At 43.0% G+C, this 59,451-nt stretch overlaps 2 protein-coding genes and 2 long non-coding RNA genes across 5 annotated transcripts; 2 read left to right on the forward strand and 2 right to left on the reverse strand.

The window, feature by feature from the left end:
• Positions 1 to 345: 345 nt before the first annotated feature.
• Positions 346 to 5,457, forward strand: LOC146502317 (uncharacterized). Its single transcript, XM_085134336.1, has 5 exons — positions 346 to 3,409; positions 3,897 to 4,053; positions 4,301 to 4,409; positions 4,513 to 4,634; positions 4,777 to 5,457. Exon 1 carries the CDS (start codon positions 603 to 605, stop codon positions 1,602 to 1,604), a length of 1,002 nt encoding a protein of 333 aa, XP_084990462.1. The 5' UTR covers positions 346 to 602; the 3' UTR covers positions 1,605 to 3,409; positions 3,897 to 4,053; positions 4,301 to 4,409; positions 4,513 to 4,634; positions 4,777 to 5,457.
• Positions 5,458 to 7,533: 2,076 nt separating this feature from the next.
• Positions 7,534 to 20,722, reverse strand: LOC146502318 (uncharacterized). Of its 2 annotated transcripts, XR_014869496.1 has the most exons (5): positions 20,688 to 20,722; positions 12,629 to 12,740; positions 11,742 to 11,899; positions 11,258 to 11,315; positions 7,534 to 10,201 (listed from the first exon to the last, which is right to left on the reverse strand). It is a non-coding gene; the product is annotated as an uncharacterized LOC146502318 (long non-coding RNA). The 2 variants fall into 2 exon arrangements; XR_014869495.1 differs by lacking the exon at positions 7,534 to 10,201 and having other exon boundaries at positions 10,660 to 11,315.
• A 2,867-nt stretch (positions 20,723 to 23,589) lies between these two features.
• On the reverse strand, positions 23,590 to 24,800 carry LOC146502319 (uncharacterized). Its single transcript, XM_085132060.1, has 3 exons — positions 24,466 to 24,800; positions 24,169 to 24,309; positions 23,590 to 24,020 (listed from the first exon to the last, which is right to left on the reverse strand). The coding sequence occupies exons 1-3, from the start codon at positions 24,698 to 24,700 to the stop codon at positions 23,704 to 23,706; spliced, it is 693 nt and encodes a 230-aa protein (XP_084988186.1). The 5' UTR covers positions 24,701 to 24,800; the 3' UTR covers positions 23,590 to 23,703.
• Positions 24,801 to 42,393: 17,593 nt separating this feature from the next.
• Positions 42,394 to 43,225, forward strand: LOC146502320 (uncharacterized). Its single transcript, XR_014869533.1, has 2 exons — positions 42,394 to 42,655; positions 42,738 to 43,225. It is a non-coding gene; the product is annotated as an uncharacterized LOC146502320 (long non-coding RNA).
• The last annotated feature ends 16,226 nt before the right edge of the window (positions 43,226 to 59,451 follow it).

Genomic DNA, 59,451 nt, shown 5'->3' on the forward strand with positions numbered 1-59,451 from the left:
CACCTCTCTGGTGGGGAAGGAGCCTGAGTTAGTGTGTGAGGTTGAGAGGTACCGGCTAGATATAGTCGGGCTCAGCTCTACGCATGGCTTGGGCTCTGGAACCAGTCTCCTGGAGAGGGGCTGGACTCTGTCTCAGTCTGGAGTTGCCCCTGGTGAGAGGCGGCGGGCTGGGGTGGGTATTCTAATATCCCCTCGGCTTGCTGCCGGTACGTTGGGGTTTTTCCCGGTGGACGAGAGGGTTTGTTCCCTGCGCCTTAGGGTCGGGGAACGGGTCCTGACTGTCATCTGCATTTATGCCCCGAGTGGCAGTTCAGAGTACCCAGCCTTCTTAGAGTCCCTGGGGAGGGGGGGGGGGGGTGCTGGAAGGTGCTCCACCTGGAGACTCTGTTGTCCTGCTGGGAGACTTCAATGCTCACGTGGGTAACGACAGCAAGACCTGGAGGGGCGTGATTGGGAGGAACGGCCTCCCTGATCTGAACCCGAGCGGTGCTTTGTTATTGGACTTCTGTGCTAATCACAGTTTGGCCATAACGAACACCTTGTTCGAACATAAGAGTGTCCATAAGTACACGTGGCACCAGGACGCTCTAGGCCGTAGGTCGATGATCGATTTTGTAATCATATCACCAGACCTGCGACCATATGTTCTGGACACTCGGGTAAAGACAGGGGCTGAGCTGTCAACTGATCACCACCTGGTGGTGAGTTGGATCAGGTGGCGGGGGAGGACCCTGGACAGACCTGGTGCACCTAAACGCGTAGTGAGGGTGTGCTGGGAACGACTAGCAGAGGCCCCAGTCCGCGAGATCTTCAACGCACACCTCCGGCAGAGCTTCAACAGCATTCCGAGGGAGGCGGGGGACATTGAGTCCGAATGGACCATGTTCAGCGTCGCCATTGCCGAAGCTGCTGCATTGAGCTGCGGCCGCAAGGTGGTTGGTGCCTGCCGTGGTGGTAATCCCCGAACCAAATGGTGGACACCAGAGGTGAAGGGAGCCACCAGGCTGAAGAAGGAGTCCTATCGGGCTTGGTTAGCCTGTGGGACTCCGGAGGCAGCCGACAGGTTTCGACAGGCCAAGCGGAATGCGGCTCGGGCAGTGGCTGAAGCAAAAACTCGGGTGTGGGAGGAGTTCGGAGAGGCCATGGAAAAAGACTTTCAGACTGCCTCGAAGAGATTCTGGCAAACCGTCAGGCGTCTCAGGAGGGGAAAGCGGTGCTCTACCTGCACTGTGTATAGTGCTGGCGGAGCGCTGCTGACGTCGACTGAGAAAATTGTCGGGCGGTGGAAGGAATACTTCGAGGACCTCCTTAATCCCACTGACGCGTCTTCCGAGGAGGAAGCAGAGTCTGGGGATGAGGGGAATGACCCGCCAATTTCTGGGGGCGAGGTCACTGAGGCAGTTAAACAACTCCTTGGTGGCAGAGCCCCTGGTGTTGATGAGGTCTGCCCCGAGTTCCTGAAGGCTCTGGACGTTGTAGGGCTGTCTTGGTTGACACGCCTCTGCAATGTTGCGTGGAGATCAGGGGCAGTACCCCTGGACTGGCAGACCGGGGTGGTGGTCCCCATCTTTAAGAAGGGGGACCGGAGGGTGTGTTCCAACTAAAGGGGGATCACACTCCTCAGCCTTCCCGGGAAAGTCTATGCCAGGGTGCTGGAAAGGAGAGTTCGTCCGCTAGTCGAACCTCGGATACAGGAGGAACAATGCGGTTTTCGTCCTGGTCGCGGAACACTGGACCAGCTCTTCATCCTCTCGAGGATACTTGAGGGTGCATGGGAGTTTGCCCAACCAGTCTACATGTGTTTTGTGGACTTGGAGAAGGCATTCGACCGTGTCCCTCGGGGTGTCCTGTGGGAGGTGTTGCGGGAGTATGGGGTGTCTGGCCCATTGCTACGGGCCATTCGATCCCTATACAACCGTTGCAAGAGCTTGGTTCACATTGCCGGCAATAAGTCGGACTCGTTCCCGGTGGGTGATGGGCTCCGCCAGGGCTGCCCTTTGTCACCGGTTCTGTTCATAATTTTTATGGACAGGATTTCTAGGCGCAGCCAAGTGGCGGAGGGCTTTCGCTTTGATGGCCTCAGAATCTCATCTCTGATTTTTGCGGATGATGTGGTTCTGTTGGCTTCATCGGGTGAGGGCCTCCAGCTCGCACTGGAGCGGTTCGCAGCCGAGTGTGAAGCAGCAGGAATGAGGATCAGCACCTCCAAATCTGAGGCCATGGTTCTCAACCGGCAAAGGGTGGAGTGCCCACTCCGGGTCGGGGATGAGTTCCTGCCCCAAGTGGAGGAGTTCAAGTATCTCGGGGTCTTGTTCGCGAGTGATGGGAGAAGGGAGCCGGAGATCGACAGATGGATTGGGGCTGCAGCTGCAGTAATGCAGACGCTGCACCGGTCCGTCGTGGTGAAGAGGGAGCTGAGTGTAAAAGCGAAGCTCTCAATTTACCGGTCGATCTACGTCCCTACCCTCACCTATGGCCACGAGCTGTGGGTAGTGACCGAAAGAACGAGATCGCGGATACAAGCGGCAGAAATGAGCTTCCTCCGAAGGGTGGCTGGCCTCTCCCTTAGAGATAGGGTGAGAAGTTCGGCCATCCAGGAGGGGCTCAGAGTAGAGCCGCTGCTGCTCCACATTGAAAGGAGCCAGCTGAGGTGGTTTGGGCATCTGACAAGGATGCCCCCTGGGCGCCTCCTGGGTGAGGTGTTCCAGGCATGTCCCACCGGGAGGAGGCCCCGGGGCAGACCCAGGACACGCTGGAGAGATTATATCTCTCGGCTGGCCTGGGAACGCCTTGGTGTTCCCCCGGATAAGCTGGAGGAGGTGGCTGGGGAGAGGGAGGTCTGGGCCTCTTTGCTTAGGCAGCTGCCCCCGCGACCCGGCCTCGGATAAAGCGGATGAAGATGGATGGATGGATGGATGGAAACAGTAATATTTCAGTGACTGCTGCTTATACCACAGGTTAATACACTCTACTGATAGGAGTCTGGTGGATGTTTGTTTACAGTCTGATGATGGGACATCATGCTCTGCATCTTTAAAGTTTGTCTCTTGATTATTATTCATACCCAATAATGTGAAGTATGCTTATATCTACTATAAATGAACCAACCTGGTGCTCTTCATTTATGGAGGCTGTTGAGTCTGAATTTGGATGTTGTGTATCTCGTGTTCTCTGGGCTTTGTTGTCCTCAGTCTTTTTGCAGGATCAGAAAACAAAACCAGGAGGCGCGTAAATGTTTCTTCTCCATGATGTTTCTTCAAATGTTTCTTCTGGATGATGATATGACGGTGACACGGGATGCCACCTTTGGTCTTGTGATGAAGCAAAGCTCAGGAAAAAGTGTGATTAAATGGTACCCACATGTTGAGAAGGATGTACAGGGGCACCTGCAGCCAAATCCAAGCTTCAGGTTAGTTGTAGTTGCAGAACGCTATAGGACTGAGACATCTGAGGCATCAAATGTTTGATTAAACGGATGAAAAAGAGAAGTTTCTTCCCTATAATTATCACTTCTTAAAATCTGTAGCAACTTCAAGTCTGCCAGCATGCTGAGCATGCTCAGAATGTGACAATATATTTTTGTTCAATACTTAATTTCTTTCAGTTGCAATTGTTAAATGAAAAAATATATATATTCTTATAATTTAGCAAACTAATTTATCAAAAAAAAAATATATACATATATCTGTATTAGTTTTAATAAATTAATTTGACACCTGTATTGAAAATACCATATTGTATTCATACAGAATCAGTATGGTATCATTGTTTGTCTGTTCACTGATTGTTGAAACTAAGAGCTAGTTTGATCTGTTTAGATCTAAAGTATCCAAAGTTGAGCTCTAATGTTTCTTCACCCCTGTGTGTGTGATATGTGATTTCCTACATGCTGGCAGAGCGGCAGTTTGTGCTCACAGATGGTGACGGTGTGGAGAGACGGTAGTGTTTCCTCAGAAGAACCAGCAGAGTCACAAAGGACACCAGTCCATCTCACCACCTTGACTTGCTGACTGATGCTCGTCTGCACTGCACAGAGGAAATCAACTGACCGAGGTTTGTCCAGTGATGTGTTATGAAATGTATATTTGTTTTATGCTTACAGATATGTTTTTCTTGACAGAGGGGCTCTGCAGAGGTTAGACAAAGCAGAGAAAATATGTGCTTTACTGTGATTTATTGAGATATTTGTTGCCTGATGTTCAGCAGGAATGGAGAAATAGAATCAAAGGGAGATGTTTTTGATGTTTTTGTAATGATGTAAGTAAATGTTCAATATTATTTATTTGCTTGGTTATATTAGGAGTGTTTCTGAGTGAGGGGGAGAGGAGTCATCATCCAGTTTAAGTGACGTAGATCAGTGGATACACTTGTCTCCCCTTTAAAGGAGACAATCCAAGTCATCCTTAAATGTTAGTGCTTTCAAATACACAAACATTTTTAAAGGACAAAAATGAACATCCAACTTTGACTGTAATACAAAATAAATCTTTGCGTGTGTTTTCAAACTCTCAGATGGGCAGCATATCAGTCTTGGACTGTCTAACCTGCCGGAGCAGCATTGAATGATCACCACACATGAGCATGTTCCTGCAACATTCAGCATCTGATCTGTCATCTGTGTGCTTCTGCTTTTGGTAAGTAGAGTTACCCAACTCCAGTAACTCTAAACACATGCCATCCATTTCTAACGGCCTGGTTACTTCCTGTCAGTTACTTTAGAAACCATGTGGTCACCTGACCTAACACTGTTTCTTCTTCTTCCCCTTAATGTTGAAGTGTCAAATGTCAAACAGCTGGAGAGGAAACTACACCAGTGTACTGGGATGTTTCAGCAACACATACCAGATGCTGTTCCTTCATGGTGACATCACCAGAGACAGTCCCGCCCACCTCAGGACCCATTGATTATGATGATTATAATGATGACAGCGAGCGGAACTAAGACTGTAAAAATCCACGACCAGAATGTTTAGATGCTTTCTAATTATTAATGAATACTGAGAGCCTCTTTCTGTGTTTTGTCTGTTTTTGGTTTTTACCTCATTTTTTACTAACAAAGTTCACCAAACTCACACAGTTTACATTCTGTATGTTTCCATCAAGGTTTATTTTCTTAGAAATCATAGTTTTTCTCCTTTTCTCTTTTTCTCTTGTGTAATTGATGATAATTCAGTGAATATACTGTGCTGCTTCCTTTTATTGCATCACACATTGCTTTAAGTTTTTCAGTGTCCAGTTATTTTTTACTGCTGTTTGAATTCTCTGTATGTTTGACCCTGTAGACTGTTTGATGGACTGCTTGTCTTCCTGTTTGTAACTGCCGCCTGTTTTTGACTAAAGATTTGGATTTCTGACTTTAACACAGCCTCTGCGTGCCCTCCCTTTGTGTTCTCTTCCTCTGTGAATGTGCTGCATGTGTCACAGATTCATTTTATTAACAGTTTTCCCACAGTGAGTTGCATCAGCATTCATTCACAGCACATTTCAGAAGGATTCAGATTAATACAGTGATCTTATAGTCAGAATTATCCTGACAGACTGCCACTGTAAATTATCTTTCATCAGGTAAATTTTAAAGTTCAGTATTTCAAAGCAGGAGTTATGAAGAATCATATTGGCATTAGGACTCTTCGGTGTGTCGCCGAGGTTGTGGGCGGGTGGGTGCACGGGGGCTCAGCCCTGGCTCAGGGGGCCTCTTGTGCATCGGCCTAACCGGGGGGCTCTTCAACTGGCAGGGAGGTTGTTCCATCCTTGCAGGAGTCCACTCTGCAGATGGGGGAGAGACATAGGAGAGGTGGAGAATAAACTTAACCTGGGTGTCTGTTGTCTTGTGTAGTCTGGGAGATGATTGAATGTTGGGGTGGGTACAGTTTCCTCTGCGGTGGGGTAGGGTGGGCTGCCCCGGGTCCTGTGGGGCTTGGCGGTGCTGCTGCCGTAGGCCCCGGTCTGGATGGGCCTGGGCTCCCTTGCCTTGGTGGATACCAGAGGACGGGCGTGCCTACTGGGGTCAGCGGGGGAGCTGGCCCTAGGAAGGGGCATCCTCCCCTCCCTTCTTTTCCTCCCCATCCCTGGCTACCTCCCTCTTCCCGCTCCACCACACCCACCCACACAGGTAGGGCCTTGGGGTGCGGGTGTGTCACCAGGGTGCAGGGGAGACATTCCCTCCCTCCCCCCCCCCCCCATCCTCTTCTGGCCACCTGTGCCTCAATTTTATCTCACAACTTAGACATCCACATTACTTACACTCTCATAACACACACACATATATATAGGGCCTTGAGGGTGGGCACGTTAACGGCGTCCAGTAGACGGTCTGTGTATTCAAACCTACCTCTGGCGCCGGTGCCCACCTCTCAATTTTAAATCCATGTAGACATTGAGGGTTCTCGGGAGGGGCCGTGTTAACACCTGCTGCTCTCTGGCAGCAGCACCATGCTCTCCCTTGTTTTAAATGCACTTTAGAGCAACACGCAGCAACACTACACTTGAGCGGGAGGAGGGAGGTATGGGGTCTTAACACACCCCCGTTCTCTACTAGCCATCGGGGCGGGGGGGCTGGGAAGAGATGCTGGCTGTCCAATTGGCCTCCCTGATGCTGCGGAGCCTGGGGCGGTCTGCTTGCCTCCACCCCGGAGGGAAGGGTAACATCTCTTGGGTCTGGGTGCCGTTTCCCCCTCTGGGGGCGAGGATACCTGGACCCGAGGTATAGAGTATGTTTGGGGAGTGTGATTGTGTGTACATGTCCATTTACGTTTATTCCTACGTTGGGTAAGTGCTGAGTATTTGTGTATGTGTGCATGAGGGTGGGAATGCATGTCTGTGTCTGTGTGTGCCTGTTTGTCTGTGTCTATATGTCAGGTCGGGTCTTAGACTCCACCTCTCTGGGAACTCCCAGGCCCTCCAAGTGTGGAGGCCTATCTCCCCTCACCACACTCCCTGCCGGTGACTGATGCCCTCAGGGGTCGGTGCATTGTTGGTTCTTGGTGTCCGGGGCTGGGCGCTCAGGTATGTACCAGCTCACTCCTGGTGGCTACTTGGCGGGGCCTGGCGCCTGTTGCTCGGTCAGGCCTCTTCCGGGGTGCGGAGGGCCCTCGGGCCTCCGGCCTCTGTGCCTGCAGCTCGGTTTACTCTGGCACAGCTGGCTGCCGGCAGGCACGCCGGTGCAGCCCCCTCTAGCTTCTGCCCGGTGGCTACTGGGTGACCCCTCGTCTGGGGATCCTCAGCCCTTCCCATGAAGGTGGCACGGATGCCCCTCCGGTGGTCCTCCTTGGGCTCTTGCACTCTGGGTCCTCTGGATGTCTGGGGCCTGGATCTCCTCCATGCCTGCTTCATGCCCTGGGGGACAGGACTATGACTCTCTACATCCTCTTGCAGACCATTACATGGGGAAACCATTTGAATACAAGCGCGCCGATCCACACAGGTGTGCACACGGGTGTTCACTGTTCGTAGACTTAAATCACACCTTTCTTGGCTGCTACTTCAAAGCACATTGTGCGCTGTCTGTCCTGCGTGCTGCACAACAACATTCAATATTTAGTATTTACTGCTGTTTACACTTAGCTAGATTAATGCGATGGTGTTGTTTAGTATGTTGCTTTGTTTTGTTTTTTTTGCTTGTTTTCTATTCTTTTTCTCTCAACAGGTGATCCCGGAGATATTTTTTTCCCCCCTTTCTCACTGTCCCTCTCCCCTTCTGTTTTTCTTTTCCTTCCTCTTTCTTTCTCCCTTTCCTATCCCTCACTCATGTCTGTCCCGTCTGTAACAACTGAAAATAAAATAAAATAAATAATAAAAACAAAGGTCGATCAAATGGACCAATACGGCAATGCCATGATGATCCATTTGGCAAAATAAATCCATTTGGTATCCTTGTTGGTCTTCAGACAACAATTCTGACGGCTAAAGAACCAAATGGGACAGGCAAAAAAAAGAAAAAAAACAAACAAAAAAAACCAATATGTACTTACAAACTTAAAGTTTTTTAATTATGTTAGAATATTGGAAGACAATCAACTTGTAGTGTTTTCCGCATATTAATTATTCTGAAATAGAGACGGTGACCCTAACTGTACAGAAGCACTAAACAACTGACAATCTAACAAACATTGGCCTGAGCCGTCATGCACAGTGAGTCTGATCCTTTGCTGTGAGAGTATGACAAGCATGTTTCTGGTCAGTTTGGAAAAAATAATATCACAATGTTGATCTTTTTTTCAATATTCCTTCTCTTTTACAACATAAACTGATCAAAGCTACTTATGTTCACAGCATGTAATAATACTGACAGCCCAGGGCATTGTGGTCTGTTGAGATAGGGTTAGGGTTAGGGTTAGCAATTCAGACATATGTAATCAATATTAAACGTCTCTGACGTGGGCCACTGTCCGCAGTGTTGGGAAATCCATACCAGGCTGGAACGAGTCAAGGTAGGTGAGCATCCACGAGAAGACACAGCAGATGCATCCTATTAATACTGACAGGACCAGGAGACTCCAGAAACCGAGCATCTTCTCTTCAGTGCCATCCTCTCCTGTCACCCTCTCTGCCCGCAGCTCTTTGAGTATGGGGTAGATAAGGGCACAGAGAAACCCTTATTACTAATTTGTATTATAATTCAATTTTCATGAAATATTCATATTCAGTATCAGTCCTTTTATATTATAACCACGTATCCACCCAGGCTCATTGTGGGGCAGGGCTCTGTCCTGGGATGCTTGACTACAAGGTAATGTACACCTGGCCAGGTATCCAGTCTGTCACAATTGTTTTCAATATTTGGTTCAAAAACATGAGTGACAACAAAAATCCAACTAGGATTCTTGCATATGATGAATGAAGTCTGTCTTTGACTGTATTGTCCAGCTGATCCATCAAACCCCCAGCAGGTGAACCTTATTCATGACATAACACGGCAACAATGTAAAAAATTAAACAGCAACAGTCTAAATGTAAAGTGCATTCTAAAGTCCTCTTCAATAAATTGTATGCAAAGAGTCATTCAGGACTGTAAAACGTGAACTACAGAACCCAGAGTCTTCATCATTAAATCTCTGGTTGCTTCATTTTTCTATCCTATATCAGATACTTTAAAGGTTAGGTTAGGTAAAGTTGCATTCTCATGGTGAGGCAAAGTGCTTTATGTGTGTGTGTGTCATGAATGGCTATAAAAGGCCTATAATTAAAGAACAAAGCGGGGTTTGAGTTCGAGTTACAGCAGACTGTCACTACTTGTAAATGGAACGCAGCCTTCCTACGGCGGACAGCTAATAACAGGAATCGGACGCGCGGTCCACCCTAGTCCACAGCAACCACCATAGCAACCGCCTAACATGACCTTAAAAACATATTCTGTCTTCATAACTATCAAAAACGTGAAATGATTTGCAAAGTGTGAAAGTGTTACAGTTGCAGAGAGCTATGGCAGTATCTTTGGAAGGTGGTTACATAGCTAATAATATACGATGTAACTATGGAGACAGTCAGTCACGCGAGCTAGCGGTGCATGTTTACTACAGTAAATAAGGTGATTGTGTGCACAGCGTCCACACGCTGCAGAGGGTAAAGACATTACTTCAATATTGTTTTATATTGATATATATTTGCCTTCTGTTGACCATCACCTCAGGTTCACCATTACAGTTTCAGCATACAGATGCACACTGTCTAAATATGAACACATTCAAAAACTCATGTCTCAGAAATAAGCACAGCTGTTCATGTTTGTCATTAGTTTTATTTGTAAGAAAATTATGAACTTCATATTGTGTATCAAATAAAAGAACATTTCACAACTCTGAGTCAACAGAAACAGGTAACAGAAATGTCTCTAATGTAGACATGTACAGTGTAGTGTAATCATTAAAAGATCATAAAGGAAAAACTAACATTTATGTGAAACTAATTGTAATAAAAATGAGCAGGTGCTTTATAGATTTAAAAGACAGAATCTGAAAACAACACTTTTTTGGTCTAAGTGATCAAAGTAGAAAACAGAACTGATGTTCAAGAACAAACCATAGCTGCGCTAATATTACACATCTCGATCATTGTAGTGAACAGACATGTTGCTTTTAAAACCACATGCAGTGTGTGACCATGACTGTTCACTGAGACAATGAACGCCACTTCGCTGAAGCATTCTTCTTCTTCTTCTTGCCATTAAATTGGAAGCAGAAGGAGCACGAGCTGATTTGATCTACTGAAAGGAAAAAGCAGAACATCTGAGCTGAAACCAGTCAGCTGAAACCATTAAGACAGGAACAATCATTCAATGCAGTGTCTCAGGTGGCTTAGCCTGTTACAACTGTTGATACAAGCTAACAAGTTAACATACAGTGTCAGGGAATTCCAGTGTGGGAATTCCAGTAGTTCCCACACTGGAATTCCCTGACACTGTATGTTAACCGTATTTAGCTTGTATCAACAGTTGTAACAGGCTAAGCCACCTGAGACACTGCATTGAATGATTGTTCCTGTCTTAATGGTTTGTAGTCATTTAACTTTCATCCATTCATTCATTTAATTCAGGAGGAAGAAATGGCAGGTTGGTGCAGGCTGGTTACATGCATTTGGTCCCATGCTGTCTTTAACTAAATGACTTGGTTCATTTTATGGCTGGGCTGTATGTGGGGTTATATCATGTTATCATGAGCAGGAGTACCTGTCCCCTGTTAGACTTAGAAAGTTTCTCCATAAGTAGAGTTTCTAACTCTTCTAGCACATCTGTGGCTGACAGCTTTTTGGTGGCTCTTTTTACCCCACACTGGTTGTGAGTGTGTAAATAGCCCCACTAGTTCTTTTGGGTTGCAGTTAACTTGGGAGGAAGGGGTGGGTATGCCATGACTAGATGAATAACAATTATCTGGGATACATAAATTTCATAATGCATGCATATATCTCTATCAATTAAACCTGGCCTGAGGGCTGCCATTTTTTACATTCAGTTATTTCTTTGTTGAATCAAAATAATGAATGTGTTACAGTTAAAGTGAAACACTGGTCAGTGTAAATGGCTCATTGGGACACAGAAACCTTTAAATTAAACCTGATATCTAGTGTCAAACAATATCAAAGCTGTAAAAGATGTTTACAGTCAGAATTTATAAAACTATGATTGTAAATAAATTCAAACAAGTGAGCTTTTCTTTGTGCTGAATATCAACACTGTGATTTCTTAGACTGTAAGCTTTACTTTAGCACAACCAGTTGTAGAAGCCGTCACTCCAAATGTCTTTTGATAACAAGAAAAAAATACCTTTTCAGTACACGGCCTGAAGTTCTTCTCCGACATCTTCTGCCATCAGCTTTGTCTGCTGGTTTGAAGACAATAAACCACAAAAAAGATGATTTAGTCACTTTGTCTGCGTCATGCAGCTCGAATGTGTCGTGTAACGATGTTGAATAGCCGTCGTTATCCCTCTGCTGCATCAGTAGGATTGTACTGTACAGCATCTCATTGATATGTGAGGAATGCTAATGTAACACAATAACAGACTTACATCATTAAAATATAAAGGGCAGGAGATATTTAGATATTTTTATATTTATATTATATTTTATAGCTGACAGATATTACTAAATAGATAGAATTTACTAAATAGCTGGATGAACATGAAAAATATGTCTATAATCACAAATGACCATGAGAGCCAGTAGAATTTATTAAACTGGACACTCAAAAGACGTCCTTAAATGCTCTTTAAGTGGCAGAACAGATGAACAAACAGTTAATCGCTTACTTGAGATGAAATCTGCTCAGCTACTTTGAAAACAGCTTCTAACTGGTTCCTCCTTTAACAGGATGACTGCTCAGGGGTAAGGCCATCATGCAATCCAGCAACCTTTATCGTTCTGCTTTGATTCACCAGGAACTATTAGGGAAACCTTCCAGCGCCTCCTGTGAAAGACACAGGGATAAACACAAACATTTATTAACATGTTCCACAGTCTTCCAGTTTGATTTTCTCATCCTGTGGACAACAACATACAGGGATGCTGGTTTATTGTTAACTTTTGTAAGGTTTATTTACTGAACATATCCAGCTGCAGCTCCACTGTGATCCTGAACTGGATAAGCACTTAAGAAAATGTGTCAATAAATGGACATACATCAACTTACTATATTTATCCAAACAGACTGGACCAATAATGCTTCACTGAGTTAGAGACTTTAACAGACTCTTCTATGTAAGAATGTCTCGTGCTGATATACCTGCAAACTTGACAACAAAGGTTTTTCAGACTGCATGTAGCTGTCCTCTATGTCAGCTAACACATTTACATTTATGTCACACTTATTTCTGCTTTCCCATTTTATAATTATTACTTACATTTTGATTAGATACCTTGAGTTTGTAAATGATCAGATTACATAATTGGAATACAATGTATCCAATTCAGGGTTGCGGGAGGATGAAGCCTATCCCAGCTGATACAGGACAAAGACAGGACAGGCTGCCAGTTTATTGCAGGGCTAACACAATATGTGTAACAGAAAATCCACTTAAATGTTTGATATTTCTTATAATAATCATAATTATGACTATTATTTAAAGGTTTCTTTATAAATACATTTTGATTTTTTATAACCCCTAAAATATAAACCTGAGCTGTTTCAGATTCTGACCTCTGACCTCAGTGACCTGGCTGTGTCCTCACTGCAGCTCCCTCTTGGAAGTACGTCTGCTTCTTGTCTTCCCCCAGTGTTGACCGCCTGCCCTTGATATCACGTACTGTAACTGAGGAACAAAAAAGGACAAACACTTGCCTTCATTTAAGAAGTACATTCATACAGAGGTAATCTATGGAAACACACTAGTTCACGCTTTTGGGAGGAATCAGTTCCTGTGAAACATTTCTGTAAATGAACGTCATGTGGAGAATGAATGAAATAAGTTCTTCAGGTGACTCAGCAGTCCCACACTGACAAATGAAATCTAGTTAAACTATTTGGCATATTTGCTCTTCTGAAATCTGTGTTAAACAACAACAAACATAAATTAGTAACAAAAATACAGCTGAGTAGAGGCTTTACAAACCACCAGCAGCCATAATGCTAAATTTCAATCTTCAAATGTTTCTGAGCAGTCTTCAACCTGCTTTTAACACATTAAAGTCCCAATGAATAAAGTCAATGCAGCCTGACTCAATCCTAAATGTTCAGCACACAGAGACACAGAGGTACCGTTTAAAGTTTAGTGTTAACTTGAGTCACTGATCATTTGCAGTATTACAGAGTCTGGCAGTCTTTGCATGATGTCCACGTCACAGTACGTTTCTAGCTGACTCTCAGGTGTGACAGGTGTGCCAGCAGGAAAGAGTAATAATAACCTGCATCCTGAGGTTTGTCATGCAGGATTAAAGGAGCCAGGCTTTGTTCACACAGCTAGGATTGTATTTTACACTGACCCTGGGTCAGTATACATATCATACAGCACTGAAACTTGCACATATTTATTATAGATGTACTGAAGCTAATCGAGATATTTGCTGTCAATCTGTGGCTGCGATTAAACACTTTACTGGAAACTTTATTAACTAGTAACTTCATCAGTCATGACAGAAGCTAATATTTCTGTTCTAACATCGTTTAAACAGTAACAGCTTTACTCCAATATAAGCTAACGTTTACACCGTAACTTTAAGCTAGCACCATAAATGCATCTTAAAGCTTTTATATTAGCACTCGGTGTATTACTAACATAACCACATTAACATTATTGACACTCCCTGACTTTTAATAGTCATTCTATAAATGCTGTTGTAACAGCGGTCTGGGAGGAAGGAGCGGCTAGTAGGTCCAGCGAGCGTGTGGTGTGGGGGTTAGCTGAATAACCCGAAGCCAGTCGGTTAAATCCAATAACAGACCTTTATTCGCCGTCAGCAACATTACACTTTATAATGCCAGGTCTCCTCGGCTGTACTCGTCCGCGCATACATGCGCGGGGATTGGTATCGCCAGTGCCAGCTTGCTACAACAGAAAGGTGTTTTTGGAGAATGGAACACGAGCAGCATGGAATGGCTGCCGCTAACAACACACACCCACTAGGAGACCCCCATAGCTACTACAATAGTTGGGCAACCCCCCCCTAGTGGTGCTATAACTAGGGGTGGGTTTTTATAATCGATTTATCGATTAAAATCGATTCTGGCTTGGATAACGTAAAATCGATTCATTAAAACCCTGAATCGATTTTTTAATATAAATTTATTTTGCCCGAAATGCCAGAATCTCTGGTGAAATCTCACAAAATTTCAACAACCACCAAACAGCTAAGACAGTAAATGAGAGCAGGAACACGGATTCTGCACAAAGACGTAAACACACAGCGCAACCCGCGGATCAGAATCAGTTAGATGTCGCCTTTCTCACGGTCGGGGCTGAAAGCCGACAGCTCGCTGATTCTGATCTGTCGGCGGGTCCGCGCTTTGTGTTCACGCCCTTTATGCGCGGATTCTAAAGCTGTTAGTTTGATGTCTCTCCAAACAATATTGACCGAACCAGCAGCAAAAGAAGATCCAAACTACGCATCACATAAACATCGTCATGTATTCACTCTTACTTTTATTGTTTTGCTTCGACCACGATGCACAGCTCTCTCGCGTGCTCGTGCTCTCTCTCTCTCTCCCCCCCCCTCTCTCTGTACTGTTTTCTGCATTATTCGCTTGCTTGTTACGCACAAGTCTACCGTTGTTTACAGTGCTGTCGGCCGACGTTTTTTTTTCCGTTTTATATACTTCTGAAAAGAAAACCTAATTTCTGCCATTCAATACTGAACAAATTTAAACTTTTTAAAATTATGCAAAATGCAAAACGCTTAGCCGTGTCTCTAATAAAACCGCTGTAACTTCAGAGGTAATGTTCATGTGTTGATTATTGGTTTTCTTTCGTTTTTGATGTACTGCAGAATATTTTATAAAATCCCAGGCCAGGAAAATCACCTTCATGTTTTTCTGTGTTTTATCCTCAGCTACTTTGACACAAAGGCATCTGCTGTGATACCTTTGATAAAGTCTTGCGTGTGTCAGCTTCCTTTTTATAGATACAAAAATATGTAAATGTACTGATCTGAATGATAATATTTCTGACTGTCAAAATTTCCCAGATTCAAATTGAAGTGAATCGAATCGAATTAAATCGAATCGTGGATCGAATCGATTCGGGACCTTGTGAATCGGAATTGAATCGATTCTAGAAATCAGTGACGATACCCAGCCCTAGCTATAACCCAAAAGGGTTGTTACATCACCCCCCCCCCCCCCCCCCCCCGGCAATTAGGAGGCTGTCCTCAGCCGGACCCAGGTAACCCTCCTCCCGCTACCCCCTTTCACTATACATAGCTACTTTAGGTAGTAAGCAGGCTGTGGAGGAATTGTTATACAGCATCGGTACAGTCAATACAATCAATACAATCAATAAACAAAATTAGTGATTGAAGCAAACAATACAGAACATGCAGTGTTACTGGCTACTCATCCTCTGGAGATGGTCCTAGGCAAGGGAAAAACAGTCAAAAATACAACACATCCCGTTGCTTAAATCAGTACAACAGAAAACCAAACCAAAAGCCTCTCACGGGCTGTGGTGACGAGGGTTCAGTGGAACAGAACAAGTAATCATCCCTTACGAACAGAATAATTACATCACATACATCTTGCATGAAACCAACCCTCAGTCAACCTCAAGTTTGTCCGTATGATAACGGTTAGTCCACCAGGTACCCTTCCAACCAGCGGTCATTACGGGGCACCGGCGGGGTTCGTTGGGGAGATGGCCGCTCTCCCGGCTCTCCCGTAGCTCCATGATCCAGACACTTCAGCAGGCTCTTCTGCAGCTCCAGCGAAGCCTGTAAGCAAACTCGTGGCTTCTCGACCTCAGCTTCCAAGTTTACCACTTCAAGGTTGAGGTAAAGAGGTGTAGAGTGAGGGATGATGTACTCTGTCAGGCCAGGCGCCTCAGCATCCGGGTCGCAGCCATCCTCCTCACTCCTCGTGTCTGCGTGGGACGCCATTTTAAAAGTGTGGAAACAACTCGCTCCCACAAAAGTTATGGCGAAGTGAAAAGAGCGTTCACACACAGTACCTAAGCGCATATATCAGTCGGACCGAGAGCGTCCATGCACACTGATGCTTCAATGCTTTACACAAAACAACACGTCCCTCTGAATAAACACCGTGTCAAAGTCACTGCAGCATTAGCTTAGCTTTAGCGCCGCTGATGTCATAACGGTCCAACAGCACTGAGTTGGCGGTCCGACGGACCGTACAGTTACTCTCGGAGTACTCTCCCTCGGCAGGCAAGTGTGTCAAGCGATGGGTCGGCGCTCTTCTGTGCCTGCAAATATCGTCGAAATCGTGGGGAGTTGGCTCCTTCACGGGGTTCTATCGTCCCGGCAAATACAGCCAGACGAAGAGAAAAAAAAAAACACGCCACCTCAGCCGAAGTGTCGATCGTTGAAAAACACGGGAAAAATATCCGAGCCCACCGTCTGTCGGTCCGGATGACGATGAAGATCCAGAGAACAATGTTCGGGCGCCACTTTGTAACAGCGGTCTGGCGAGGAAGGAGCGGCTAGCAGGTCCAGCGAGCGTGTGGTGTGGGGGTTAGCTGAATAACCCAAAGCCAGTCGGTTAAATCCAATAACAGACCTTTATTCGCCGTCAGCAACATTACACTTTATAATGCCAGGTCTCCTCGGCTGTACTCGTCCGCGCATACATGCGCGGGGATTGGTATCGCCAGCGCCAGCTTGCTACAACAGAAAGGTGTTTTTGGAGAATGGAACACGAGCAGCATGGAATGGCTGCCGCTAACAACACACACCCACTAGGAGACCCCCATAGCTACTACAATAGTTGGGCAATCCCCCCTAGTGGTGGTCCGCCTTTCATTTATATCTGGAGAGTCAGACAACATTGAACAAACTGTATAGAATACCCTAAATTCCCATGAGTTTGCAATATCTTTGCCTAATGAACATTTAAACAGTTATAAGTAATGACAAGTGTTCTGTTATCAATAAAGTTGTTTTTTTTTAAGTGAATTTCACCCTTTGACCTTTACAAGTCCTTTCAGGAAGCCAAAGTTTTTCACATCTACTGGAAGATTGCACAACTGAAAGTTCACTTGCTGCAAGAAATAAACACATTTGTAAATTTACACAATATGTACACAACACACTCAACTATGAATTAAGAGCATAACATCAACAGTTAAAACCAAATCTTAAGAGTTTAACAAAATACGTTTCCTTTTGTGTATTGCATTAGCGTGCTTTATGCTTTTTACTGTTCAGGAACACATGCGTAATGCAGGGATGTCACTCCTGGAGGCCTGCTCTTCATTTGATTCAACCGTGCTAAACCAGAAAGAACTAAAACATGCAAAGCAGCTCTCCAGTACAGAATTTGGGCATCCCTGGACTAATGAGAGGGGTGATACTGAGATCTAGATTTTAATAAAGCAATTAGGTCTGGTTTGAGGGCAGTGGTTGAGATGCGTAAAATATCACGCAAGTGGGAGTCACTCATCCTTGATCTCAATCGGTTCTTGTTTAAGTTCATGACAGAGAATGTTTGCTCACACAAATATGTGGAACCAAATAAGCTCAGCATTTTCTTAGCAAGAGATCGCACTTCAGGAAACCTGTCTTTGTCTAGCTGCCGATAAAAGTCAACAAGAGAACACTGCCGGTGTTTTCCGCGGCACTCATCGTCACACTGCAGCTCAATGAGCTCCAGCTGAAGCTGCGGAGGAGCATCATCAGGGTCCACGGAGAAGGGAGATGAGAAAAGCAGCATGTCTTTTTCAATAGCTGCAAAGTCCTGAAAGCGTTTATTAAATTCTCCAGAAAGAGACGCGATAGCTGTTGCGTACCTCTTCATTTGGACATTAATGTCCTCTGGGAAACTGTCAATAACCTCTTTCAAAGCTGGGAAGTGTGCGGTACAGGGCTCTGTTAGGGACAAGTGTCTTTGGAAAAGTTGCAGTTTGGTTCCAAAGGCCTTGATGTGAGCGTATAGTTGGCTCACCACTGCGTCTTTTCCTTGAAGATTAACATTCAGCGCATTCAGAAGCTTCGTAATGTCAACCAAAAAAGCCAGATTTGCCAGCCATACAGGATCAGACAGTTCTTCCATTGGTTGTCCCTTCTCATCTAAAAACTGTCTGATTTCCTCTCTGAGAGAGAAAAATCGCTGTAGTGCAGACCCCCGACTTAGCCACCTCACATCATTGTAATAAATTACGTCACCATATTCAGCCTGGATGTCATGCAGAAACTGCTGAAACTGTCGGTGGTACAGAGCTTTAGAGTGAATACAGTTGATTGTCTTTGCTACTGGTTTCATAACATCATCAAATTTGAGATGTTTGGCACAGAGAGCCTGCTGATGAATGATACAGTGAAGTTTAACAGCGTTACCTGCTTCTTTGCTGACTTTATTGCAGATCAGTGTGGACAATAGTGATGGGATTTCCGGCTCTCTTTAGAGATCCTCTTTCGGTTCGGCTCACCAAAAAGAGCCGGCTCTTTTGGCTCCGAACCAGCTCTTCAGGTTGTTTTGTTGCTTTAATTAATTTATTATTAACAATAATATAAAATTATGCACAAAAGGAATTACTAATGTAAAAAAAAGTGGTTTTATTTATATATGTTTATATATAAATATATGCGGTGGCCCCTAGAGACAAAACACGTACAAACTCCAAAACACATTTCTAGCATGAACTGAACTTCCAAAGCAGAGCTACTAGATCACTTAAATTACACAATTGAAAGCATGTGTGCATTGTTTGTGTATTTATACACAGGCAATCATATATATTCAAATAATTTAAAAAAAAAAAAAGTTCATTTACCTGTTACTACCACACACCAAATCCGGTCGTTGGTACTTGCTGGCTTGTGTAGCCACTAGGTAACAAAAGCTCAACACTGCGCCTAGCATCCTGGAGCACTTCTATTGTCTTTTGTACGGGCTTCGGAGTTTGTACGTGCTTCGGAGTTTGTACGTGTTTTTACGTGTTTTTGAGTTCGTACGTGATTTGAAGTTTTTACGTGCTTTGTCTGTAGGGGCCACCGTAAATATACTTTTATTTATTCACTCCACATAAAATGTAATAAATAAATCATATAATACAAAAATCAACTATTCACATTTCAAATTTTAACTATTTAAATTTTCAGCTTTTTCCTTTTACAAATTTAAAGTGAAACAACACAAGACACTGCAAACCACAACACAATTAAATATAAATTAAAATATGAAAACAAAAATAACATGCATATTCTCTGTCATATGGGCCCGCATGAATAAACTTTCTGAATCCTTTATCATCTGCAACCTAAAATAGTTGTGGATGATTACTATACCTTTCTAATGTGACGTTGTTGACCCTGGCTCTCTTTCTCTCTCTCTCCCTCAGGCTCTGTTCCTGTGCTACTGAGTGTAACTACCGCCCCTCCCCCCTCTGCCCAGCGTAAAGCACAAGGCTCGTGTGCAGAGTGAAGCGGAAAAAAAGTGCGAGAGAGAGGGTGAGAGAAAGAAAAAAAAAACCCCACGTGACGGCTCGCGATAATGAGCCGGCTCGCGTCGTTCACGTCAAAGAGCCGGCTCTAAGAGCCATTTCGTTCGCGAACGACCCATCACTAGTGGACAATCCGCTTCGCTCACCAGCCATGGCAGGTGCACCATCAGTAATGATCCCAGAAACTTTACTCCATGGTAGCTTCATATCATCAACAGCTTCACAAACAGAAATGAATAAATCCATTCCTCTGGTTTGACCCTTAAGGCTTTTGAGATCCAGCAGCTCCTCTGTCACGTTCATCTTGTCATCGACTCCTCGTAAATAAATCAGCAGTTGCGCGGTGTCAGATGCATCGGTACTTTCATCGCAGGCTAATGAGAAATAATCAAAATCCACTCCTCTGTCCCGCAGCTGTCTGTGAATGTCTGACGATAAATCCTCAACTCTTCATGCCACAGTGTTGCGTGCCAAGCAAGCATTCAGAAATTCTTGCTTCTTCTCGGGGCAAATGTTCTCCACCATCTTCATGACACAGTCTTTGACAAACGTTCCTTCAGTGAAAGGTTTGCCATGTTTAGCTATTAACATAGCCACTTCGTAGCTGGCTTTCGTGATATTTTCATGTCTCACAGGCCCGAGTGAAAAATCGCTGTTGCGAAGCCAGAGCAGCTTGGAGTTGCTTCACTTTTTCAGCGCGCTCACTCCCTGTTAGCTTGTTATATGTTGCAGCATGTTTAGTCTCGTAGTGTCTCCTAATGTTAAAATCCTTAAACAAGGCAACAGTCTCTTTACAAATCAGGCAAACACAATTGCCTCGAATTTCAGTAAAAAAATACTGCAATTCCCACCGCTCCTGAAAGCGGCGGCCCTCACCATCAACTTTTCTCTTTTTTCGTACAGTCGCCATGGCAGAAATGAGCAGAGAAGGGCGGGCTCGCAGCACAGGTGCATGTAGCAGAAAAAATGTGCAGCCACCATGTGGTGAAAAAAGGAATTACACATTTAAAGCCAGGATTTATTTATTCAGACTTAGAAAGTGAGCCATAAATTATACATAATTAGACTGAAGCTGTGGGCCACATGAAATCTGACCGCGGGCCGTGATTGGCCCGCGGGCCGGACTTTGGACATGCCTGGTTTAAATGGTCTTACCTGTAAACACTGCTGTATCCACCGGATTCCAGCCATGGATGATAACAACCTTCTGAACAATCTAGCAGGAGACGGCCCATATCTATGGGACTGATTTGTGCTAATAACGCCCATTGTATGGACTGATAACAGCCGAAGCGGGTGAATAAAGTCACCCAGTAGCTAGCTGTGTATATTACCCAGCATACACCTCTCCCTACACAAATGCAATAAATGATACAAAAGTATCGTTCTACCTGTTTTTCAGGTAGTTGTTTACATTATATAATTTATTGTGTTCAGTATACGTCACTACAATGTGATTTCGGAAATATATAAATATACGGACAACAGGCTCTTCCGCGGCAATCTGTTGTCGTCAATAAGCAACGTTAAGGGAGCTCTATAGTATTCAATGAGAGGACCCTGCACGTCAATAGGGCTTTGGAGTTGACGTCACGCCGCAATGCATTATGGGAGCGCAGCGCCATTTTCAGGGTCTACGAATCCAAAGCCCTATTCACTTTGCTGGAACGATGACGACAAGAATCATGCTTAAAAGCAGCTCAAAAGAAAACGGGCGGTATAGAGACCGATTGCGTCCAGAGGCGAAGCAGCGTTACTTGAAAAAAAATAGAGTGCATCGCAAATCTGGACCCGTACGAAATACGGCAGTGGAGTAAAGACCCAGACGACCTACCGCCACTGTCCTACCCCGATGTCTTCGCCTATCTTGTTTGTGGAGTAAGCGCCTACACAGCGAACCAGTTCCGAAATTACAAGTCACTGGAGGCCCACATCCAATTTACCAACGGCTGGGTGCAAGATTTGGGTATTTTCAAGCCGCCAAACTCTGAGTACGTCGTCATTCATACTAAGGTAAGTCAGCTGAAGCGCATCAAGTGTAATAGCCATTTTCCACCCCCCACCATAATTAATGTTATACATTTATCATCAAGCTGCTAAAATATCGTTATCATATTATGTGCCCATAATTGTAAAGTAGATGCAAATTAACACATTGATAATCGGGCAAATTATTAACGCCAATTCGTGTCCTCCCTGTCTCATTTCATTTATTGTCTTTACATCAACCTTGTCCTTGTATGTTACAGGTACTGCACTCCCAAAGATTGAATGAACCTGCATTACGACCATGGGTAATTGTAAGCACCATGGGGAAGGTCGAAGCTGCACACTGCACCTGTATGGCCGGAGTTGCTGAGACCTGCACCCATGTCGCTGCACTTCTATTTAAAGTGGAGGCAACAGTGAGGATCCGTGGCACAAAGACTGTCACAGATGAACCAGCCTACTGGGTTTTGCCGGGGAACACAACCAAGATACAGCCAGAGGTTGGCCATAACATTGACTTTTCATCTTCAGCAGCACAAAAAAAGACTCTTGATGAAAATATAAACGGACCGTCTGTGGTGAAAGGCAGAAGAAGCCGTCCTTCAAAACGAAAGATTCCTTCTGCTACGTTTGAGGAGTTGTCACCAGTGTTAGACACACTTCATAAACACAATAAAGCAGTGTGTTTGTCTGGATTGGAGAAATACTACACATCACACACTGTACAATCTTCCACATTACCAATGTCTCTGGCGTGTTTGCACAACACAGGTGCACAGTCCCTTGGTCTTACCTAGCTGCAACTGCACTGTGTAAAGTACATAAATACAGCAAAAGTTACTGAAGAACAGGCAGAAGCTATCGAGGTACGCACAAGACTGCAACACAAGAGCCCAGAATGGTATGTGTGGCGTGCTGGGAGAATCACAGCTTCGATGATGCACGCTGTGTTTGCCACCACTGTAGACACTGTAGACACCACTGGTGTCTAGTTTTCTGTCAGAAGTGCATTGAAATATGTATAACTTGATTTCAAACCTGCAGCATTTACCATGTAACAATTGTCAAACTGTAAAATAAAGAGTGAAATACAGTTATTTGTTATCTTGCTTTTATTATAACGTCATTTTAGTGAAACAGGTACAGAAATGGTTACATAACGTAATGTCAGTGTGTTCATACAATAACACATAAAAAAAAAAGGTTTTACTAGTACTATGTCTTCAGAGACATACTGAGAGTTTTCACAATTATTAATTAACAAGTACAAGTCTCATGTGTGCCTGGTTTCACTACCACACTAGGGCACATGTTAACCAAAACACAACACACCCTCACAATTTTATCAATGAAGGTAACGTCTTCACCCTCACATGGAAGAAGAGAACGGATTGGCATGGTGGTATGTAGCATTTTGAACTTGTTGCGCAAACTGCCAATTACTCGCTCGACATGGATTCTTAGGTGTGCAATGGCTCGTGTATTTTCTATGTCCTTGGCATCTAGTTGACAGAAGCCCCTTGTAAATGCTGGGATCTTAACCTCCGCACACATCATTCCCACCGCATCTCTGATGTCAAAGCCTCTGTCAGCCAAAACTACTGTACATCCCCTGGTAACAGCTTGTTAAGTATTCCACATTGCTCTGTGATGTGTTTATCTGATGCACGGCCCCCCCACCCCTTAGAAATGAATGAAATTGAACCTTGTGGAGTAATCCCGATCAGATATTTCATGGTGTGTGTACCCTTGTAGTGTGAGTACATTTGAGTACGAGCCTTTAAATTAGATGGTCGTTCTGTACGAATTTCAAAACAGTCTACAATGATGGCTACCCGATTTCCAAAAGTTTCCGTAAATTGTGGAGGCATTGTTGCTTGCAAACAGTGCCTCTCTGGCCAGTGTACAAGTGATCCAAAGCGAGCATACAAAACATCTATTGTATCAGCAAAGATAGAAGAAAGAGTTTTGTGGGAGACATTGAATAGATAACAAAGATGCTGAACAGGAAGATCAAGTCTAAGTCGCATAAGTGTGAGTAAAAGCATTTGGAAATGCGACAGTTTCTTTGATGCTGGTAGAAAAGCTTTTACATTCTCGAACACGGACATAAAAATAGCAAAACAAGTAAAACCAGTGTAATATTTCACTTTTTCCGTATCATCCTTTAAAAAGTTTTCATTCAGCTCTGTCTTGTCCAACTTTGATTTAAGCTTCTGTTCTCCTCCAGCAGCCGGTTTATTTCTACTCTGCTCTGTACACAGCGCACACAATCATTTGTCAGTCTTTGATCTTCTGTCTGTTTCTCTCTGATATCACTGTTTTCTGCATCTGCACCCGTTACCTCTGCTTCTACTTGTCCAAGACAAATTTGTCCCTCAGCCAAAATAACAAGGTTGTTATGGAGTTGCTCTTCTGTGGTGTCCATCTCTGGCTGCTCTTCTGTGGTAACTTCTGCTGGGGCTTCACCTTCACATTCTGTAGCTCCATTGTGAAAGCCTGTCCAATAAAAAGAGTGCAAATACACAAGGGAATTTTAAAGTGGTTTATACATTAAGGCAGTATGAATACTCAAATGTTTGTGTTAATTGACTAAAATCAACTTTTAAAACAAGAGATTGTGGTTGCGGGTGCGGTTGTTGTTTACCTCCTACTAGTGCTTTTTTTTGTTGCCGTTGTGTTCGCCTCCTGTGACGGTCTGAATGTGATGTTCGGATTTCGGAGTGCCCCATGTGTAGCGTTGGTACCCAGTCTGGATTTGTTTGATCCATTTCATAGGCAGGCTTCCCTACAGTTGTGCAAAAGAATTAGCGAATCTTTACATAGCACATATGTCTGCAAAGTCACTCCATTCATGTTTGATCGCAATTTCTATAACTTCCGAGACCACCAACGATAATATTATTCAGCTATAAAGTGTGATATGAACATATCTAGCACTTACCGGAATGAAAATGTCTGGAGCACACCAAGTGATATGGGGAGATGGAACAGAACTTGATATCAGCTCGTCTCACGGCTGCTATCCAGGCTCGACGCCTTCGTTTGGTAACATCCGATACATGAGCTCCTTGATATTGCTTCCAGGTTGGGAAAGCATAAAAAGACAACCCAAGCTTATTCCCGTGCCGATCGTAAGATCGAACATTGCAGCCGACCACACAGCAAGTACGAACCATGGCTGTGCTTTGCTCCTTCGTCGCTTGCTCTTAGACCCCGAAAATGGCGGATCAGGCCAAAATCCTTTCCACGCCCACCCCCGTGACATCACGCTCCAAAGCCCTATTCTCAACGCGAGGGGGGTACCCTGCGCGTCGATAAGTGAAGCAGAGGGAGCCTGACCATGCGTCACACATTTGACGAGTTGGGAGTGAGAACGTGTTGGCCAGTGGGGTAATTCAATTCAATTCAATTCAATTCAATTTTATTTATATAGCGCCAAATCACAACAAAAGTCGCCTCAAGGCGCTTCATAGATACAGAGAAAAGCCCAACAATCATATGACCCCCTATGAGCAAGCACTTTGGCGACAGTGGGAAGGAAAAACTCCCTTTTAACAGGAAGAAACCTCCGGCAGAACCAGGCTCAGGGAGGGGCGGCCATCTGCTGCGACCGGTTGGGGTGAGAGAAGGAAGACAGGCATGCTGTGGAAGAGAGACAGAGATTAATAACAGATATGATTCAATTCAAAGAACTGTTTGTTGCCTGTTCATTCTCCTGCTCAGCTGTCTTTAGCTCGTTTAGCTGCACAGCCGCAAGCTCGTCCAGCTGCACAGGACTCTGTTTCTAGTACGTACGTTTTGCAGAGAGACAAACACGTTAAGAAGGCAATCGTTCCTCAACAGCTGGCTAGTTTAGAGACTGTTACTTGCTCCAGGGCCTCCCCAGAGGCTGGGTTTCGGCCCCCAGCAGACTCTGGACCCCTGGAGGCTAAGAACCCAGCTGAGGACTGCACCCGGCTGTCGCTGCCTGAGCAGGGTCGGTGCTCCGCGCAGCTGCCGTCTGTTCTGCGCCCGCCAGAGGTCCCCACACCTGCTGGTTCTGTTCTGCGCCCGCCAGAGGTCCCCGCACCTGCTGGTTCTGTTCCGTCTCTGCCAGAGGTCTCCGCACCTGCTGGTTCTGTTCCGTCTCTGCCAGAGGTCCCCGCACCTGCTGGTTCTGTTCCGTCTCTGCCAGAGGTCCCCGCACCTGCTGGTTCTGTTCTGCGCCCGCCAGAGGTCCCCGCACCTGCTGGTTCTGTTCCGTCTCTGCCAGAGGTCTCCGCACCTGCTGGTTCTGTTCCGTCTCTGCCAGAGGTCCCCGCACCTGCTGGTTCTGTTCCGTCTCTGCCAGAGGCCCGTGCACCTGCTGGTTCTGTTCCGTCTCTGCCAGAGGTCCCCGCACCTGCTGGTTCTGTTCTGTCTCTGCCAGGGGTCCCCGCACCTGCTGGTTCTGTTCTGTCTCTGCCAGAGGTCCCCGCACCTGCTGGTTCTGTTCTGTCTCTGCCAGGGGTCCCCGCACCTGCTGGTTCTGTTCTGTCCCTACCAGGGGTCCCTGCACCTGCTGGTTCTGTTCTGTCTCTGCCAGGGGTCCCCGCACCTGCTGGTTCTGTTCTGTCTCTGCCAGAGGCCCGTGCGCCTGCTGGTCCTGTTTTGTCCCTGCCAGAGGCCCGTGCGCCTGCTGGTCCTGTTCTGTGCCTGCCAGAGGTCCCCGCGCCTGCTGGTTCTGTCCTGTGTGTGCCAGGGGCTCCAGTGCCCACTGGTTCTGAGACTGTTTTCGCTGGGGGGCCCGAGGAGCCCGTCCAGCCCCAAGACTCGTCAGCTGGAGGGCCCGAGGAGCCCGTCCAGCCTTCTGCCTCGTCAGCTGGAGGGCCCGGGGAGCCCGTCCAGCAACTGTCCTCGTCAGCTGGGGGGCCCGAGGAGCCCATCCAGCCTTCTGACTCGTCAGCTGGAGGGCCCGGGGAGCCCGTCCAGCAACTGTCCTCGTCAGCTGGGGGGCCCGAGGAGCCCGTCCAGCCTTCTGACTCGTCAGCTGGAGGACCCGAGGAGCCCGTCCAGCAACTGTCCTCGTCAGCCGGGGGGCCCGAGGAGCCCGTCCAGCCACCAGCTGCTCCACCAGCGGCCGCATCCACAGTTTCGTCCACGCCGCCGTCGGCAGCCCCCGTGTCTCCACCCACGCCGTCGCCTGGTCCAGCTTCCGTGTCTCCACTCACGGCGTCGCCTGGTCCAGCTTCCGTGTTTCCACCCACGCCGTCGCCTGGTCCAGCTTCCGTGTTTCCACCCACGCCGTCGCCTGGTCCAGCTTCCGTGTTTCCACCCACGCCGTCGCCTGGTCCAGCTTCCGTGTTTCCACCCACGCCGTCGCCTGGTCCAGCTTCAGCTTCACCCACGCCGTCGCCTGGTCCAGCTTCAGCTTCACCCACGCCGTCGCCTGGTCCAGCTTCCGTGTTTCCACCCACTCCGTCGCCTGATCCAGCTTCAGCTTCACCCACGCCGTCGCCTGGTCCAGCTTCAGCTTCACCCACGCCGTCGCCTGGTCCAGCTTCAGCTTCACCCACGCCGTCGCCTGGTCCAGCTTCGCCATCATCTACTTCGCCATCGCCTGGTCCAGCCTCTGCATCAGCGTCGCCTGGTCCAGCCTCTGCATCAGCGTCGCCTGGTCCAGCCTCTGCATCGCCTTCGCCGTCGCCTGGTCCAGATTCAGCTCCGCCTTCGCCCTCGTCTGGTCCAGATTCAGCCTCAGCTTCCGTCTCGTCTGGTCCAGCCTCTGCCTCAGCTTCCGTCTCGTCTGGTCCAGCCTCTGCCTCAGCTTCCGTCTCGTCTGGTCCAGCCTCTGCCTCAGCTTCCGTCTCGTCTGGTCCAGCCTCTGCCTCAGCTTCCGTCTCGTCTGGTCCAGCCTCAGCTTCCGTCTCGTCTGGTCCAGCCTCAGCTTCCGTCTCGTCTGGTGCTGCGAAGGCCACGCAGCCTTCAGGTCCCCAACTGCCGCCTCAACACCGTCGGTCATCTGCCAGGCCGCATGTTGGGCATCTTCGTCACCGTGGCCGGCCTCCGGACTTGCTTTCACGCCGCCGTCACCGTCCGCACGGTCGGCATCTTCGTCACCGTGGCCGGCCTCCGGACTTGCATTCCCGCCGCCGTCCGCACGGTCGGCATCTTCGTCACCGTGGCTGGCCTCCGGACTTGCATTCCCGCCGCCGTCGCCGTCCGCACGGTCGGCCCCCAGAACTGCTTCCTCGCCGCCGTCGCCGTCCGCACCGTCGGCCTCCAGAACTGCTTCCTCGCCGTTGCCGTTCGCACGGTTGGCCCCAGAACTGTTTCCACGCCACTGCCTACTGCGTGGCCGGCCTCCGGACCTGCCCCACTGCCACTGCCATTCGCATGGTCAGCCTCCGGAACTGAACTGTTTTGGCCTCCTGCGCTGTCGGCCCCCTGAACTTGGCCATCTGGGCCTTTTTGGTCTCTGTCCCTCCGTCCTGGACCCCCTCCGCCCGCCCTGGTCGGGTCGTTTTCTGTTTTGTTTTGGTCTGTTTTTGTGTTTCTGCTGGGCTGTCTGGAGCCTGCCCTTGAGGGGGGGGGTACTGTCATGGTCCTGGGTCGGTGACCCAGCGCTTTTAGTTTATTATCATTTTCTAGTTTATTATGATGATGATTATTATTGTTTGAGTTCTATGTGTTATATTCGGTCTGCCTTTGAGTCTGCGTCTGTGTCTCTGTCTGTCTATCGTGTCACCCTGCCTGTTTGGAAAGCTGTCTGTTTAGTTCTGTGTCTTGTTTGGTTCCTCGTGTCTGAGTTTCCTGTTTTATTGTGAAGGTAGAGATGGCTTTTTGAGTAAAGGTTTAACTGCAGCCACCTTGAAGGCCTGTGGTACATAGCCGATTATTAGAGATAAGTTGATCATATATAAGATCGAAGAATTAATCAATGGCAGGACTTCTTTGAGCAGTTTTGTAGGAATGGGGTCTAAAAGACACGTTGATGGTTTGGAGGAAGTAATTATTGAAGTTAACTCAGAAAGATTGATTGGAGAAAAAGAGTCTAACTTAACATCAATGGTACTAAGAGTAGCTGTAGATAATATTACATCTGTGGGATGATTATTGGTAATTTTTTCTCTAATGATAAAAATTTTATTTGTGAAGAAGTTCATGAAGTCATCACTAGTTAACATTAAAGGGATGGTTGGCTCAAAAGAGCTCTGACTTTTTGTCAGCCTGGCTACAGTGCTGAAGAGAAACCTGGGGTTGTTCTTATTTTCTTCAATCAGTGATGAGTAGTAAGCTGTTCTGGCTTTGCGGAGGGCTTTCTTATAAAGCAACAAACTATTTCTCCAAGCTAAATGATGATCCTCTAAATTTGTGACACGCCATTTCCTCTCCAGATTACGAGTCATCTGCTTTAGGGTACATGTTTGAGAATTATACCACAGGGTCAGGTACGTCTGATTAGAGACCTTAGTTTTCACTGGAGCTACAGTATCCAGAGTCGTACGTAGTGAGGAGGTGAAATTATTAACAAGATAATCGACCTCTGTTGGGGTAGCGTTCAGATAGCTGCTCTGCTCTGTGTTGGTACAGGGCATTGACGATGATAACAGTGGCTGGATTATATTCATAAACTTAGTTACAGCGCTTTTAGAAAGACATCTACTTTGATAAAGTCCACTCTCCACTGCTGCGTAATCAATTGTTGTAAATGTAAATGTTATCAAGAAATGATCAGACAGGAGAGGGTTTTCAGGAAACACTGTTAAATGTTCAGTTTCTATGCCATATGTTAAAACAAGATCTAGAGTGTGATTAAAGTGGTGGGTGGGTTCTTTTACAATTTGAGAGAAACCAATTGAGTCTAACAACAGATTAAATGCCATGTTGAGGCTGTCATTTTTAGCATCAACATGGATGTTAAAATCACCCACAATAATTATTTTATCTGAGCTCAGAACTAAATTAGATAAAAAGTCTGAGAAATCAGACAGAAACTCTGTGTAAGGCCCAGGTGGACGATAGATGATAACAAGTAAGACTGGTTTCTGAGTTTCACAGCTGGGGTGGACAATGTTAAGCATCAGGCTTTCAAATGAATTAAAAGTCTGTCTTGGTCTTTCATTAATTAATAGACTGGTGTGAAAAATTGCTGCCACACCGCCCCCTCGACCTGTGCTTCGAGATTTCTGGTAGTTAGAATGACTCGGGGGTGTTGATTCATTTAAACTAACATAATCATCCTGCTGCAACCAGGTTTCTGTAAGGCAGAGTAAATCAATTTGTTGATCAATTATTAAGTCATGTACTAACAGAGACTTAGACGAGAGAGACCTAATATTTAATAATCCGCATTTCACTGTTTTACTCTTTGGTTCAGATGTGGATACTGTATTGTTCTTTCTTTGTAAATGTTTAAGTTGTTTGTTGCTGGTTTTTAGTTTGTTTTTTGTCTTTTTGGAAGCAGACACAGTCTCTATGGAGATGGGTTTTTGGGGGGGTAGCAGGAGGAGAGAAGCTGCAGAGAGGCATGTAAGACTGCAACTCTGCTTCCTGGTCCCAACTCTGGATAGTCATATCCAGAGTTGGGACCTGGATATGACTATCTCCTCCTGACCTGACCTCCTGACCCAATATGAATCTGGAAGGTTCATATTGGGTCAGGAGGTCACTGATGTATTTTGGTCCTAAACCATTCAGAGCTTTATAGACCAGCATCAGAACTTTAAAGTCTATCCTCTGACGGACAGGCAGCCAGTTTAAAGACTTCAGAGCTGGACTGATGTGGTCCACTTTTTTGGTCTTAGTGAGGACTCGAGCAGCAGAGTTCTGAATGAGCTGCAGTTGTCTGACTGATTTTTTAGGTAGACCTGTAAAGATGCTGTTACAGTAGCCAAGCCTACTAAAGATGAATGCATGGACTAGTTTTTCCAGGTCCTGTTGAAACATCAGATCTTTTATCCTTGAAATATTCTTGAGGTGATAGTAAGCTGATTTTGTTATTGTCTTAATGTGCTTTTCTAAGTTTAGGTCTACATCCATCACTACACCCAAATTTCTCGCCTGGTTTGTGGTTTTTTAGATGTATAGATTGAAGTTCTCTGGTGACCTGTAATCGTTTTTCTTTGGCACCAAAGACCTCAGTTTTGTTTTTGTTTAGCTGGAGAAAATTGTGGCACAACCAGTCATTAATTTCCTCAATGCATTTACCAAGAGCCTGTACAGGGCCTTGGTCTCCTGGTGACATTGTGATATATATTTGTGTGTCATCTGCATAGCTATCAAAAAGGTCTTTGAGACTTTTTTGAAAAAACTTGTTGGCAGGACATCTAAACAGCAAGAGGAGGAGTTCAGTTGACCTAAGATGTCCTCTAGGTCTTTGCTGTTAATAGCGTGAAACTGTTTTATGGTGTTGAAACGGTTTTTCGGTGGACACAGTACATATTCTGGATCTGCTGTTGATGTACCAATTGCTTGTCTAATCATTTGGATTTTTTCTGTGAAGAATTTGGCAAAGTCATTGCAGGCCATGGTTGAATGAAGTTCAGCTGCCACTGACACAGGAGGGTTTGTTAGCCTGTCAACTGTAGAAAATAAGGCTGTTTTTAGTGATGATGTCAGAGAAGTAGGACCTTCTTGCACTCCTCAGTTGTAAATTATAATTGTGAAGTTTCTCTTTATAGATGTCATAATAAATCTGGAGGTTTGTTTTTCTCCATCTGCGCTCAGCTTTCCTACACTCTCTTTTTTCAATTTTCACTAGTGTGGAGTTTCTCCATGGAGACTTTTTCCTTCCAGAAATAACCTTCACCTTAATGGGAGGAATTGTATCCATTACATTTAACATGTTAGCATTGAAGCTATTGACGAGCTCATTGACTGACCTTCGATTTGATGACAGGGACACGCGAACGGGTGAAAACGGGTGAAAACAGACAAATTTGCGGCGATCTCCGACATCTGGACACGCTTCAACGAGAACTGTGCTAAGAGTTTCACTCCAGGAGAACACATGACCATAGATGAACAGCTGTTCCCTACCAAGGTTCGTTGTCCATTCACACAGTATATTGCAACCAAGCCAGACAAATTTGGGATCAAGTTCTGGATGGCCACGGATTTGGACACCAAATATGTCTGCAGTGCATCTCCTTACTTGGGAAAGGACCCCAGTCGTCAGAAGGGAGAGAGGCTGGCAGAGAACGTGGTCATGAAACGGATGGAGCCGTTTTTGGATGATGGGAGAAACGTCACACGGACAATTTCTTTACTTCACTGTCACTGTCGCACAGACTGCTGCAGCGCAAAACAACGTTACTGGGCACGGTGAATAAAGTCCGGCATGAACTTCCTCAACTTGCAAAAGATACTGCAAAGCGAGAGGTATTCTCCACTTCAGTGCTTAGAAGTGGCGGTGTCTCCTTGACAATTTATGCACCTAAAAAAAACAAGACTGTGTGTGTTCTAAGTTCCATGCACCAAGACGTGATGAGGTAAGACAGAGGAAACCCAACACGATAACAGACTATAACCACATGAAGGTATGTGAATGTGTGTACAATTTTACACCAGTGCTACAATGTTTTCTGATGTGTGCTATACAGGCCTATAGAAAAAAACATATACTCATGACTCTCTCTCTCTGCTTTTACAGTGTGGTGTAGACGTGTTGGACCAAATGGCGCAGATGTATTCCGTAAGAGCAGCAACACACAAGTGGCCAGTAGCAGTTTTCTACAATATGCTGGACCTGGCGGCGGTGAATGCCTACATTTTGTACAAGGCATGTACAGGGTGGACAGGCAAAAGAAGATTGTTTCTGAGTCTTCTAGCTCAGCAACTTCGTTGCCGATTCATGCAGCTCAAGGAAATATTAGCACAGAGGCAGGCTGCTGAAGCTGCTGCAGCTGCTGCGCCAGGGACTGTAAAGACAACGCAGTGCCAGGTGCAAGAGAGCTGCAACAGGAATCGCAGCAGGTTTACCTGTGCAACATGTCAGAAATTCACCTGTGCGAAATGCATGGATGATGGACACTGGGTCTGCAAACGCTGTAACGTCTGAAACACTTTGAAATAAAACAGACTTGTGTACCCATATATATATATATATATATATATATATATATATATATTGTGAATGTGTATCTTTTGTATGTAGGTTGTAACACAGAGGTTTGGCCTGCCTTGGATCTGAGTAAACAAATGCCAATGTTGCACAAACACACACACACACACCTGCATTTATTTGTCCCACAAGTGGAAAATCTGCATTTTCATTGCAAAAAAGTGGACAGTGCAAGACAAAAGCAGCAAAATAAAAACTGTACAAAGAGCACGGTATAATTTTTTTTAAAAATGTTCATTTACCTGTGTCGGATTATAATATTATTTTATGCCATGTTAGACCCCTAATTAAAGATTGTGAACTATTATGTAGTTTTAGTTTGCATTATTCTCCTGAATTAGAAGAAGGTGATAACTATTACATTTGGTAAACTGATTTGCATTATATTAGACTGCTGATTTATTGTGAATGAATGATATTGTTTTATGATGCATTATACTGTGAGTTATAAGAAATACTGTTCCAGAAACTCATCGCCTTATTTGTCTGGTTAGAAAAGAACAGAGCATACTGCCCCATCTCAGCAGGAGCAGATAAACAGGGAGCCAAGGTCGTAGCTTAGGTGCTGTGTGAGAAAAGAATGTGAATGTTTAGGCTTTTATGATTAGGTGGGGGCCACTAGAGGCTATAAGAGTTTGATCAAGGCTCCACCATTTTGAGATCTGATGCTGTCTGCTGTATGGTGTCCATCTCCCACGCGTGTATTCATTAAATCATCGTTTGACTTGACCCGGCCGGACTAGTGTGGTTATTTTTGGTTTTTCCTCTTGTATCCATCCCCAATATTTGAATCCGTAACAGTTTTGGGGGCTCGTCCTGTGGTATTGGGATGGAAGTTTTGGAGGCTTGGACGGTCCGAGGTGGTCAGACGGGCAGACATTATCCGGCAATCGAACTGAGTGGACAGGCGCCTTTATAAAAGAGGTAGGCACAGGCCTGTTGATTTTATCCGAAGTGTGCTGAATTGGACGATAAAATTAAATGTCTATTCAGTAAAAGTTGCCGGTGAGTGTCTGTTTTGATTTTGATGAAAAAATCTCATGAGAATTGAAGCTGAAGTAATGATAATAAAAAGCAGTTGGACTGCTGAGTGAAAATAAATACCAGTTGGACTGCTGAGAGAATTTAGTTGGATAGGGAATTGGTTATTTAGTGGGTTAAAGTCCCCATTGGTCATGGTTGGACCGGCCTCAGTCATACTCTTGTCTTAGTGTGTTGACTGTTGTTTCAAATTATTATAAATTTTTTAAGAACGACAGTTGGACTTAAGAGGCGCATAGCCTGGAGGTTACGCTCCCTCCTGGCCGCGGACGCGCGACCTTGACCTGTCGGCGAACAGGGTTAGTTCAGTTTGGCTTGACTGTGGGGTACAGGGCATCCTGGAATAAGCTAGGAGTTAGAGTCTCCTTACCGTTTGGAACGGTATCTGTGCTTTTTTGGGCAGCAAAGGTTGGACCTTGGGTGTTGGACACTTTTAAATTGAGTTAGGGACTTTAGAGATGAGGCCAGAAACTGTTGGACAGATACTGGTTAATTGATCACAAAAAAGTTGGACTTTTTCGGTTGGACCGTTAACTTAAATTTGTCAAAATTGTTAGGCGCTAAAACTTTCAGGCCTGAGAGTGATTGTAAATATAAGACGTCTTTATAAATATAAGATAGAGAGTTGAGTGTGAAACGAGGCTGTGTTGACAACAGCGCGCTGCAGCGCTGCGAGCTATTCTTAGACGGTGTGTGAACATGCAAATGAGGTGGCTGCTGTGAAGCCCACAGAGGACTTCCTGTTTAGCGTGTTATTCAGTTTTATAAGTATGATTTGCAAACAATGATACATGCCTGTAATTAAAACGGTGATTTTGCTGATTATAATATTATAAATAAAGTTTTGAATGACTACGGTGAATGTTTAATGTTAGGCTGGGTTTTGATATAGGAGAGACGGCGTTGCAGCTGCTGGGGGTGAGTGACTGGAAATTTGCATGCCCATAAAAGGCAACTGCCTGACTGTGTGAACTATGCACCAAGAGAGAGAGTAAAATCTAGGCAGATGAACCAAATGGATGTTGTAATAAAAATAGTATATTAATGTTTTAGTCTCTTAATACAGGTGGATTTCTCTCAACCTGGAGACCTGAGTACACCAGCAAAAGGATAGATTAACAAAACTGGGACGACAGACAGGCCAAGCTCTGGCTCAAAATTTTTTTCACTGAATTGTTTTTGGCACCATGTGTCCCTGAATCTCATCTAATTCCTGGCTGAAGACATGGAATGCTGTTATTTAAGGTGGGAAATCAAAATTTGGGAAACAAAATTAAAAACACACACAATTAGAGAAATGCCTTGTTGGAGAAAAAAAAAGTTAAAATAACCCACCCACAAACGCACACACGCAATGAAGAAACAGCTTACATTCATGAACACGTGAAGATTTTCCAGCAAGGTTAAAGCAGCGAAACTTAACATACACCTGTTGTTAAATGATAAAGTTTATCCACTACTAAAAAATAAACTCTCTGGGTTGCAGGACAATAACTTAACTTCAAAAAGAAAGACACTGGTTTGACAAACCAGTGATGAAACAACAAATTTAGTGGTTAAAAGAGTCAAATTGTGACATGTTTTCTATTGATTGATTAATATAAGTGATTACTGAATGAAATAAAATTCCTTTTTTGAATTATTAAACATGATCTTAAGAATTTTAACATGTACCTGTGTTGTCCTGTCAACTTGGTGGGTTATGACTTGATTATATAGTGAGAAAAAACAAAAAAAGGGGGGGAGAAGGCTGACACAGGGCCTGGCCCCTCTCTGAACAACACAGCCAAAACAATATCATTTTCCTGTTCGTCTGTTTTTGTTTTGTTTTTGTTTTTTCTCTTTATGCTTAATTACAGGCTGCTTTGTCGGCCCGGAAAGCCGAGGCTGACCTGGACTCCTGCTCTCCCCTCTACCATCTTTGCTCTCCCCTCTACCATCTTTGATGTGACCCTGACTAAATGCTACAGCAGCTGGACCCACAATAACAGCCTGAGAATGTCAACAGTGCTGCAGGAAAAAGATCTCATGCAGTGGAGACGGAGAGTGTTAAATCCAAGGCTCGTTTCACTATACGGGGGAGATTTCTAGACAGCTTCAGCTGACAGAGCTGTGACGAGACGCCTATTAAGCCCAGATGAAAAGTGAGGCTGAGCAAAAGAATGCTGACCTTAACAACTCTGCATTAAAACTGTGCAGGACAGTGACGGACCAACATGGATGATCGGGCAGCAAAAAGGGCGTGCCAGAGACACGAGTAGTAACTGAGGTCAGAAGGCACCTCAGATTGGACAAAAGCAGCAGAAGAACATAAGCTGAAGACACAGGTGTCGGGGCTCAGCCAGGAGCTGACCTCTGAGAAGAGCTGAACAGCAGAGCTGCAGAAGGCCGTGGAGCAAAGCAAGGAAAACATCAATAAACTTCAATCTGACGTGTACGGAAAAGACTCTGAGGTTTCTGCCCTCAGTGAGAGCTCAAGACATCAGAGCAGAAACTGAGCATGGCTCAGGAGGAGCTGGCTGCTAATCGAACCCATCAGTCAGGCTTAGAGTCCCAGATACAGGACTTGAAATCAGGCCGGAGCTTGCTGGAGCAGGAGGTTGCCAAACCTGACGAGAAGCTCCAACAGCAGGAGCAAACCCTGAAGGAGCTGCAGAAGCAAAAAGGGTCAGGTTAAGGAGGAGCTGGACAAGGAGAAGATGCAGGACACTGGAGAAAAGGACTGCCTCAATTGGGGTCAGAACCAGTATGGACAGAACTTTGGGCAGCAGCACCAATGGACGCAAACGGACTGAAAAGGGGGAGGCAGGACCCCGGGCCACGCTTCAGGCCATGGTTTACCCAGAACACCAGAACAGGAAAGTGATGAACACAAACACACACATCTACATACACTGACTCAGAATTAAGAGAAACACACATACGAACACATATGCACTCGTTGATTGACTGAGAAATGACACACACACACGCACATAAATCGAAATGCTGATTCAATTCACGGAGAAGTGATCCACACACACACACATACACATGTTTGTGCAATGAAGAGTGATACACACACACGCTGATGCAATGAAGAATGCTTTACTAACAAATGCTATGCTGATACGCAAAATGCTGCACACGAACGTCCAAATACAGAATTTGTTACAACAACAAGAAGCCATTGATTGTTAATTGGTTAAATGCATTTCATGTCACCCAGAGGACATTTGTGTAGATTTAGGGGACAGGGTCTAAAGCAGTTTGGTTATGAAAACAATGTCTGTGAGTGATGTCTGTTTATGGCTCAAGGCCTCGACTGAATTGTTTACTGTGCTTCGCACAGCCTGATAAGGAGCAGCGGTACAGAGTGAAAATGATGAATTAACGGTGTGAGCCTTATTTCGGAGCGCCACATTTTTGTGATTGAGATTTAATTGAAGGAGGAACACACTAAAAAAAAAGAAAAGAAAAAGAAAAGGGGGCCAGCCCTTGGATTTACGTAAGCATCCCACGTGTATTTAATACAATTGCCTCAGGCTTTAAAGATCTGTACAAAATTCAACAGGAAATCATAGCTTCCCTGTATTTCCTATATTGTTGGCATGCTGGTGAGTGCTGTTGCTCCACAGTAAGAAGGTCCTGGGTGCAAGTCCACAGTCTGGCTAGTTTGCAGGGGGTTTTCTCTGGGTATTCTGGTTTCCTGCCACAGTGAAAAGTCATGCAGCTGTTAGAGCTAGGTTAATTGATGATTCTAAATTATCCGTGAATGTAAGTGTAAATGGTTGTTTGTTTCTATGTGATAGATTGGTGACCTGTCCGGGGTGCACCCTGCCTCGTAACCTATCACTCCAGGGTTATTTCCCAGCCCTCCTGCAATCAGGATAAAGATAGGAGGATGGTAGTTGTTGTAGACCCATTCAATTTTTATGGTAACCAGAATCTAGACTTTGTTGAACCGTATGCAATATGAAGACAACATGTAGTATTTAAGGGACCAAGTAGAAATTTGGATAAAAGTTATTGAATAGTGTTGAAATAAAATGACAGAATTGTGAAGGATTAAAATATTCCAGGAGCTCAACTTGCTCCATCTGAACATGTTTTAATCGTGTTTTATGAACCCAAAATGCACAGGTTTACTGAATATGAAAAGGTTGTGTTGATTTAACTCAGTTGTTTAAGTTTCTACCAAAGCAAAACATTTGTGTGCAACTAGTGTCCACTATTGAATCAAATAAGTCCAACACATTTTTGTTAGTGCAAAAAGAAGTTACGGTACCTGTATTCCTACACAATATTGTCCCGGGACAGAGAAAAACTTTCTGGTGAAGTTTTGGTTGATTTTGGGTTTTGCTTAACACTAGGTTGATTTTATCAGTGAGGTTTGGATTGTTTTCTTTCTCTAAGAGAGAGAAAGGTGGTTTTATGCTTGGACATGTTTCCAACGGGCCCCAGTATTTGTTATTATATGAGTATTTTATTGGTTATGTTTGTTTTTGCTTTTGTTAAAGTGCACTGAAATAAGAACATCTGAGAGGAGTGATCCACCGGTGGTGATATTTTGGTATTTGTGAGTTCCTGATTTAATAAATCAGCTCTTTAATCCAGGCCTGAGTGATTGAACTATAAAGCGCTATAAAACATGATTACTAGAAACAGTCGCAAAGTATTTTTCTCCATAATTATAATGGGCTTGGAGAAATTCACTTATATGGGACATTGATCACATGAGAAGTCCTGAGCCTAAAAGGATTGCAGCGAGTCAATCCAGTGCAAAAAACAAGGAACTGTTTTCCTTCAAAATGATGACGTCATCTTGCTGGCTTGCATCTCGAATAGGTTGCGTGAGAGACTCCATAATCAGCAATATCTGGTATGAATGTGTATGAATGTATGCATGTGACTGGACTGTGATGGACTGACGACTAAAAGTTTTAACTGACTTGATACTGAGACAAGAACGGTACCGACTTTAGGATTAGTAAATGTCCACAAACAATTCACCCAGCCTGTAAAAGAAGGGTGGATGTTTTGTCTTGCTTTGTTTTGTTTTTGCAGGAGTAGAAGGATGACAGAGACTAAAGGGGGAGGCTGTAGCTTCACATGAGTGTGAACTGCAGACTTAACCCTTTGGTTGCTAATTTTGAGCTACTGATGTTTCCATCAAGAAAATTGTGTTTTATTAGCTGTGTTTTGATTAATGTATCACATTATATTGTTGGGAATGTTAAATGCTAAAGTGGAGAGAAGCTTTGATTTCACTCCTGACTGAACATGTTATTATTAACCATAGCAGGCCACTGTAAAAAGCCAATTAATTTTGATAGAAAAAGTAAAAAAAACCCTCTATTGATGTCTATGAATAACAGGGGAATGATAGACTTGTCACATTCAAAATAGAGATATGTAATGACAAATACTGGTCCATGTCATTTAGGTTCTCCATTGAAATAGTCAATAATTTAGAAAAGTAGGATAGAACCGACAGGGGCATGTGCTGAGATGCGGTGCTGCACAAGAACAAGAGCAAAATAAAGAAAAATTATTATGTTTAGTTTTGATAAATTAAAATTAAAATGTACCATTACACTCAGAGGATCAATATGAAATTCAATATATGCTAATTTTGTATGAAGTACGTGACTGATAACTGTTCTGTCCTGAGTTTTTGTTTTTACAGCACCCACTTGACCACACCAACAGTTTCTCGCCACCAAAAGGGGGTACTTGCAAAGAATAGGGAGGAATATCATCAGAAGTGGGAAAGGTAAGCCCCGATGGGGGTGATAACATCATTAATTTCACGTATGGTCAAATTCTTAAAATTTGACCCCTAACATGAAAAATTCTTCAAACATTTAGAGACAGAGTGGAGTTCTAGATAAACATAATGTAGCAAACCACATAAGGATGGAGCGTTGGAGTCAATAAGATGGTGAAAAAACACGCAGAAAAAAATGTTGATCATGTTGATTATGTTTATTCCAGTGTGCAGAGATTGGCTAATCCAGGAAATGTTATAAAATGGATTGTCGGAACAGTCAGCGTTAAAGTCACCTTTGACAGTCCAGACTAAGATGGCGTTGGACATCTTCAGGGCGGAAAAGGGTTGGTGTGACCAAGGTGTGGTCTGGCTTGTTGTATGTATATTTCAAGATGATATGGCTCTAGATGGACCAGTTACCAGGGCATGGAAGGAAGACAGACTCATTAAATGAGGAGAAGGAATTTTCTGGGGTTGAAGATCCTCTGGGTGAGTGGTTGACTAAAAGCATGCATAAAATAAAAGCTATTTTTTGTTATTGATTGGTAATAGATTGATAATTGGCCACATTTACAGCTGTATTGACTTGTTGTGGACGTAGTCTACTTCATGTTTAAACACTCTAATTAGCAGATTGAAAATAGTGACAGTAAAGGAAGAATATGCAGCACCACCCTGTCAGATGCCAGTGCCGGTAGGGCTCAGTGATGAATCAGGTGAGCTGGATTCATGGCTGAATTAAAACATAGATACCCCTGCTGTGGTCAGTAAGGGAAAAACAGGGGGAAATAAAATTGAAAACAGGCATCTATAAACGTTTATGTGTGAAGTTTATAAACGGGATAAAAAGGGGGTGTTTTACTGTTATTGTAGCATCAGCATTATTGTTACATCAGAATCATATAACAAGCATTGCATTGCATTTATTGAAGCTATTGACATTACATTAATATTTGTATTACAGTGATTGTTATAACCTCATGTTAGTCTTCTATTTACAGGTGTCAAAAGTAGTCAACAAGTTTATGTTGAAGTGAAGTTCATATTAATACAGGTTTTGTTTGTAGACACTTGGGAAGACGCAGGCTCTGGGCGGAGCCAGGAGTTGAACAGATCTAACATGACAATTAAATTGATTTCATTCCCTAATACAGGATAACAAGACCGGAGCAACGACACTGGATAGGAGAAAGTCTGATACTTTCTAAGATACGAGGTCACTAACCTTTTCTTTTAATTTTCTAGCCTCGTTGAATTGACACATGTTAGAATTAGAAATGGCTAATTTGTTTTTGATGTCTTTTATTAGAATGAGTGGTTTTAATCATTTTCATACATACCTTGCAAATGTGCTTATAATGAGTTGGCACTCGGTCTTTTGAAGGTCATAAGCTTCGTTCGGCGATAGTCCGGACTGATAAAGTGTAGGAAATGCCAGTGCAGCGGGCTAAATGCAAACACGCTTACACATACACTAAATTAGGATAAGTCCTTGGGACATTCTGAATCTTCTAAACCAATTCTGAACCACCAAAAGATTAGTAGAGAGCAACATTAGATTGTTAGAGCTAGGAAGAGAGGTGTTTTGGTTTTCTGTCTCTTACAGAGAAAGGAACAGACACCAGACGAGGTCACAGATATACGAGGATCCTTCGCAGCAGAGACAGACACGGTGACTGCGGAAACATCAACTGGGTTCAAGTGTCATGGCATTTTGGGCTCCAGTTAGTCACCTCAAAAGGATGGATCCCATAAACACAGCAATAACCATGAAGGGGTTGACGGAAATCCAGGAACACCAGACCAACAACGTTCGAGAGGCTCTTGGTCATAAGGGGGACACGTTCCTGTTCCTTTTTCTGGGGAACACAGCTGTGACCCCAGAATACACAGATCATTGTTTGAAATTGGGGCAGAATAATCCCCTGATCTGTGCAACGACTGAAGGGTTGTCTAACCCCTGAGGTTGAAGGAAACAAGAGCAGAGGATCACCCGACTGGAAGACACTGGTGCCTACAGCAATAAAATAAAGGTTAAAAGCTCCTCGGACAGAGGTTCTAGTCTGAGTACGTTTGGAGGGTATAAGGTAGCACCGAAATAAAGCTGTGGGAGAACTGGGGAGTGATGGGAGTAAGAAAAACTTTTATTACAACAACAACAGTAGGTACTACTGTTGTTGTTGTAATAAAAGTTTTTCTTGCATCTGAACTGCGCAAACACAGAGGTCATCTCACATATGGTTCACCCAACAGGGGGACAAAGGGCCTCAGGAGTAAGAAGAAATGAACCCGGCAACACTGGATTGCAGGGTGTAAGTGAGCTCTTTAAAGAGCTCATCAGGGGGAATTGTCGGATTATAATATTATTTTATGCCATGTTAGACCCCTAATAAAAGATTGTGAATTATTATGTAGTTTTAGTTTGCATTATTCTCCTGAATTAGAAGAAGGTGATAACTATTACATTTGGTAAACTGATTTGCATTATATTAGACTGCTGATTTATTGTGAATGAATGATATTGTTTTATGATGCATTATACTGTGAGTTATAAGAAATACTGTTCCAGAAAGTCATTGCCTTATTTGTCTGGTTAGAAGAGAACAGAGCATACTGCCCCATCTCAGCAGGAGCAGATAAACAGGGAGCCAAGGTCGTAGCTTAGGTGCTGTGTGAGAAAAGAATGTGAATGTTTAGGCTTTTATGATTAGGTGGGGGCCACTAGAGGCTATAAGAATTTGATCAAGGCTCCACCATTTTGAGATCTGATGCTGTCTGCTGTATGGTGTCCATCTCCCACGCGTGTATTCCTTAAATCATCGTTTGACTTGACCCGGCCGGACTAGTGTGGTTATTTTTGGTTTTTCCTCTTGTATCCATCCCCAATATTTGAATCCGTAACACCTGTTATTACCACACACCAAATCCGGTCGTTGATACTTGCTGGCTTGTGTAGCCATAAGGTAACAAAAGCTCAACACTGCGCCTAGCATCTGTCACGGTCGGACGGTCCTCCCCGGACGACCTGCTTGTTTATTTGTGATGTGTGTGCGCCTTCCTCTCTTTCTCTCTTCCTCCCTATTCTGCGGGTCGGGCTATGTCTAGGGGCGGCGTCTCCGAGAGAGCGAGAAAGGCCGACCTCTGACCCGGAAGGGTAACCTTCAGCTCCAGCTGCCGCTAATCATTCCTCACTACACAGAGGTATTTAACGGGGTGTCCAGACGGCAGTCGACGCTGGATTGTACTCGGAGCTCGGTAGATAAGTGTGCTCGTGATCTTATAACCCGCATAGCAAGGCAAGCCTTCTTATCCGCTGTTGTGTTTGCTCGTCTCTCAGGTGGAGAAGTACGGGACGGAGAAGTGGAGAAAAGGGGTTCACTGGTGTTTTCGGGAGGAGGAATTCACACGGAAGGAGTGCACACCGACCTCACGGGGAAACTCGCCTTCACCACTTTTGGGATTTAGAGAAAGGACATTGTTGGATATCTCACTGTTTGAAGACTGTATTTCTAGCACTGTAAATAAACGCACTGTCGGCATCAACCCAGAGCTCCGTGCCTGAATCCATACCGCTCATTAGCCCTGACAGCATCCTGGACACTTCTGTTGTGTTTTGCATGTGTTTTGGAGTTTTTACGTGCTTCAGAGTTTGTACGTGCTATGGAGTTTTTTTACATGTTTTGGAGTTTTTACGCTCTTCGGGGTTTGTACGTGCTATGGAGTTTTTACGTGTTTTGGAGTTTGTACATGCTTTGTCTCTAGCGGCCACTGTAAATATACTTGCCTTTTGCACACAGCCTGTAAAATGTCAACAACAAAAGGAGTGTGTAAAGCATCTATATTGTAGTGATGGCAGTATACTGTGTATATTTATACTGGCAGTATGGAAAATGATCAAATGCTTAAATGGAAATGATCATTTAGGTGAGGTGTAGTTGGGGTGTGGACAGTGGTTCTGCTTTTGTAACGTTGAGGTATGGACAGCTACACCTGCCTGTTCATATTTTACTCTGTAAAAACTACATTTTCACTGCTTTTATAACCTTTTTAGTGGGGAGAACATAGCTCCCACTAGGATTTAATGATTTAACAAATCTTTTAAATCCTTTGTCCTCCACAATGCTAAATGGCTGGGAGTCCTTAATCACCATGCTAACCAGTTTTTCATCTATTTGAGATTGTCCTCCTGAGGAAAGACAACAAAAACAAAGCACAAATATAAATATCACACACGTAACTTATTACAGTTGTATAATATTGTTATATCATTTAGTAACATTACTGCATGCTATATTATCATGGCATTTGATGGCTCATCTGGTCTTGCTCCACAATCGGTGTTTCCCCTATTCTCATGCAAAGCTCTGTAGTGCCTAAGCATGGATGAGGTGTTGTTGTTATATCCCAGCTCCCTGGCACATAGCAAACACTTCACCTTGTACAAAAGTAAAGCCGCTTAACATAAATTGTATTGCACCATCAGTATTATGAAAATACATCTTCTGTAGAAATTTACATACCTTGTTGGGAGGAATAAAATCAAAATGTTCCCACACAGGAGAGGACATCCTCCTCTTCTTAGCTGGCTCCATTCTCTTCTGACTTTCTCTCCTCACTCTCCTAAACCTCCAAACTCTCTCCAAACTGTGTCCAAACTCTGACTAACCGCAACTCGCCATCAAACACCTACATTTTGAATGAAGTCTGAGGGGTTTATATTGCTGTCATAGCTCGCGGCAAAGTTCAAACCACTTCTGGTATTCCAGAGTCTGCCGGAGAGGACCCGGAGAGGACCCGGAAACGACCGTGAGAAGCTTCATTAAAACCCACCTGAAGCTGCCGGAGGACACGGTGAAAAACATAGGGTTTGAAAGAGTGCATCACATCGGGGCTCCGAAGACAGGAAGCGTCTTAGTTCAAACAGCTGCAAAACCTATTTGCTCAACACGGGGATATGTAATTCTATAAGATAAATTCATAAATATGTGTGTCTGAGTCTTCTATCAAAAGTTATAGCTATTTTTATGAAGTTGTACAAAAACGCGTTCTGTCGCAACGACAGTGCGTTTCTCACCATTACATGCATTTGAATGCGTTTCTGACTATTACATGCATTTGAATGGAATTCTCGCCCGGAACAAAGTATAGGTTTTCATCTTGTGAATAACTTGGGCCTGTGTTCATGGCTGAGGCCAACTACATTTCACCAGGGCCTGTGTTCGTGGCGGATGCCATCCACATTACACAAAGGCCTGTGATACTGGTTGATACCATTCACATTACACCAGGGCCAGTGTTCCCTATGAGGCCATCTTCACGATACCAGGGCCTGTGCTACTGTCTGAGGCCATGTACATTTCACCAGAGCCTGCGTTGCTGGCTGATGCCATCCACATTACAGCAGGGCCTGTGCTACTGGCTGAGGCCACCTACATTTCACCTAGGCGCATGTTGATGGCTGAGGTCATCTACATTTCACCAGGGCCTGTGTTGCTGAATGAGGCCAACTACATTTAAACAGAGCATGTGTTGCTGGCTGATGCCATCCACATTTCACCACGGCCAGTGCTCCCTGTGAGGCCATCTTCACCAGAAAAGGGCCTGTGCTGCTGGCTGAGGCCATCCACATTACACCAGGGCCTGTGATGCTGGCTGAGGCCATCCACATTTCACCAGGGCCTGTGGTGCTGCTGGCTGATGCCCTTCACAATACACAAGGGCCTGTGCTACTGGCTGATGCCATCCACATTACACCAGGCTCAGTGCTTCCTGTGAGGCCATCTTCACCACACCAGGGTCTGTGGTGCTGCCTATTACCATCCAAATTTCACCAGGGCCAATGTTGTTAGATGAGGCCATCCACATTACAACAGGGCCCGTGCTACTGGCTGAGGCCACCTACATTTCACCAGGGCGGATGCTGCCGGCTGAAGCCAACTACATTTCACCAGGTCCTTTGTTGGTGGCTGAGAGGCCATTCACATTGCACCAGGACCCGTGCTCCCTGTGAGGCCATCTTCACCACACCAGGGCCAGTGGTGTTGGCTGAGGCCATGCACATTACACCAAGGCCTGTGCTGCTGACCAATACCATCCACATTTCACCAGGGCCTGTGTTGCTGGCTGAGGCAATCCACATTACACCAGGGCCTGTGATGCTGGCTGAAGCCATCCACATTACACCAGGGCCAGTGCTCACTCTGAGGCCATCTTCACCACACCAGGGCCAGTGGTGTTGGCTGAGGCCATCCACATTTCACCAGGGCCAGTGTTGTTGGCTGTAGCCATCCAGATTACACGAGAGCCAGTTGTTCCTGTGAGGTCATCATCACCACACCAGGGCCTGTGCTGCTGGCTGAGGCCATCCACATTACACCAGGGCCTGTGATGCTGACTTATACCATCCACATTACACCAGGGCTTGTGCTGCTCGTTGATGCCATCCACATTACACCAGAGTGTGTGGTGCTGAGCAATACCATCAATATTTCACTAGGGCCAGTGTTGTTAGATGAGGAAATCCACATTACAACAGGGCCTGTGCTACTGGCTGAGGCCAACTACATTTCACCAGGGTGTATGTTTCCAGATGAGGCCAACCACATTTCACCAGGGCCTGTGCTACTGGCTGATGCCATCCACATTACACCAGGGCCAGTGCTCCCTGTGAGGCCATCTCCAAAACCAGGACCTAAATGTCCGGCTTATTCGGGGTGGCTGTAGCTCAGGTGGTAGAGCAGGTCATCTACTGATCGGAAGGTTGGTGGTTCGATTCCTGGCTTCCCCTAGTCTGCATGCCAAATATCCTTGGGCAAGATACTAACCCCAAATTGCTCTCCGATGCATCCATCGGAGTATGAATGTGTGTGAATGTTAGCTATAAAGCACTTAGAAAGATGTGCTTGTGCGAATGGGTCTGAATGGGTGAATGCACAAGTTGTGTAGAGCGCTTTGAGTGCTCAGATGAGTAGAAAAGCGCTATATAAGAACCAGTCCATTTACCATTTACCATTCCATCAACAATACACTGCGAACAGTGCTTTTCTCGCATGAAAAAAAGAGTGTGTTTTCATCCTGTGAATAACTTGAAAATTTTGAATATTTCTTGAACATAAAAAATATGTGTGTGTGAGTCTTCTATCAAAAGTTACAGCTTGCGTTTTTGTACAACTTCTTATAGGAAGTTGTACAAAAATGCTTTCTTTCGTCAAAACAGTGCGTTTCCTACGATTACATGCATTTGAATGGAGTTCTCGCCTAAAACAAAGTATAGGTTTTCATTATGTGAATAACTTAAAATCTTAGGTCAAACAGCTTCAAAACCTGTTTGCCCAGCACGGGGATGGATATTGAAAATCCATAAGAGAAAGCCACAGTTGTATGCTTATTCTATCAAAACTTACAGCTATTTATATGAAGTTGTACAAAAACGCTTTATTTCGTCAAGACAGTGCGTTTCCTACGATTACATGCATTTGAATGGGAGAATTCGCCCGAAACAAAGTATAGGTTTTCATTATGTGAATAACTTGAAAATCGTAGCTCAAACAGCTTCAAAACCTGTTTGCCCAGCACAGGGATATTGAATTCTATAAGAGAAAGCCACAAATATGTGTGTATGCTTCTTCTATCAAGACTTACAGCTATTTATATGAAGTTGTACAAAAACGCTTTATTTAGTCAAGACAGTGCGTTTCCTACGATTACATGCATTTGAATGGGGAGCTCGCCCGAAACAAAGTATAGGTTTTCATTATGTGAATAACTTGAAAATTTTAGCTCAAACAGCTGCAAAACCTATGGGCCCAGCACGGGGATATTGAATTTAATAAGATAAAGCCATAAATATATGTGTCTTAGTCTTCTATCAAAAGTTACAGCTATTTATATGAAGTTGTACAAAAACGCTTTATTTCGTCAAGCCAGTGCGTTTCTTACGATTACATGCATTTGAATGGGAAGCTCGCCCGAAACAAAGTATAGGTTTTCATTATGTGAATAACTTGAAAATCTTAGCTCAAACAGCTTCAAAACCTGTGTGCCCAGCACAGGGATATAGAATTCTATGAGATAAAGCCATAAATATGTGTGTCTGAGTCTTCTATCAAAAGTTACAGCTATTTATATGAAGTTGTACAAAAACGCTTTATTTCGTCAAGCCAGTGCGTTTCTTACGATTACATGCATTTGAATGGGGAGCTCGCCCGAAACAAAGTATAGGTTTTCATTATGTCAATAACTTGAAAATCTTAGCTCAAACAGCTGCAAAACCTGTGTGCCCAGCACAGGGATGTTGAATTCTATAAGATAAAGCCATAAACATGTGTGTCTGAGTCTTCTATCAAAAGTTACAGCTATTTATATGAAGTTGTACAAAAACGCTTTATTTCGTCAAGCCAGTGCGTTTCTTACGATTACATGCATTTGAATGGGGAGCTCGCCCGAAACAAAGTATAGGTTTTCATTATGTCAATAACTTGAAAATCTTAGCTCAAACAGCTGCAAAACCTGTGTGCCCAGCACGGGGATATTGAATTTAATAAGATAAAGCCATAAATATATGTGTCTTAGTCTTCTATCAAAAGTTACAGCTATTTATATGAAGTTGTACAAAAACGCTTTATTTCGTCAAGCCAGTGCGTTTCTTACGATTACATGCATTTGAATGGGGAGCTCGCCCGAAACAAAGTATAGGTTTTCATTATTGATTCTGATAAGATAAAGCCATAAATATATGTCTGAGTCTTCTATCAAAAGTTACAGCTATTTATATGAAGTTGTACAAAAACGCTTTATTTCGTCAAGCCAGTGCGTTTCTTACGATTACATGCATTTGAATGGGGAGCTCGCCCGAAACAAAGTATAGGTTTTCATTATGTGAATAACTTGAAAAATCTTAGCTCAAACAGCTGCAAAACCTGTGTGCCCAGCACGGGGATATAGAAGTCTATGAGATAAAGCCATAAATATGCGTGTCTGAGTCTTCTATCAAAAGTTACAGCTATTTATATGAAGTTGTACAAAAACGCTTTATTTCGTCAAGCCAGTGCGTTTCTTACGATTACATGCATTTGAATGGGGAGCTCGCCCGAAACAAAGTATAGGTTTTCATTATGTGAATAACTTGAAAATCTTAGCTCAAACAGCTGCAAAACCTGTTTGCCCAGCACAGGGATATTGAATTCTATAAGATAAAGCCATAAATATGTGTGTCTGAGTCTTCTATCAAAAGTTACAGCTATTTATATGAAGTTGTACAAAAACGCTTTATTTCGTCAAGCCAGTGCGTTTCTTACGATTACATGCATTTGAATGGGGAGCTCGCCCGAAACAAAGTATAGGTTTTCATTATGTCAATAACTTGAAAATCTTAGCTCAAACAGCTGCAAAACCTGTGTGCCCAGCACGGGGATATTGAATTTAATAAGATAAAGCCATAAATATATGTGTCTTAGTCTTCTATCAAAAGTTACAGCTATTTATATGAAGTTGTACAAAAACGCTTTATTTCGTCAAGCCAGTGCGTTTCTTACGATTACATGCATTTGAATGGGAAGCTCGCCCGAAACAAAGTATAGGTTTTCATTATGTGAATAACTTGAAAATCTTAGCTCAAACAGCTTCAAAACCTGTGTGCCCAGCACAGGGATATAGAATTCTATGAGATAAAGCCATAAATATGTGTGTCTGAGTCTTCTATCAAAAGTTACAGCTATTTATATGAAGTTGTACAAAAACGCTTTATTTCGTCAAGCCAGTGCGTTTCTTACGATTACATGCATTTGAATGGGGAGCTCGCCCGAAACAAAGTATAGGTTTTCATTATGTCAATAACTTGAAAATCTTAGCTCAAACAGCTGCAAAACCTGTGTGCCCAGCACAGGGATGTTGAATTCTATAAGATAAAGCCATAAACATGTGTGTCTGAGTCTTCTATCAAAAGTTACAGCTATTTATATGAAGTTGTACAAAAACGCTTTATTTCGTCAAGCCAGTGCGTTTCTTACGATTACATGCATTTGAATGGGGAGCTCGCCCGAAACAAAGTATAGGTTTTCATTATGTCAATAACTTGAAAATCTTAGCTCAAACAGCTGCAAAACCTGTGTGCCCAGCACGGGGATATTGAATTTAATAAGATAAAGCCATAAATATATGTGTCTTAGTCTTCTATCAAAAGTTACAGCTATTTATATGAAGTTGTACAAAAACGCTTTATTTCGTCAAGCCAGTGCGTTTCTTACGATTACATGCATTTGAATGGGGAGCTCGCCCGAAACAAAGTATAGGTTTTCATTATTGATTCTGATAAGATAAAGCCATAAATATATGTCTGAGTCTTCTATCAAAAGTTACAGCTATTTATATGAAGTTGTACAAAAACGCTTTATTTCGTCAAGCCAGTGCGTTTCTTACGATTACATGCATTTGAATGGGGAGCTCGCCCGAAACAAAGTATAGGTTTTCATTATGTGAATAACTTGAAAATTTTAGCTCAAACAGCTGCAAAACCTGTGTGCCCAGCACGGGGATATTGAATTTAATAAGATAAAGCCATAAATATATGTGTCTTAGTCTTCTATCAAAAGTTACAGCTATTTATATGAAGTTGTACAAAAACGCTTTATTTCGTCAAGCCAGTGCGTTTCTTACGATTACATGCATTTGAATGGGAAGCTCGCCCGAAACAAAGTATAGGTTTTCATTATGTGAATAACTTGAAAATCTTAGCTCAAACAGCTTCAAAACCTGTGTGCCCAGCACAGGGATATAGAATTCTATGAGATAAAGCCATAAATATGTGTGTCTGAGTCTTCTATCAAAAGTTACAGCTATTTATATGAAGTTGTACAAAAACGCTTTATTTCGTCAAGCCAGTGCGTTTCTTACGATTACATGCATTTGAATGGGGAGCTCGCCCGAAACAAAGTATAGGTTTTCATTATGTGAATAACTTGAAAAATCTTAGCTCAAACAGCTGCAAAACCTGTGTGCCCAGCACGGGGATATAGAAGTCTATGAGATAAAGCCATAAATATGTGTGTCTGAGTCTTCTATCAAAAGTTACAGCTATTTATATGAAGTTGTACAAAAACGCTTTATTTCGTCAAACCAGTGCGTTTCTTACGATTACATGCATTTGAATGGGGAGCTCGCCCGAAACAAAGTATAGGTTTTCATTATGTCAATAACTTGAAAATCTTAGCTCAAACAGCTGAAAACCTGTTTGCCCAGCACAGGGATATTGAATTCTATAAGATAAAGCCATAAATATGTGTGTCTGAGTCTTCTATCAAAAGTTACAGCTATTTATATGAAGTTGTACAAAAACGCTTTATTTCGTCAAGCCAGTGCGTTTCTTACGATTACATGCATTTGAATGGGGAGCTCGCCCGAAACAAAGTATAGGTTTTCATTATGTCAATAACTTGAAAATCTTAGCTCAAACAGCTGCAAAACCTGTGTGCCCAGCACGGGGATATTGAATTTAATAAGATAAAGCCATAAATATATGTGTCTTCGTCTTCTATCAAAAGTTACAGCTATTTATATGAAGTTGTACAAAAACGCTTTATTTCGTCAAGCCAGTGCGTTTCTTACGATTACATGCATTTGAATGGGGAGCTCGCCCGAAACAAAGTATAGGTTTTCATTATTGATTCTGATAAGATAAAGCCATAAATATATGTCTGAGTCTTCTATCAAAAGTTACAGCTATTTATATGAAGTTGTACAAAAACGCTTTATTTCGTCAAGACAGTGCGTTTCTTACGATTACATGCATTCGAATGGGGAGCTCGTCCGAAACAAAGTATAGGTTTTCATTATGTGAATAACTTGAAAATTTTAGCTCAAACAGCTGCAAAACCTGTGTGCCCAGCATGGGGATATTGAATTTAATAAGATAAAGCCATAAATATATGTGTCTTAGTCTTCTATCAAAAGTTACAGCTATTTATATGAAGTTGTACAAAAACGCTTTATTTCGTCAAGCCAGTGCGTTTCTTACGATTACATGCATTTGAATGGGGAGCTCGCCCGAAACAAAGTATAGGTTTTCATTATGTCAATAACTTGAAAATCTTAGCTCAAACAGCTGCAAAACCTGTGTGCCCAGCACGGGGATATTGAGTTTAATAAGATAAAGCCATAAATATATGTGTCTTAGTCTTCTATCAAAACTTACAGCTATTTATATGAAGTTGTACAAAAACGCTTTATTTCGTCAAGCCAGTGCGTTTCTTACGATTACATGCATTTGAATGGGGAGCTCGCCCGAAACAAAGTATAGGTTTTCATTATGTGAATAACTTGAAAATCTTAGCTCAAACAGCTGCAAAACCTGTGTGCCCAGCACAGGGATGTTGAATTCTATAAGATAAAGCCATAAACATGTGTGTCTGAGTCTTCTATCAAAGGTTACAGCTATTTATATGAAGTTGTATAAAAACGCTTTATTTCGTCAAGCCAGTGCGTTTCTTACGATTACATGCATTTGAATGGGGAGCTCGCCCGAAACAAAGTATAGGTTTTCATTATGTCAATAACTTGAAAATCTTAGCTCAAACAGCTGCAAAACCTGTGTGCCCAGCACGGGGATATTGAATTTAATAAGATAAAGCCATAAATATATGTGTCTTAGTCTTCTATCAAAGGTTACAGCTATTTATATGAAGTTGTACAAAAACGCTTTATTTCGTCAAGCCAGTGCGTTTCTTACGATTACATGCATTTGAATGGGGAGCTCGCCCGAAACAAAGTATAGGTTTTCATTATGTGAATAACTTGAAAATCTTAGCTCAAACAGCTGCAAAACCTGTGTGCCCAGCACAGGGATATTGAATTCTATGAGATAAAGCCATAAATATGTGTGTCTGAGTGTTCTATCAAAACTTACAGCTATTTATATGAAGTTGTACAAAAACGCTTTATTTCGTCAAGCCAGTGCGTTTCTTACGATTACATGCATTTGAATGGGGAGCTCGCCCGAAACAAAGTATAGGTTTTCATTATGTGAATAACTTGAAAAATCTTAGCTCAAACAGCTGCAAAACCTGTGTGCCCAGCACGGGGATATAGAAGTCTATGAGATAAAGCCATAAATATGTGTGTCTGAGTCTTCTATCAAAAGTTACAGCTATTTATATGAAGTTGTACAAAAACGCTTTATTTCGTCAAGCCAGTGCGTTTCTTACGATTACATGCATTTGAATGGGGAGCTCGCCCGAAACAAAGTATAGGTTTTCATTATGTGAATAACTTGAAAATCTTAGCTCAAACAGCTGCAAAACCTTTTTGCCCAGCACAGGGATATTGAATTCTATAAGATAAAGCCATAAATATGTGTGTCTGAGTCTTCTATCAAAAGTTACAGCTATTTATATGAAGTTGTACAAAAACGCTTTATTTCGTCAAGCCAGTGCGTTTCTTACGATTACATGCATTTGAATGGGGAGCTCGCCCGAAACAAAGTATAGGTTTTCATTATTGATTCTGATAAGATAAAGCCATAAATATATGTCTGAGTCTTCTATCAAAAGTTACAGCTATTTATATGAAGTTGTACAAAAACGCTTTATTTCGTCAAGCCAGTGCGTTTCTTACGATTACATGCATTCGAATGGGGAGCTCGCCCGAAACAAAGTATACGTTTTCATTATGTGAATAACTTGAAAATTTTAGCTCAAACAGCTGCAAAACCTGTGTGCCCAGCATGGGGATATTGAATTTAATAAGATAAAGCCATAAATATGTGTGTCTCAGTGTTCTATCAAAAGTTACAGCTATTTATATGAAGTTGTACAAAAACGCTTTATTTCGTCAAGCCAGTGCGTTTCTTACGATTACATGCATTTGAATGGGGAGCTCGCCCGAAACAAAGTATAGGTTTTCATTATGTCAATAACTTGAAAATCTTAGCTCAAACAGCTGCAAAACCTGTGTGCCCAGCACGGGGATATTGAATTTAATAAGATAAAGCCATAAATATATGTGTCTTAGTCTTCTATCAAAACTTACAGCTATTTATATGAAGTTGTACAAAAACGCTTTATTTCGTCAAGCCAGTGCGTTTCTTACGATTACATGCATTTGAATGGGGAGCTCGCCCGAAACAAAGTATAGGTTTTCATTATGTGAATAACTTGAAAATCTTAGCTCAAACAGCTGCAAAACCTGTGTGCCCAGCACAGGGATGTTGAATTCTATAAGATAAAGCCATAAACATGTGTGTCTGAGTCTTCTATCAAAGGTTACAGCTATTTATATGAAGTTGTATAAAAACGCTTTATTTCGTCAAGCCAGTGCGTTTCTTACGATTACATGCATTTGAATGGGGAGCTCGCCCGAAACAAAGTATAGGTTTTCATTATGTCAATAACTTGAAAATCTTAGCTCAAACAGCTGCAAAACCTGTGTGCCCAGCACGGGGATATTGAATTTAATAAGATAAAGCCATAAATATATGTGTCTTAGTCTTCTATCAAAGGTTACAGCTATTTATATGAAGTTGTACAAAAACGCTTTATTTCGTCAAGCCAGTGCGTTTCTTACGATTACATGCATTTGAATGGGGAGCTCGCCCGAAACAAAGTATAGGTTTTCATTATGTGAATAACTTGAAAATCTTAGCTCAAACAGCTGCAAAACCTGTGTGCCCAGCACAGGGATATAGAAGTCTATGAGATAAAGCCATAAATATGTGTGTCTGAGTCTTCTATCAAAAGTTACAGCTATTTATATGAAGTTGTACAAAAACGCTTTATTTAGTCAAGCCAGTGCGTTTCTTACGATTACATGCATTTGAATGGGGAGCTCGCCCGAAACAAAGTATAGGTTTTCATTATGTGAATAACTTGAAAATCTTAGCTCAAACAGCTGCAAAACCTGTGTGCCCAGCACAGGGATATTGAATTCTATGAGATAAAGCCATACATATGTGTGTCTGAGTGTTCTATCAAAACTTACAGCTATGTATATGAAGTTGTACAAAAAAGCTTTATTTAGTCAAGACAGTGCGTTTCCTACGATTACATGCATTTGAATGGGTGAATTCGCCCGAAACAAAGTATAGGTTTTCATTATGTGAATAACTTGAAAACCTTAGCTCAAACAGCTGCAAAACCTGTTTGCCCAGCACAGGGATATTGAATTCTATAAGATAAAGCCATAAATATGTGTGTCTCAGTGTTCTATCAAAAGTTACAGCTATTTATATGAAGTTGTACAAAAACGCTTTATTTAGTCAAGACAGTGCGTTTCCTACGATTACATGCATTTGAATGGGTGAATTCGCCCGAAACAAAGTATAGGTTTTGATTATGTGACTAACTTGAAAACCTTAGCTCAAACAGCTGCAAAACCTGTTTACCCAGCACGGGGATGGATATTGCATTCTATAAGATAACGCCATCAATATGTGTGTATGCTTCTGCTATCAAGACTTACAGCTTTTTATATGAAGTTGTACAAAAACGCTTTATTTAGTCAAGACAGTGCGTTTCCTACGATTACATGCATTTGAATGGGCGAATTCGCCCAAAACAAAGTATAGGTTTTCATTATGTGAATAACTTGAAAACCTTAGCTCAAACAGCTACAAAACCTTTTTGCCCAGCACGGCGATGGATATTGCATCCTATAAGATAACGCCATAAATATGTGTGTCTGAGTCTTCTATCAAAACTTACAGCTATTTATATGAAGTTGTACAAAACCGCTTTATTTAGTCAAGACAGTGCGTTTCCTACGATTACATGCATTTGAATGGGTGAATTCGCCTGAAACAAAGTATAGGTTTTCATTATGTGAATAACTTGAAAACCTTAGATCAAACAGCTTCAAAACCTGTGTGCCCAGCACGGGGATATTGAATCTGATAAGATAAAGCCATAAATATGTGTGTCTGAGTGTTCTATCAAAAGTTACAGCTATTTATATGAAGTTGTACAAAAACGCTTTATTTCGTCAAGCCAGTGCGTTTCTTACGATTAAATGCATTTGAATGGGGAGCTCGCCCGAAACAACGTATAGGTTTTCATTATGTGAATAACTTGAAAAATCTTAACTCAAACAGTTGAAAAACTTGTTTGCCCAGCACAGGGATATTAAATTCTATGAGATAAAGCCATAAATATGTGTGTCTGAGTGTTCTATCAAAAGTTACAGCTATTTATATGAAGTTGTACAAAAACGCTTTATTTCGTCAAGCCAGTGCGTTTCTTACGATTACATGCATTTGAATGGGGAGCTCGCCCGAAACAACGTATAGGTTTTCATTATGTGAATAACTTGAAAAATCTTAGCTCAAACAGCTGAAAAACCCATTTGCCCAGCACAGGGATAGAAATTCTGTGAGATAAAGCCATGAATATGTGTGTCTGAGTGTTCTATCAAAAGTTACAGCTATTTATATGAAGTTGTACAAAAACGCTTTATTTCGTCAAGCCAGTGCGTTTCTTACGATTACATGCATTTGAGTGGGGAGCTCGCCCGAAACAACGTATAGGTTTTCATTATGTGAATAACTTGAAAAATCTTAGCTCAAACAGCTGAAAAACCTGTTTGTCCAGCACAGGGATATTAAATTCTATGAGATAAACCCATAAATATGTGTGTCTGAGTCTTCTATCAAAACTTACAGCTATTTATATGAAGTTGTACAAAACCGCTTTATTTAGTCAAGACAGTGCGTTTCCTATGATTACATGCATTTGAATGGGTGAATTCGCCCGAAACAAAGTATAGGTTTTCATTATGTGAATAACTTGAAAACCTTAGATCAAACAGCTTCAAAACCTGTGTGCCCAGCACGGGGATCTTGAATTCTATAAGATGACGCCACAATTATGTGTGTATGCTTCTTCTATATAGACTTACAGCTATTTATATGAAGTTGTACAAACACGATTTATTTCGTCAAGACAGTGCGTTTCCTACGATTACATGCATTTGAATGGGGGAATTCGCCCGAAACAAAGTAAAGGTTTTCATTATGTGAATAACTTGAAAATCTTAGCTCAAACAGCTGCAAAACCTGTGTGCCCAGCACAGGGATATAGAAGTCTATGAGATAAAGCCATAAATATGTGTGTCTGAGTCTTCTATCAAAAGTTACAGCTATTTATATGAAGTTGTACAAAAACGCTTTATTTAGTCAAGCCAGTGCGTTTCTTACGATTACATGCATTTGAATGGGGAGCTCGCCCGAAACAAAGTATAGGTTTTCATTATGTGAATAACTTGAAAATCTTAGCTCAAACAGCTGCAAAACCTGTGTGCCCAGCACAGGGATATTGAATTCTATGAGATAAAGCCATACATATGTGTGTCTGAGTGTTCTATCAAAACTTACAGCTATGTATATGAAGTTGTACAAAAAAGCTTTATTTAGTCAAGACAGTGCGTTTCCTACGATTACATGCATTTGAATGGGTGAATTCGCCCGAAACAAAGTAAAGGTTTTCATTATGTGAATAACTTGAAAATCTTAGCTCAAACAGCTTCAAAACCTGTTTGCCCAGCACGGGGATGGATATTGAATTCCATAAGATAATGCCATAAATATGTGTGTCTGAGTCTTCTATCACAACTTACAGCTATTTATATGAGGTTGTACAAAACCGCTTTATTTAGTCAAGACAGTGCGTTTCCTATGATTACATGCATTTGAATGGGTGAATTCGCCCGAAACAAAGTATAGGTTTTCATTATGTGAATAACTTGAAAACCTTAACTCAAACAGCTTCAAAACCTGTTTGCCCAGCACGGGGATGGATATTGAATCCTATAAGATAACGCCATAAAGTTGTGTGTCTGAGTCTTCTATCAAAACTTACAGCTATTTATATGAAGTTGTACAAAACCGCTTTATTTAGTCAAGACAGTGCGTTTCCTACGATTACATGCATTTGAATGGGTGAATTCGCCTGAAACAAAGTATAGGTTTTCATTATGTGAATAACTTGAAAACCTTAGATCAAACAGCTTCAAAACCTGTGTGCCCAGCACGGGGATATTGAATCTGATAAGATAAAGCCATAAATATGTGTGTCTGAGTGTTCTATCAAAAGTTACAGCTATTTATATGAAGTTGTACAAAAACGCTTTATTTCGTCAAGCCAGTGCGTTTCTTACGATTAAATGCATTTGAATGGGGAGCTCGCCCGAAACAACGTATAGGTTTTCATTATGTGAATAACTTGAAAAATCTTAACTCAAACAGTTGAAAAACTTGTTTGCCCAGCACAGGGATATTAAATTCTATGAGATAAAGCCATAAATATGTGTGTCTGAGTGTTCTATCAAAAGTTACAGCTATTTATATGAAGTTGTACAAAAACGCTTTATTTCGTCAAGCCAGTGCGTTTCTTACGATTACATGCATTTGAATGGGGAGCTCGCCCGAAACAACGTATAGGTTTTCATTATGTGAATAACTTGAAAAATCTTAGCTCAAACAGCTGAAAAACCCATTTGCCCAGAACAGGGATAGAAATTCTGTGAGATAAAGCCATGAATATGTGTGTCTGAGTGTTCTATCAAAAGTTACAGCTATTTATATGAAGTTGTACAAAAACGCTTTATTTCGTCAAGCCAGTGCGTTTCTTACGATTACATGCATTTGAGTGGGGAGCTCGCCCGAAACAACGTATAGGTTTTCATTATGTGAATAACTTGAAAAATCTTAGCTCAAACAGCTGAAAAACCTGTTTGTCCAGCACAGGGATATTAAATTCTATGAGATAAACCCATAAATATGTGTGTCTGAGTCTTCTATCAAAACTTACAGCTATTTATATGAAGTTGTACAAAACCGCTTTATTTAGTCAAGACAGTGCGTTTCCTATGATTACATGCATTTGAATGGGTGAATTCGCCCGAAACAAAGTATAGGTTTTCATTATGTGAATAACTTGAAAACCTTAGATCAAACAGCTTCAAAACCTGTGTGCCCAGCACGGGGATCTTGAATTCTATAAGATGACGCCACAATTATGTGTGTATGCTTCTTCTATATAGACTTACAGCTATTTATATGAAGTTGTACAAACACGATTTATTTCGTCAAGACAGTGCGTTTCCTACGATTACATGCATTTGAATGGGGGAATTCGCCCGAAACAAAGTAAAGGTTTTCATTATGTGAATAACTTGAAAATCTTAGCTCAAACAGCTGCAAAACCTGTGTGCCCAGCACAGGGATATAGAAGTCTATGAGATAAAGCCATAAATATGTGTGTCTGAGTCTTCTATCAAAAGTTACAGCTATTTATATGAAGTTGTACAAAAACGCTTTATTTCGTCAAGCCAGTGCGTTTCTTACGATTACATGCATTTGAATGGGGAGCTCGCCCGAAACAAAGTATAGGTTTTCATTATGTGAATAACTTGAAAATCTTAGCTCAAACAGCTGCAAAACCTGTGTGCCCAGCACAGGGATATTGAATTCTATGAGATAAAGCCATACATATGTGTGTCTGAGTGTTCTATCAAAACTTACAGCTATGTATATGAAGTTGTACAAAAAAGCTTTATTTAGTCAAGACAGTGCGTTTCCTACGATTACATGCATTTGAATGGGTGAATTCGCCCGAAACAAAGTATAGGTTTTCATTATGTGAATAACTTGAAAACCTTAGCTCAAACAGCTGCAAAACCTGTTTGCCCAGCACAGGGATATTGAATTCTATAAGATAAAGCCATAAATATGTGTGTCTCAGTGTTCTATCAAAAGTTACAGCTATTTATATGAAGTTGTACAAAACCGCTTTATTTAGTCAAGACAGTGCGTTTCCTATGATTACATGCATTTGAATGGGTGAATTCGCCCGAAACAAAGTATAGGTTTTCATTATGTGAATAACTTGAAAACCTTAGATCAAACAGCTTCAAAACCTGTGTGCCCAGCACGGGGATCTTGAATTCTATAAGATGACGCCACAATTATGTGTGTATGCTTCTTCTATATAGACTTACAGCTATTTATATGAAGTTGTACAAACACGATTTATTTCGTCAAGACAGTGCGTTTCCTACGATTACATGCATTT

The sequence above is a fragment of the Neolamprologus multifasciatus genome, chromosome 15 (genome assembly GCF_963576455.1).
Source record: "Neolamprologus multifasciatus chromosome 15, fNeoMul1.2, whole genome shotgun sequence".
NCBI classification, from domain to species: Eukaryota; Metazoa; Chordata; class Actinopteri; order Cichliformes; family Cichlidae; genus Neolamprologus; species Neolamprologus multifasciatus.

What these genes read in the sequence shown, in the direction of transcription:
- LOC146502319 (XM_085132060.1), bottom strand. Translation starts at nt 24,700, where the DNA reads ATGGTTCGTACTTGCTGTGTGGTCGGCTGCAATGTTCGATCTTACGAT. An exon ending in CTCCAGACATTTTCATTCCG is followed by an intron (nt 24,310 to 24,465) that starts GTAAGTGCTAGA and finishes GCACAACTGTAG; the next exon opens with GGAAGCCTGCCTATGAAATG. An exon ending in AAAAAAAGCACTAGTAGGAG is followed by an intron (nt 24,021 to 24,168) that starts GTAAACAACAAC and finishes TTTATTGGACAG; the next exon opens with GCTTTCACAATGGAGCTACA.
- LOC146502317 (XM_085134336.1), top strand. Translation starts at nt 603, where the DNA reads ATGATCGATTTTGTAATCATATCACCAGACCTGCGACCATATGTTCTG.